This window comes from Cavia porcellus, unplaced genomic scaffold (genome assembly GCF_034190915.1).
Source record: "Cavia porcellus strain 051 isolate PalLab524CR breed Dunkin Hartley unplaced genomic scaffold, mCavPor4.1 scaffold_16, whole genome shotgun sequence".
NCBI lineage: Eukaryota > Metazoa > Chordata > Mammalia > Rodentia > Caviidae > Cavia > Cavia porcellus.
Genome location: NW_026947499.1, coordinates 5693827 through 5765915, shown reverse-complemented (window position 1 = coordinate 5765915; position 72089 = coordinate 5693827).

Sequence of the window (72089 nt, the reverse complement as noted above, 5' to 3'; positions counted from 1 at the left end):
CTATCTTCTCAGATGTTTTATGACTTTTAAGAACTTTTGGTTGTTTCAAGTGGGACAGTGATCCAGGCCTGCGAGTGTGCATCTATAATCTTTCTGGCATGATGGGAGGCTGAGGCAGGAGGATGGCAAGTTCTGGTCCCACCGGGAAAGTTAGCAACTTAGCATGGTTTCGTCATAAAATAAAGCAGGGAAATAACGAGGACCCCATGGTCCCCCTTGTCTATGAACAGGAGTCCTTGGACTCTCTATGGTGCTTAATGTCAAACACTCTTGGAGACCAAGAGCTCCAGCCACTTTTCTGGCTTCTTCATCTCTCAGCAGTGACTGCAGACAGTGAAGTTGGTGACCAGTGACCATGCAGCTCTGCGTGCACCTCCACCGCTGCTCTCAGTGACTGTGAGGCTCCAATACAAGCTCACAGCTACCACCCTTGTGAGAGTCAAGAGGAGATGAGAGAGAGGGAACTTATGGAAGAATTCCTGGTGGAAGTCAGTGTGAGCCAGTGTGCAAGAGTCTCTGGACTGCCCGAAATCAAGTGCAACCTCTGTGAAAATCAAGCATTTGATTCCTCCTCCTGGGATCCAGAAAGCATTCCCTGTTTCACAAATTGAGATTTGTGCTGCAAAATTTGGACCCACAATCCCTCAAGGATACTCTGCACCATCATCCCTCCTTCATGCGTCTTCTAGGATTCTAGCTGAAAGGCAGCACAAATACTTAAACTGTCCCACTGCAAATGCTAACAACAGCAAAACAAATAAACTCAAAACACTTTCCAGTCCCCTGGCACCTCTAATTGACTTGTGGTTCAGTTTAAGCCAATGATACCAGTGGTTGGAAAGGGGATATGCTCATTTCTCCTTCCAAAGCAAAAGTTTTAGAGCAAGATTTTTGATGTTCCACACTTTTACTTCCTTGAAAAATAGCTACAATAGCTGCAGAAAGCACAGCTATCTTGTGAACATGAGAACAGAGGTTTCTCTCTCTCTTTCTCTCTCTGTCTCTCTCTCTGTCTCTCTCTCTGTCTCTCTCTCTGTCTCTCTCTCTGTCTCTCTCTGTCTCTCTCTGTCTCTCTCTCTCTCTCTCTCTCTCTCTCTCACACACACACACACACACACACACACACTGACACTGGATGAGCATGGAATAGAGCACTGGTCTCTTAATGGCAACACTGAGCCCCATCGATAGCCATGGCAGGCCTACTCTGATGTGGAGGCAGAGCTCCACATACTTACGGTGTATAGGAGAGACTGGTGTCATATCCAGCCGAGTACAGTATGCATGTCTTCACTTGGAGATGAAGTACTTCTCTGGCCTATTCTGAGATGAGCAATTCCTAAACATTACATATCTTGCTGCACTATTTCCCCATTTGCAGTGAAAGTGTTCTGCTCCTTGTCCATAAACACTAAAGCTATGAGATACGGGGAGTAGAAAGAGGTCTGAGGATCCAGTCCGTGCACCGGTCCCTGATTCCTGCTTGCAGAAGCACGGCAGCTCCTCTGCAGTGTCTCAAAGCATCTGCCAGTCTTGGAAGCATCTCTGATCTGTTAATGGCAGACATGAGAAATCAAGAGTGTTTAAAAAGGCCACTCCACCAAGCATGGGATCATGGCCAGAATTCCATAGGCGAGAAGTTCTCTGATGCGTGACTCTGCCCAGATGAACTATGCACAGTGTGGAGGGGACACAGGCTCAGGGAACATTGCCACTGCCATTGTCACCATGAGCCTTGCTGCCCTCACCTTGGGGCACCCAGGATTGTGCAGGATCCCGAGCTGGAGCCTCGGGCCAAACCTTCGTCTTTAGAAAGCGGCCTCAGACGGGGCTGTGATGAAGCTAAGGTAAAGCCAGGTGAAATTGGTGCCTGCAGCCAGCAAATGTGAGGTTTTGCAGCATAGCATGGAACTGCCACAGCCCAGCTGCTTCGTGACTGTGTAAAACATGCTAGCTGTGCTTGCCCGACACGGAAAAATGAACTTCTCGGCAGAATGCACTGAGTAACAAAAGATGAGTTTCATTAATTCAGCTGTCCTTGTCCATCTGAACCCAAGCCAGCTCTACTTCTATTTACACGAAGCTTTTTTTTCATTTTTAATTTTGGGTATAAATGTCTCTGTGGTTGAGGGTGCTCCTGGAGGGTTGCTGGGAAGCCATGCTGGTCACCTTCTCTTTTTCTGTTATGAGTTTCAGAAGCATTTCATTAAAACGAGCTTTACGCTGAGTTCACCTGGTAAAGCAGAGTTTTGACAACAGAATACTGGGTCACCTGCTCTGCAGGGAGCCTGAAATCTCCATATCCACATGATCAGTCACTGCTGCTGGAAACACAATGGCTTCATCTGCCAGGAGGCTGGACCAGGGACCCCTGAAGACGGAGCAGTGATCTCCACATAGAAGGCGCGCATGGCTATTTTCTGCAGATTCTTAACATTTTCTAGTTTGTACTGTGTCTGTTTGTGGAGGTGTTTCTCCCATGTTCTTCTGTCCTGCAGGAGCAAGGCCCACCTGGAAAGACTCTGAGGATCGGAAGGTGTTGAGCTCCGTGAGGAGACGCTGAGTGTGACCACTGTGCAATGTCAGGAGGAATCCACAGCATCAAAAGTGCAGAGCAAACGGCCCTCGGCTGTCACTGAATGATCAGGTGTCAGAGTCTGTCATTCAGTCGCCTGGACTTGTGGTTGTAGTTAAGGGTCAAGCACCTCTTCCCACTGTAGACATCTTCCATCCATCCCCTCCCGGCTGTGTAAGCAAACATTTACTCTCCAGCAGACATTCTTTGCCCTTCTCCAAAAATGACTAAGATTAGTTTCAGTGTCATTATGGTGATCTGGGTATGGGGCCAAGGTTCAGCTTAAACCTTGCAAAGGCTGATGCAGAAATATTCACAGAATATTCCCTGTCTCCATGACAAGGTACAAAGCACTTGCCCCTTCAATCCCTGGGGCCCAGGGATCCCTTGGTAAATTGGTCAGTGTGCTCCCAGCTTCACCTTCTAGAGCACTGAGTTAAAGGGAACCAGCGGACCTCATGATTTCCCAGACTCCTCTGTGGCATGACTGACACAACCCCAGACTGAGCTTCCTGAGAGTCTCATCCCCATTTGTGCATCGTGCCTGGAACTGTGCCCTTCGAAGGCTATGCCATCATATTAGAGAATGTTAAGTACTGATTTTAGAGTCAAGGGCCACACCAGACTTGCAGGTCACTAAGCATCTTTAACACTCTTCTTCCTGTCCCGAAATCACAGGGGTGAGGATATTGAGCTGACTTCTGTCATGGGTACAGCCTAGAAGTGGGAGGGACATGCATGTTTTTCCCCCTGATATCCGTGTTTGGGTTGCCGAGATGCAGGTGGCAGAGCTGCACAGCTACCATGGGGTGTGGAAACTAAGTGCACCAGTCCTTCCTGTGTTCTGCCGACAACTTCAGGAGGCTTTGCAGCTATGAGGAGCCTCTTCTTGTCTCCGGTGGTTGGGGAGGCCCTGGGGTTTCTAGGGAAGCCAAGTGTAGGGAGGTGGGGAGGACAACAGCCCCTCAAAGACCCTGTGTCCTAATCCTGGAAGCATGGATGTCACCTTCGCTGGCAGAAGGGCCTGTGCGGGTGCTGAAGCTCAGGGCTTTGGATGTAGGAAAGGATCCTGGATTAACCAGGTGAGCGCAGCAGCATCACAGGTGTCTGTAGAATGGGGGAGTTCCCACCACGTACAGAGAGCTGTACCTCAGAAAGGTAAGGAGAGGGAAATGATATCAGACAGGCTTGGCTCGAGAGGTGGAGCAGGACAGCTGGGACCCAACACATGGACAGTCTCCAGCATTGGACGCGGGCCAGGACCTGGTCTCTGCTCTCCATTCGCCAGCAGGGAGCTCAGCCCCGCTGATGCCTGGATCTGCACCCAGGGAGACTTGCTTTGGATTCAGAACCCCCCTGGCCATAAGATCAGAATACATTTGCATTGTTCTAGGAAGCTATACTTAGGGAAATTTGCTCTAGAAACAAAAGAAAATCAATACCGAGGCCCAAGCCCATCTGGGACGCATGCTGAGATGCCCGTACAGTTGGCTTCCTGGAACCTGTGCATGAAAGGTCATCAGATACCGAAAGCAGCACATGCTGATGCCCTCATGGTCCTGGTGCTGGACACTGAGGTCAGAGGTCACTGTGACTGGGTTCCCAAAGGCTCCAGGGGACCCAATCCTGACTTTCTCCAGGCTTCTGCTGTCCCTGTCAGTCCCTGGCATCCCTGGCTGTGTAGATACAGCATCTCAGGCTCCATTCTCAACAGCATTCTTGCTCTGAGCCCATGGGTGCTGGTGAGGTCATTCGCACACTTGGGAAGAGGTAAGCTAAAGAGAAACAGTGTCTTCTAACAGGAGTCCACCATATTTGAAGAGAGTCCCTCTGCTCCATGCCTCACCAGCGTTTAGTGCTGGCAATGTTTCGCATTTTTGCATTTTGGGGCACAATTTTCTCCTAGATCACTATTGCTGTGCATCATTCAGCACCTTTAGGTTTTCTTGCTGTGACTGCCTTGCAACCCAGAAACTGGGATGGACCAGTCAAGCTGAGCTCTTTGGTTTCTAAGAACTCAACAAAATGATGCAGGAAGATAGGACCAAAATCATGGAGGAAATCCTTTGCACAGATTGCGTGCCTACCTGACAACATGTATCTGTTGCATGGTCCTTAATTATGGTTTGGATGTAATGCCTGTCCTTCCCCTATGAAGTATTGTCCTGGAGGAGCCTGGACACCCTGCAGCTCTGAGGTGGGCTCAATCCTCTTCCTTGCCCATGGGGGAGGACCTGGTCAGCGGCTATGGTTGGATCAAGGCTTGCAGGTTCTGTCTCCCATGGGAGGCAATTCCATAGCCCTAAGAGGAACCACAGGAGGCAACTCTTGGTCACTGCCGTGTTGTGGTTGCATATGAGGCCACATGCAGCCAGCCTGAGAACATGTGTAGCCAGGACTGAGGGCCACTGAGATAGGAAGAAATGGGTTCTGAGTGCAATGTCCAGTCCCAAGTCAAGTGCCCTTGAAGCTTGTTTGGAGAACCTCCTGCTGGGCTAAGTCACTTTGAATTCAAGCTTCTATCCTTTGTCTCTGGAATCATTCAGAGCTACAATCTCTATTTTGCCCATCTCAATTGTGAAATCTAATTTAGGAGAGTTGCCTTTTACTGTTCTGAATTTATGTCTCTTGGTGGGAAGATAATGAGGAGGACCATGCATACCCGGAAGCGTTGGTGATAAACTAGGATCTCTCTATGTCCAGGTAATCATTTAGCAATCAAAGTAATATCTCATGTTTTATTAGCTGGGACCCACTCTCCTTCCCGGCTATGCCTGATGTCTGAGGGTGAGGGAGGAGAGGAAGAGGGGACCACATCTCTGTCTTCCACTCATGAGGCCAGGCGTCCACGTCCACATCCACTTCACTCATTTGCGCAGAATCTGTCCTGACCTCTCTGCTTCTTCCACTGTCCTTTGGAACCCAGGTCACTAAACCCCACACAGTCATCTGTGGAGAGCAGAGGCCACGAGTGTGAGTTTGAGGTGGTTGATGCCCTGACAGTATTTTTAAAAGATGAATTTTCTCACCTTGCTAAGTTAAGAGATTTCACGAGATAGTTCCATGTTCTCAGAGGCAAGTGCTGGGCCCACTCCCTGGGTCTCCCCAGCCCGGTTGTCTCCACCAGGCTCCCATTCTATCAAGCTAGAGATCTCTGTAGTTTTACTACTTTAAGGAAAAATGGAAAAAGCAGAACTAGTTGGGCCCTATATATTTATTTCAGAGGGAAGCTTTCAGCTACATTTGTCTTTTGTTAAATTGACATTTATCTCAAAATGGTTTAACAATGGAAGAAATGATATCTAAACAGAGGCAAATGGATTAGCTCATAATTTTAATCATTTTTAATTCTCTGAAAAGAATTGCTATTCACATTGCAAGGGTTTCTGTTTGCTCACTGATTTGATTTTACTAAAGGCTTCTATAAAAGGTCCTTTGAGATTTTTTACCTCATTAGAATTTTTATTTATGGAAGCAGTAAAAAGGGAGATTGATATGCACTTGAAATGTTGTTCAGGAAAGCTGACAGCTCTCAGCTCTATCTTTAGCTAGAAACAGGCTCTGAGATGCACCTTTTGCACACTTACACTGGAGCATGGAGCTCAGAACCCCGAGTCACCATGGGTTCCATTGACCTCTGCCAACCTCCCCCACCTTGATGATTCTGGGAACTTCAGATCTACCTGTGTGGATGGAGACACTTCAACCTCTGGTAATAAATGCAAATGTATTTCAAGTGTGATATCTGGGGCTTTCTCTAGGATTCGACTTTATCCGAAGTATGCTGTTCACCAAAAACATTTAAAATCGTTTCCACTTGAGAATTGTGTTCCAGTATTGATGTGATCACAAGTCTTTCCACTGAAAAACCATTTCTGTGTTATTAAATGACTGCAGTTGACCTGAACTCTTCCCCAGGGATCTGCCCCAGGTGGACACAGCTCTGAATGAGAAGGTTACCATTGGAGAGAGATGAGGAGACACCACAGAGCTGAGGGGAGGTGGCCCATTAGAACTCAAGGATCTCCTTCATTTGGTTTTGGAGCCAACAGGAAGTGCTATCAAGAATGCCGTGCTAGAGATGGTCACAGTGCGCATGCCTGTAATCCCAACACTCTAGGAAATGGAGGAAAGAAAATTGCAAATTCAAACATTGTGCAACTTAAGGAAACCTTGTCTTCAAATAAAAAATAAAAAGGGGAAACCTTAGTGCAGAGATTCTGAATTCAGTCCCAGAACCATACATACTGACTTAGTTACTTTTTACTCATCACTGAGACAAAACACCTGATGCGCAAAATTGGGAAAGGAAAGTTTTTTCTTACAGTTTTTGGAGGTTTCAGTCAATACTCAGTTGGCTCCAAGGCAGAGTGGCATGGCGGGGCTGCAGTTCATGGTGGTTGCAAAACGGTAAGGCAGAAACCAGCAAGAGTGAATGACACACCTTCTTCCTGTCATTACACTGTATGCAGGCTCCACTCCTATGTGGGTGTAGCACTAACACCATCTATCTAAGCTCTAGACAATGAACCAATCACAAATGCATAATGCAAATGCATGAGACCTGGGGCTATGGACATAAACCATGAAACAGACACAGACACATACGAGATAATATAAAGAGTACTGATTCTTGCATTTTGGCAGGAAGATATAGAAATAAAGCTGACATTCTTTTACTTAGAGAAGATGAGCGTTGGAAGCTGGTTGGGTGGATGATGTAAGTGGCCTAGTCCTTGTAGAATTCAAGTGATGAAAGAGACCACTGGAGAGACAGGAGGACTTATTAGGTGTACACCTGGCTCAGCAGCCTTGTGTCCAAAGGGCTGAGTGCTGAACAAAGGAAGGGCCCCTGTTTCATATGTGTTGCCAAGGGAATTGGTCTTTGGCTCAGAATTTCTGGCTGGGCAGAAGAAGAACAAAGACAGTTTGTCAAGCTTTGATAGTTTGATAGCATATTTTGGTGGCCCTGCTTGGGCATCACAGATTATAAAACTTTAGTTACAGGAAGTTTTATCTGTATTAGAACAAAGAACAGTAGATGATGTAGGGCAGAGGAGGTTGGGGGACACTTGACTTTTTTTTTTCTCAGTCTTGCTTCCTAATGGAGTGAGGATGAAGTAAACTGTACATGAATGGAGTAAAGAAGATTGTGCCATTAGGAGCTCTGCTCCATTTGGAGTAACTCAGGTCTCCCCCACACTGGGATTCTTTTGCTCCCAGTGTCATGACATCCAGATACAATGGTTGAGCTGGTGGAGAGGGATCTCAGGGCTGCCCACATTCACACAGGCTCTGCCCTGTGTCTTCTTTGCCATTCTTAGCACACTGCTTTTATTTCACATTGTGGCAGCCACTGTGGCCATTCCAGGCAGACACATGGGAGAAAGGGACCAGGACTGTCTCTACCCTGGGCAGTTCCTCATCCTGATTCTCCTTGTCTGTGTCATTGAGCAATGGCACAGCCTTCATGTCCATCTTCTTGGCCAGAGCTGAGACCCACGGGGTCTACAGAAGAAACAGTACCTTGAGGTTTTTAGTTCATGTATTTGTTTATATATCTTTTTCCCACTCTGAACAAGAGGAAATTTTACTATGAAAGAGCAGTGAGTAGATTATAGAGAGTAAGGATCAATTTTCACACTAGAATGGCCCTGGTAGGGAGACTGGCCCTGTCTCACCAGCACCCCTGGCTTGTGTGTTACTGACCAGGGTGGGACCCCAAGGACCACCTGCCTACTTCTTAGCTGCTATCTGTAAACTGATTTATCAATTGTGCTTATATTCATCCACTTACAAACATCCTTTTGTGAATCACCATGTCTTTCCATAAAATAAATACAATAGAGGTGAACAATTTTATAAATTTCCAGCTACATAATCGTGTTACCAAAATTCTTAGCAAGGACAAACTCTCCATTTTTAAACAAGACCCTAGAGAGTTTGAAACAAGTTTCTATCACCGAAAAAGTTAGATTCTTCCTGTCCTGGAGAGGAAATGGGGCTGCTCACTGCACATCAATCCCTCTAGGTGTTACTTACTACTGTGATCAGCACCACCTAAAATGGCTCAGTTTCCGGCCCCAGGAGAGGTCCTCTGTCCCAGGCAGTGGTGACTTTGTCAGACAGTTTCATGGGGGTTAGATCCCAAAGCCCTGAGGGCAACAGTCTGCCTGGGACTTCTGCAGGGGAAGGGCAGACACAGTGGCCTCCGGAGCTTCCCATTGTCCTCACTGACCATGATGTGCTTGGAAACCAATGTCCTGAGGACACAACTGTGCTGCCCCAGCCAGTGTAGACTGGGTTGCTTGTGCCCAGTGCCCTAAGAGGGTACAGCAGACTCCAGCAGGCCAGCCTGGCAACACCCAGCAGGATCCTTGGCAGCTCTCTGTCCTGTGACTCTCTCTCCTTAGATAATGGGTGATGATCACAGGCCGGCGAGGGACCCTGGATCTGCCTCAGTGAAGATCATGGACACATTTTCCTACAATGTATGTTCTCTTTCTTGCACCATGCAGCAAGGTTTGCCTCAGCGTTCATGGAGCTGAGGCATCGCTGCCGGATGGAGACTGTGTCCATCATTATAGACTGAGGTAATCCAGCAGTCTTGCTCTGCATGCCCTGGCTGACGGTCAGTTATCCAAGTTTACCCTTTGGTTCCATACTCCAGCCTGGGTCCCTCCGGCCTTGAGGTAGGAGGGCTGTGAAAATTATTCAGGCGAAGAGCATCTGTCCCCTCAGGTGGGCTACAGAGAGTGTAAACAATTCACCCTCAGGTCCCAGCCCCACGCCCAGCTCTCTGAAGGTGACTCCTCTGCTCTGTCAGGTGTATTCATTCTGAGAAACTGAGAAAATACAGGTTGTTTAATCATGTTTTCAAAGTGATTTGATGATCACAAGGTAATTCTGTGGCTTTTGGAATCCGGGGTATCTTAGACCACATTTTTTTTTTTTTTCAGAGCAACAACCTCTGGAGCTGAGAGGGCTATGCATGCTTCCTGAGGCTGATACCAAAAATTACCATCCACTGAGTGGCTGCAAATGGCAGAAATGCATTCCCCAACAGTTCACCGGTCTGCAGTCATGGCTTGATAGGGACACCCTCCTCACTGTCCATCCCTGGCTTGTCTGCATCTCTCTAATCTCTGCCTCTGTCTTCATAGGGCTTTTTTCCTTTCTCTCTGAGTCTTAAATCCTCCTCTTTTTATAAGAGGTACCTGCCCAGTTTACTGGACCCCTTACATTTATTTCATAGGTGAAATCCACATTCTAGCTACAATTCCAGGATGATTCTTGCCTCAGTTTCTTCATCTGCAAAACAGAAAAGCAAGGTTTCTTCCCTCGTAGAGCTCTTACAAGCAGTCAGTGTCGTCAAACATACAGAGCACCATGGCCACATGGAACATGGACATGGGTCAGCCTGATGGCTGATATGCGCTCCCCTCCCTGGAGCAGAGCTGTGAGCTCTGGGCTGTATGGAGCCTCGCTCCATGTTGTAGTCAGGGGTTGTACACAGAGAACAATTTGGATTAGGACATGGAGTTTATAGTATTTTTATAATGGTCACCAGAAGTTAAGACAGGAAAATGCAGGAAATCTATCCACAACCTCAAAGATATAGATTATTTAATCAAGAGCCTAAACCCCACAGCAATGTCTCACATGAGTCCAGATAAAAATCCAGAGCTCAGGACAGTGCTTTCACGAGTCCAACTGGAGGTCGAGAGCCTACAAGAAGAACTCATGCCAGTCTTTTATACGGATCCATCCCAAAGGTCAGCGGTGGAAGCCAGAAAGTCTATGCCAGCAGGATGAAGGAGCTGTGCTAGTGGGATGAGGGTTCTATACTGGAGCTGAGAAGTCACACTCACAAAAAAGAGCGGGGCTGTCCTGAAAGGAACCACAGCTGTGCTCAGTGACAAGGAGGCCCCGAGCTCCTCCAAGGACAAGCACAGTTGGGTACATGCCAGAAAGTAGCATGACAAGTTCATCCTGGAGACCAAGCAGCACATGTCTTCCCCTCCAGAGCCAGGAAGCAATGCTTGATGTGAGGACCAAAGCCTCTCCAGGAGAACCAACAGCTCAGAAGAAACTCATAGGAGAACCCACAATGCCTCCTTAATGCCTCAAACCTCTACACCTCCCTTCTTCTCCACCTATTTATCCTGGCAACTTTCCTCAGGTGATGCTTCACCTGATTCTCTTAATGCCATGCTGATGTAATCCAGCTGGTGCTAAGTTGACCACCAGTTCTTAATCCAAAGCACTCCACCACAGGCATGCTCCTACCCAGGGCCACTGCCTTCTGAGGAAGCCACCACCAATCTGTAGTCAAGGCAGGGAACAATGCTTGTTTCCAAATCTCATGAGCCGGGCTGGATTGTCAGCACTCACCAGACTAGCTGTGGCTCATGGGACTTCATCATGGCTCAGGTGTATCCTCAGTCACCCCAGCATCCTGCCCCTCCTGCCACATATTCCTCCTCAAGGCTGCTTCTAGACAAACTCAGCCACACAAAACCCCAACCTATTACCCTGAAAGCCTGCAGAAAGAACTTTCTGGCCACCTTCACAGCTCTTATCACTGATCTCAGGCATCCTGCTGGGAAACGCCACCCAATGCAGCCTGCATCTTCCTGCTTCCTGCTTCCTGTGCCAGACTTCCTGCTTGGAGGTGCCCAGTCAGAGGCCATACTTTCCTACCACGTTGTTCCTATTGTCAGTAGAAAACAGGTGAAATTACACAGCACAGCCCCATCCCTGTGGCCCCTTCTCCCATCTCCATCCATCCCAGCTCCTGGTCTGTGTCTATCTCCAGCCACAGCAGTGTCCTTGTAGTTCCTTGCCTTTTGTCATCATTCTGCCAGCAGTGTATCTGTGCAAGGCCAAAGTTCCTCCATCGATGGCATTTACCCTTAAATACATCTCAGGCTTTGGACTAGTTAGCTTGGTGTTGCTGTGACAGAACCCCTGATGTGAACAACTTAGAAGGTTGGGTGTGGATTCTAGTTTCAGAGGATTCAGTCCATGGTCAGCTGGCTCCATTGCTGTGGGCTTGAGGGAGGCAGAACATCATGGCAGAAGGGTTTGGTGAGGAGAGGCCTGGCCTCCTGGCAGCCGGGAAGTAGAAGGGGAGGAACCGGGGACCAGAAACAAAGCAAACCAAACCAACTCAAACAAAACAAAACAAACACCTGTCCAGGTCAAGCTACCAGTGATCTGCTTCTTCTAACTGTGCTCCCCCTTCTGATGCCCTTTCCACCACGACTTCATCAGTAGGTTAACCATTGGTACACCGTGATCCAGTCCCTCCAGGTCTAAACACACGAGGCTCTGGCAACACATTTTTTGAGGACAGGGTTGGGGGCATTTTTGATCCAGACCACCATGTACTTTAATCAAACTGCATCTTGTCTTAGATTGAGTGCAGAAGGAAAGGTGAGAATCCTGCTGCCTTCTATTAAAGAAAACATCAGCTACAGTCACAGAAATACAGAACAAAGCCCCTTTCCTCACCGAGGGATCATGCTTTGGGAGCTTGTACTTTGATAGAAACAGGTTAGTGCACGGACTTAGCTGGGTTTGTTATTGTTATATCAGATGAAATGTAGAGCATTTAGCTGAAAGTGACAGATGGTTCTGTTACCAGATGGAGGGTCCCCCAGGAGTTGTTTCTGGAGTCTTCGTAACCCAAACAAATAGTGGAACAGGCCCTCAGGAAGAGTAGCATGAGTGAGGTTATAATAGGAGAAGAGGACCTCGTGAGGGTGCGCTCTGCAGGGCGGCAGCAGGTCGGGGAGAAGCACTCACAGCCCCAACAAGCTCAGGCACTCGGCCTTCTGAGGTCTTGGTAACTTGAGAGAACTCACAGCTGGGGACTCACAGGGATCAGACCCAGTGAGGTGCCTGCCCCAGTCCACCTGATTGGAGGGGTAGTTTCTGACCACACAAGGAGTTTAGAGGACATATCATGGCTGCCAAAGTCCAGGTGGCAGAAGGAGGCTCAATGTGGGTCCTATTCATGTACTTCAGGTTTTGTGTGGTGTGCCCTGTACCTGGCTCTGCCTTCCTGTCTGAGCAGTGACTGTGGAGACCCGTTCCTTGGCCCACGTCACCCTTCTATCACCATCTGCCCTTGGTGGCACAGTGGAGAAGGCATTGCCAGTGTCCAGCCGATGCCAGTCCTGGGCTCCACCACTTCCCAAGCTGTGAAGTGGCAGGGCCCTTCATCAGTAGCCCTGCACAGGCTCTCACCACAGAGACAGAACCCGGCTGACAGGAACTGGGCTCGACTTTGCCTGATTTTTCCACAATTAAGATGAGATGTCTCAAGACGGTGCAGTCAGCTTGCAACATGACATAAACCCAAAGGATCTCAAAGACCTCTGCTTCATTCATCTGAACTCCTGGATGAATTGCAGTAACTCCTCAAAAGGCAAAATTTGGGAAAAAGAAGTCCTTAATTTTATTTTGCTGTGATTCATTTTGCTGTAACATGCAGAGAGACTCAGTTCTGCTTCATAGAAATGATCATGGGAGCTTCGTATGTGCCAAAGAATGCTACCTTGGTGTGCTCGTACCTTGCTCTTAGAGAAGATTAAAAGGTCCTTGGGGAAGGCAAGAGGGTTCTGCTATTGCACACTTGAAGTGATCACCTGGGGAACACGAACTGTTAATTTCAATATTTTAGTAAAAATCAAAACTCCACAAGCACTCGCTGTGCTGGATGTGAGTGTCAAAGAATCCTGAATAAATCCCTGCCTTCGTGTTGTTCCCTGTCTTCCTTAGGAGCGGACTGGTTTCTAAGGCAATGAGTTTTCTCTAGTGTGGACATATCAGAAGATGGCGATATGTTGCCTTTAGGAAGAGCTTGCATCTGCTGCACGCTTGCACCTGCAGTGACCCGAGCTCTAGCTCAGTGAGCTTCTGCGGTGAGGGTCCTCAGTGACAAGAAGGGCTGCTGAGGCAGCAGAGGCAGAGCCCTGGGTTCCCTCAACTCTCCTCTGTGCTATCCCCCTCAGCAGGGCACCCTGTGACATTAGCAGGAAGAGCTGGGCATGGAGATCACACACCTACAGTGCCAGCACTCTGGGAAGCTGAGACAGGAGGGCTGCAAGTTCAAATCCAGTCTGGCCACCTTAGCACCTTAGTGAGATCCTGTCTCAAACTAGAAACAAAAAATGGCTGGCGATGTAGCTCAGCACAAAGGCCTTGGGTTGGACCCCAGAATCACACACACATACACACGCACGCACACACACACACACACACACACACATACAGAGAGAGAGACAGACAGACAGATAGACAGACAGAGAGACAGAGACAGAAAGAGAAAGAGAAAGAGAGAGAGAGACAGAGACAGAGAGAGACAGAGAGAGACCGAGAAATGAGTAGCAAGACAGCCAGAAATGCCGTGTACCGTGACAGGTGTGGAAGGCTCCTCATAAGGAAGGCTGTAGCTCTCTTTCCGCTGCTCTTCTCTAGGAGAAATCCTTCCTCCCTGGGATTTCCCAGTGGAATTTCCCATAGATCCTCTTAATCAGAGTAGAATAAGAGGCACCCTCCTTCCAGACCCAGTCCCTGCAAATGAGCACAGAGTTCCAGCCCCAGCCAGGCCCAACCTGCCAGAGATTGAGGGCGGGGCCTGAGCAGGACTCACCAGGAGGGTGCAGCAGGTCCTGAGCCTGAGACACTCATCTCAGCAGAAAGGGAGGACAAACTACTCTAGACCCCATCACAGCTGTGGATTTGTGAAAACTCCAGAACCTCTGAGCAGAAGTTGTACTGGGTCACTTCAGATGGTACGGGGCAGCCTCTTACTCGAGATCTGAGACATTTTCAGGGTTTCCACTGATTCTCAAAACGTGTGTGTTTGCGCCAGTGGTGTTTGTCTATTTGTTTGTCTAGTGGTGTTTTGTATTTTGGAACTGGGAATCCAACTCAGGACCTTGCACCTGCCAGGTAGCACTGTGCCATGGAGCTGTGGCATGTGTCTGTGATGTAACAAGAAAAAAATTCTCACTGTGTGAGTTTCCCAGAAGGTGAAACTCATGAAACTGAACTCAGGTTTATGTGGGAGAAGTTCAGCCCTGTTCTGCAAGTCTGTGGACTTTTTCCCATAGCATTTTGTTCTGTCAGGTTTTATTGCTGCTGCCTCCCATGCTGGACACATTTTCAATATGAAGACTCCCACCAACTTGCCATGGATTTCAGGAGCTGAAAACAGCCAGACCCTGGGAAATGCCTCCTAATCTGCTCCTCAGATGTTCTCCCTCCGGCTCAGGGACACAGAGGGGGCAGCTCGGCTCTCCTGCAGCAGAGCTGAGGAGGTCCTACAGGCTTCCTTAGGGGTGGAGCCACTGAAGACCCTTTCTGTGGGGAAAGCTTGGAAAGTTTGTGACTCTCAAAGCTGGCAAAAAGTGACAGCACAGAACCGGAAGGAGAGCTGGGGCAGACACGGGCTCTTAATCACTCTTGCTGGCAAAATGAACAGGTTCTGGGTGTTGGTCCCCAAAGGGGCCCTCGTCCTCACCAGGAGGCAGCACTGTGTAGAATTCCCGTGAGTGGATGTCTGCCATGTGAGTGAGGATGTCCTGGCCTCTCCTCTGTACACCACAGTGGTGTGAAGTACTTTGGGCCCTGGTGCCCTGAAGCTGCCTATACCTGGTTAGATCCTGTTACAGTGGGTGGGCTTTGCTATCAAGGTCCTGACTGGACTACGGACCGTCTGGTTCTGTCTTCTTGTCTAAAGCCATGACAGCCATCCCGGCACCTGGATCCAAAGTCTTTCCCTTCTCTGGGTTCAGGATGCAGTCAGTGCTCAGTGGGGAAGAGGCATTTGTCAGTGGTTTCATCTGCACCTTAATTACCAACTTTTGTCATGGTCTGCTCCCATTTCTGGAAATTTGTAATACCTAGATTTCACTCTATTTTAGGATAGATCATTTCTAGAATGCTAAGAATATTCTAAGATATATATATATATATATATATATATATATATATACATATATATATATATGTATGTATATGTATTCTAATCTAATTCTAATCTAAGATATATATATGTATGTATATGCATTCTAATATATATATATATATATATATATATATATATATATATATATGTGTGTGTGTGTGTGTGTGTGTGTGTGTATGTATGTATATATTCTAAGATACATACAATTTATTTACTTATTTATTTTTTGTCTTTTTCCTTTTTATCGGTACCAGGGATCGAACTCACGACTGCCTGCTTGCAAGGCAGGTGCTTATGCCGCTGAACTAAATCCCCAGTCTGTTTTTTTTGGTTTTGAGAATCCAACACAGGACCTTGTGATGCAAAGCAGGCGCTGTGCTGAGACAAATTTTTGAGAACATTTCCAAAAGTAGTTTGAAGACACAGAGAAGAGAAACAGTCTTGCCCCTATCGTTTCAGAACACAGTTAAGGCTACGCCTCAGGGGCTGGGTCTCTCTGTCCATCTCTGCCTGCCCATAGGGTGCTCATGATTTCACAGACTCATTGCCACAAAGAAACACAGTCAGGCAGAAACTGTGTTCTCTATTTTTATGAAAATATTTATTTAAATTTAATTTAAATGCAAATGGATTCTTTTCCCTTTGGCTCCTGGGCATCCCTGAACGCTGCACATGTGCTACCAGGACCTGGGATTTCTGGCTGGAAAATGAGTCATTCCAGTTAAACGTGGTCTTTCCAACCTCCCTCCTGTGGGAAGCCCGACCCAGGGATCTCTTTCTCAGCACTGACAGGGTTGTGGTATCCAGGATCTCTGTCCCGCCAAATTTGAGCCAGGATTTTTATGGTTGCACATGGTAGAGTCCATGGATGGTGCTTCCAAGAGAGGAACAGAAAATTTCCTCCCCTACCTATCTCAGGGCCGCCTTCCCCTAGTTATTTCAGAGCTGCCTTTCCATCTTTCAGTGGATACCACAGTCCTAACAGCAGCAGGTTCCGGACACAGCATTTCTGCGTGACATTGTGGAGACCCCGCGGCATCACTCCTGTGATTGTGGACCAACACCAGCTTCCACCATGTGCAGGATCTTTCAGGCACTCTCAGGAGCCCCCAGCCCTGGCTGCCGTTTCCCACAATCTGGCTGTTTATAAAAGTTCCCCCATGTCACCTAACTTCCCAGGAGTATTAGCAAGCAGCACATAATGCTAAAAACAAGTGATTGTAATAAATACAATAATCATAAACTTATAACCTGACAGTTTAACAAATGTAGAATAATCCCTGTCCATAGAAAGTTCTCTGACTGAGGACTACTTCCTAAAATCAATGATAAAGCAGTTTACAATGGGTTAAGCGTATTTTAGGATGAGGGAGAATATGGACAAATAGTAACCCAAATTTACTTTGTCTTAATTTTATGAATGGAGAAAACCAAAAATATTGTCTTGAAATTCACCTATATCATATTTTAATGTCAACCATTTGCTCTATTGTATTAAATCATTTCATTACACTGTGTATTACATGTTCCTCTCTTATAGATAAGGAAAAGCATTATGTAGAGGAAGCTTAAATTGTGTGAAATTGTAAGCACCTGAACTGGAATTGAATTTAGGACAAATTTCGTTTCTGGGTCCAGTACCATAGCATCCAAGTTTTACTAACTCCTTTGATGAAAAGAGTGTGCATCTCATGGTGACTACATCAAAATAAGTTCAGTTGACATGGCAGGGCTTCAGGTGGTGCCCTGTGCTCAACATCAGGTGAATGTTTGCTCCTGTGTGTCTTCACAGTCACCCTAGACTCACATCAGTTTTATTAACCACACAGTGGGATAGCTCTTAAACAATGATTTATTCTGCTGTACATTGTAATGCTATTTCACAAATTTCTGCCTTTGTTATTTTTTCCTTCTGTATCTCCTAATTTCAAAAAGAAGTTGCTTTGCTTAACCTGTTGCTTCTTGAAAATATCAGCATGAGATAGATATTTACTTTGTTGATTATGCAGCCACCATGAACTGCTGCTCCTCAGCCCTGCCACCTGCCTTGGAGTCAGCTGAGTGTGGATTGCACCCTCCAAAAACTCTAAGCTAAATAAACCTTTCCTTGCTTCACTTTAGCAGTCAGGTAATCGTATCAACAATGAGAAAAAAGAAACCATGACATCCTAAAACAAAAGACACACATCTGCCTTAGCTCTGAGCTGGGTAAGTGTTGTAATCTGCAGACCCTGGGATCAAAGTTGAAGGAACTTTAACTCCTGGCACCAAAGAATAATTTTAAAACATAGTACAGAACATATAGAAGGCATGTTTGCCTTTTCTTTGGAGATGCAGTAGATCAGGTCACCAAAGGAGCATGCACCAGCCTTAAATTATTTTCCTACAAAGCTCATTAATTATCATAACAAATCCCAGCTTTATTTATTTTACTCTAATAGAAGCTTGGAAGAAGAAAAGATCCAGTGATAAGTACATTTGTTCACTTTTTCTAATCAAAACTTACTGAAAGAGCTAACCCAACAGAGAATTCACAGTAGGACATGAGAGAATTGTAATCCAAATATTAAATCCTGTTAAAAATATAATATGTGATGCTTACAATGGGAATTATGGTCATAAACTTCAGTATAAGAATAGATAAAAGTCTTAGGCATTAAAGAGACAATCTGTGTTTTTAAATTGCTAGTGATACAGCTCACCTAACACAACCCCACCTTCTTAAAGTGCACACCATGATGGGTTTTAGCCCATTCACAGAATTGCACACCCATTACTGTGATCAATTCTAATACAGTTTCTTTATCCTAAAATTAACCCCACACTCCTTTGTGGTCATTTCCAGTCTTCCCATGAGGTCACCTTCCAGCCTGAGTGACCGCTGATCTGCTCTCTTCCTCCAGCTTAGCCCCTCTTGACCTTTCCTGTCAATGACATCACAGACTATGAGGTGTCTTTTATCCACCTTCTCTCTGCATAAGGTGCACCCGGTTCCTTCTACTAGTGTGTATCATATGTTCATTCTTTTTTATCTTTAACGTTTCCTTGTATGGTTGTACTATATTTTACTCCTCTTTCAGCTAGTGAACATTTAGGCCATCTCCACTTTTTGGGCTATCATGGGTAATTCTGCTATAAATATTCATGCCTCTGATCTTGTGTGGATGTATGTTTTCTTTGCTGTTGGAGTCTTAGGTCTTAGTCAACTCTTTACTTTCTTAATGAACTTTTTGAAATTTTGAAGGTGACCTCAGCTCCAGGAGGGGTGGAACTGGTTTGGGCTGTTTGGATCCTCATTGTTTGGACATGAGATTGATCCAGCCTAAGTCCTCCCAGAACGTGGGCTGAGAAACACAGATTCCGCATCTCACGCTCTTAGGTCCTGAGCTACGCTGTCAGCACTCTTCCATGTCCTCTCTGAGACTATTCAGCTTGGAACACAGAGTGGCCTGGATCCCATAAGTGCATCATTCTCAATTTCCTTAGTTGTAAAATGGGAATGAATACCTACTGATGGCCGCAGGACTGTGACAGGACTGAAGAGCCAATGTCCAAAGCACCTGAACACACTGGGAGGCTCAGAAAGTGCAGGAAGGCAGATGCTGCTGCTACCTCTGCTTGGGTTGTTTTTGTTAGGGTTACTGCTCTTCCTTTCCACGATCCAAAACCAGGCTGAGAAGGACTGAGTCACTCCTGACTCCTGCTGGTCCCTTTGGTGTCCCTGGCAGTGGGGCTGTGGCTGTACTGGTAATGTTTGCTCAGTTCCCCGGGGCCAAGTGCATGCATAATAGGGCCGCTCCTAACACTGCTGTCTGGGTGGCTGGATGTTCTCCAGTTTACCCTCCAGGACAACTCTTTACTCTGAAATCTGTGCCCTGACCTCTCCATAGCGAATCCCTCTGGTTCTCTGGCTTCTTGTTATATTTTCTAGGCCTTGGGAGTTTGGAGTCACTGTGAAAGAAAAGGTCACGGATTTTTAACTTTCCTCTCTTCCTTCTCCTGAGGCTTAGCACTGTCTGGGTTGCTTTCATGGAAGCCGTGGCTTCTGTGGCTTAGGACAGACCCTTGTCACTGTCTAGGCTGCTGCTGTTTCTGGTCACTGCTGCATCCCTCATCCTTCTGATTGAAATGAGGTGTGTGGTTGTTGCAGTGGCTTCGCACTGAGGCTGGTCCTGGGAATGGTGCTATCTACTATGTAATCCTATCCAGTGGGCTGGATTATCAACTGGGTTGACTTGGAAGCTACCTAGGGGATTAAAAAAGCACTCTTCTGATAGGGTCTGGGTGGGCCATGGAAGCATGATCTTGGAGACTGTGTCTGATTTCTAGCCCCTTCTGCTCTGGTCCCCTGCTCTGCTTCCTGGGCACTTCCGTGAAGTGAGCAGATTTGTTTCCACCATGCTGTCCCTGCCTTGGAGGCAGCTGGCCATGGACTGAACCCTCTGCATCTATGAGCCAAGTAAGCATCTTCTCTTTTAAACTGTGGGTGCTGGGTGTTTGCTCAGCAACAAGAAAGCTGATCAACCAAACGATCTACTTAAATGCTTCATTTATTGAATGTAGTCCTGCTCAGGCTTCTCAGTGTTCTTCCTAGGAGGACCCTAACATACATGAGACTGCTGATAGTAATTGTAGCTAACACTTACCTTGTCCTGCTCTGGGTGCATTCACATATCAAGACCTCCCTAGCCATGTGAAATAGAAACCCTCACCATCATTCCCACTGTGCAGGTGAAGAAACAGATGTACAGGGAGCTCTGCTGAGTTCCCTAAGGTCACAGCTAGAAAATGGTCACCTTAGGACATGAAAACTACTGGCTCACTTGTGGCACGTGACCTTGTCTTTTCATGGCTCAGCTCCTCACCTGCAGGGATTGAAATGAGGGCAGCTCTGGCTGGCCACCTTGTCAAGCAACATCGCCAGTCAGATTTATTGCAGTGTCTGGTCTTTATTGGTTATCATGAGTCCTGAGAGTACAGGTTCCCTGTCACTTGCACATACTCACAGCCCGCAGAGCTGATTACTGCTCTGGAAACATTGTGTGCACCTGTTCACGTGTGATCACTGCAGACCTGGTATTCTCTGTCCAGATGCTGTGGAGCCAGGAGCAAAGGGTGATTTACACACAACCAGCATGGTAGGAAACCTCAGTTTCACACTAATAAGGACGTTAATGACTTCACAGTTTTATTTATACCTCAGCCTTCCCATAATTTACAATAAAGGCAGGGGAGAAAGAATTTGACATGCATAACACATTCTCTCTGTTTCAAAGCTGTCTGCTGTTACCTGAAATTCTGTGGGCTGTGGAAGGGGTAAACAGAAGCTGGAACTAGCCCTGTCCCTGATAAGAGTGCTGCTCCGTAACAGCGAGAGACACCTTGTGCAGTAAAGCAAAGGATCCGCCTGCTCTTTTAGGTTGTACTGCACACACTTTCAGGATGAATAATGACTTGTACAGATGATGAGCAATTAATTTATGAAAGGGTCAGTCCATAACATGTGTCTCACCTCCTCCTACCCCATGCCAGTCCTTTTCTGTAGCTCTGTCTTCATCCCAGTAGGCAGCAAGGAAACGAAGGCTGGGACTTATTTGACACAGTGGAAGCTGTTCCACCAGCAGCAGAACAGAGGTTTGTTGAACAGACTCCAACACCCAAGTTCATGCCTCAGGCTACTCAACCTTGGAGGTTGCTACTCCATGCTGAGGGTCCTCGGTCTCTTTGGCTTGTGTGGCTACCTCTGCACTTGGAGTCTGGAGGGTGAATTACGCTGTGGAGCTCACCAGATTCCTCACAGAGATTTGGCCAGAGCTCCATCCCTGGATCTCACCACTCATTGAACTGACCAGGAGCCAAGTGACCAGCAGGGTCAGGAGCTTCCCATGAAGCCTGGACCTGTGCTCTCCAAAATAGCTTCCAATCAACCAGGCTAGGCCCCTTGCATAAAATTACAGGGCCCAGGCAGCTTTTGAAGCCCCTTTGCTCAGTGCCAAGTCTGCTATGGTTGACCACAAAACGGGATAAGCCCCTCAGAGCTCTCACAGGACACAACAGATCTACCATGATCAAAGACCTGGCCTGGAGGTACCGTGGCAGCACTCAGCATGGGAGATGGTTCTCTTCTCCAGGCATCTCCTCTGTGGAGTCCTGGAGGTCTGAGGAGAGTGGAGTTTAATGCCAAACTGTCCTGATCAGTGGGCTCTTAGGGTAACAGTCAGATATGCATATATTGTGAAGTCAGATACCAGCTCCAGTGTGCTCTGCTTTCTTGACGGAGGCCACAATGACGGTAATGTAACGGGAGGGCTGCTGGTTATTTGCTGAGCACTGGCTGCCACCCAATCAGAATTTGAAAGGTCTAAGTGGCTTATTATTTAGTCCTGTGACCACCACAAATCCAGTTAAGCATTAGAGACATAGATGCTCTAGTGTTTGCCCCTAAAACCTGTGTGAGCAGCTTGGTCACCAGCCTGGTGGCTGTCGGGAGTCCCCAGAACCTAGTGGGAAGAGTCTAGATCATCGGGCCTGACTTTGAGGTAGATACTGGAGCCCCCATTCTCTCTTTCTCCCCCATCTCTCTCTCCCTTTTCCTGCTCCCATGAAGGGAACAGCCCTCCTTTCTCACACACACCACTGCTGTGATGCGCTGTGCTACCATAAGACCCAAAGCAACTTCTCAAAATCACCACTCAAGGCATCACAAGTTTTAAATTTTGTCACAAGATTTTTCCACCTCTCTCTTTTTTTCTGTATAAGAAGACTATTAATGTGCAGATAAGTTTTAACTCTGTATTTCTGTCTTTGCCTCTGTATCCATTGTGGTATTTTTTAAAAACTAAAAATAAAGCCGTGGTAGAACGTATCATTCCATGGAGACAGAGCATAGAGCAACAAACAGATGCACAGGTGAGGCCTGCTACACCAGGTCCCATGCGGCACAGCCACCTGGGTTTAGCACTGTTTTAAGGCCCAGGACAGAAATGAAATTTAAAGCATTTAAGACAAGCCCCTGGCACAAGATAGTGTTCGCTGTTAGCAGTTTCATGTATCATTTATTTTTAACTTTCTCTCACTCTCCACCATTGATATTACTTTTTGTTATTATATTTAATGATAAATGATATTTCACTATTTTCTGATACATCATTATTTTCATAAAATCCATCAATATAAAACATTAAGTTGCTTCCAGTTATTTATATTATACAGAGCAAATTGCTTAAACTCATAATAAAATCAGTGAACATACACCCTTACTGGTTTTTGAAAATGTATTGTTGGATCAAGACAAAAACACACAAAAGAAAAAAATCAAATGAGAACAAACAACAAAAACCCAAAGCAATAATAACACAGGCTTTCAAAACAAGGTGATAGAATTTAGCAGTGGTTTCTCTATTGCATATTGTTGTCTTCAGAAGAGCTGTTTAGGTTGCCAGACACAGACATGCAAAACTGACCTCTTTTCCAAGGACCCCAAAGGAAAAGCAGAAAGTTTGTGTGTGAGGGTCTGGTCCCTGTATCCTTTTGAAAGTCTCTTTTATGTTTTAACCCTCCTCCCTTTGGTGGCTGAAGATCCTATGTCCTGAACTGCCTCACTGGAAACTACACTAAGCATAGGGACTGTGAGGCGAACATACGCCAGACCTGTTTTTCACTGCCCAGTGAGCAGCCCAGCAGCTCCTGTGTTAATGGGGACCTTGATGCTTGCTGCCCTCCTGATGCCTGCGGTATCAGCTCAGCTGCATCCTCAGAGTCTGGAGCCAGGTGCGCCCCATGGAGCCCACGCGCCTGTCTATATAACGGAGCTGGTGCCCTGTGGTCAGCCCGTGTGCACCCCGCTGTGCATCCATTCCTAAGCCCTCAGCTCCATCTTTTAGGCTTCTTTTCCCACTATTGCATTGGTGTTGGCCAGTCCTGGCTTCCCTAACCCCTAAGATGTTCCCTGACTCCCTAAGAAGTGAGAGTTGATCTATAAACACTCTGAGAATCTTTATAATGAGTTGGAAAATTTTTCACAAAAATAAATCAAGGTTTTTGTTGAAATTGAAAGGAATTTCTTTGCAAGCAAACACCTTTTATTTGGTCAGCTGAGTTTGCTTAGCTGAAATATTTTAAAGCCTGGACTCCATCTCTTTCCTGGTTAGAGGACTCGGTGGACTTTCTCTTTCTTCCTGTGTCAGTTTTACTGTGTGCTCCTGAGGGTGTTATCCTGACATCAGCTTCATTTGCACTCCAAACCTGTTAGCTTCAAGTTTTCACATCATTTTATCTCTTTTAAACTGTAGATTTAAAATTATCTTTCAATGTCTTTTACTAGTGTGATTGTCCTCTTCTTTTATTTCTAGCATTGCTTGTCTGCACCTTTTGTAACACTGAACTGCTGTGCAAAACTTTAGTAGTCTTTGGTGAACCAACTTCTCACAGTGCTTGGTGCATTGTAGATCACTTTACATTTAGTTACCTTTTGCTCCTTCTTAATAATCTTATTCTTCTTATTCTCTTTGGTTTAATTTGCTTGCTATTTCTTAGAGATAGATATATTGTTCACAGGTTTAACAACCTTTTCATTATAAATACTTGTATTTAAAGGTAGGAAACTACTGTAAATACAGATCTTTCCACTTATCAATGTTTGTCTTTAATTCTATGTTACAGAATTTAGCTGCAAACACTTTATAAATAATTATATTTTCTCAAGAATATTAAACTTTCATAAAGACTTTGTTTAACTCAGCATTTTAGCTAAAGAATTACTTTGCTAGATATTTTTATAGACAAGACAATCTTTTTGGTACTGTTCACATGGTATAATTTTTACAGTCTTTCTATTTCTGTGTTTTAAGTGAGTCTCTTATAAATGTCATTCATTTTATTCCAGGACCATTCACTCCTGTATTTTAATTAGAAGATTTAATTTCTTTACATGTACTGCAAATCCCAGTGTCCTCGGCTGCCAACTCACTTTGATTTTGTTTCCTTCACTTGTCTTAACTGCTTCATTTTTTCTCTCATCTTTTTCCAAATTACAAAAGATTAAATTTCATTTTCTTTATAAATAAGAACATCACAAGTAATTTTGCTATTCTGTTAAGGGATTGCCTTAGAGGTTGCCATGGGGACATTCAGTTTTAATGTTAATCGTTACCTTTCTTTTTTCCAAGAAGGAACAAAACCTTAGGGCTCTGAAAGTCCCTTCACCACCTTGTGGGCTGCTTGCTTGGCCTCTGGTCCTGCCTGTGAATTGTGGGTGCAGACTGACCAGGAAGACTGACCAGGAGAAGCTGAGGTGCTTATGCTAGTGCTTTAAGTGGTCTTTATTTAGTTTTCTACTCATAGCATCTGCCTTTTTGGTGTTTATTTGTGTATTTTGCCCCAATGGACTGGGATTATTCGATCTTCTGGTGGAGCATCTTCTGACAGCACTTCCTGTGGGTCTTCTGGTACCACAGTCCATTTCTGTTGGCCAGTGAGAGTCCTTATGTGCTTATCAGGCCTAAGGCACACCTGCGCTGAGGGACTCCGTCCCTTGGGCTGGGAGGTCCCTGCCCACGCCTCTGCTCAGGAAGGGCCCTCTGGTCAGGAAGCCGGGCTGCTGTCCTGAAGGAGTGTGGGCAGCCTGAGCTCCTCCGGCTGCTGCTGTCTCCTGCTCCCTACCTCTACCACGGGGAACCAGTGTCTCTCCTAGTGATCTTTGAAGACTGGAAATAAGTGACTACTTTTTTAAGTGTCTCCTTTACAGGTATTTAACAAAAATAGCAATGCTAGAACAAGTTTTTATAAAGAGTTTTCCATGCATTTCTCTTGTGGACTCTACACAGCAATAAGGGAAACACATTTGATATTGTAAATGTTGGCAAAGTTGACAGTCAGCTTAGAAACAGAAATGTTAGAAACAATAAGCATCAATACTGATAGTTTCATTAAATCTTAGAGGAAAAGGTTTCAAGCAAAACAAATAGAATATTAAATTATTATTTAAAAAGAAATCTACAAACCTACACTTAAATCACTGACTCTGTACGTGTGTGTGTATGAGTATGTCGGACTATGTGTTTGTGTGAGTCTGTGTGCGTGAAGGTGTGTGTGTGTGTATGTGTAAGCTTGTGAATGTATGTGTTTATGTGTGTATGACTACATGTGAATGTGTGTGCATGAGTGTGTGTGTGAGTGTGGGTGTGCACATGCATGTGTGTGTGTGTACTGAGAAACAAAACCAAGGTTTCCCATGTGCCGGGCAAGCAGGAATTACAGCCTCACACAAAGTTTGGAACTTTAAAAGGGGTGCCACATCCTAAATTCACTCCAGCTGAGTCGCTGACTCTCTTGGGCCTTTCCTGTGATTGCACCCCATCCTTTGATCCCCCTAAACGGCCCAGGAGCAAAGCACCATGCACATCCTTCGATGTAGACAGCGTTTGTTCAGCAAAACCTTCAAGTGCAAGTAACTCATGGTGCAAGCAACGTGCAAGACCAGTAAACATTGCTAATGCATTTTATCTTGATAAATGAGGGGTGTCTTGCAACATAAATGTGTGACAAGTATGTGCTGAGCATCATTTATCACAGCTGAGCAAGTGGCTCTCTCCCTCCTCCTGCCCTCTCTCTCTCCCTCCCTCCTCCTTCTCTCTTTCTCCCTCTTCCCTCCTAGTCTCTCCCTCTCTCCTGCCTCTGCCCTTTCTCTCCCTTCCCTTCTTCCCTTCTTCTGCCCCCTGCCTGTCCTCTCTCCTTCCCTCTCTCTCTCTCTGGTTGGGATTCTAGGTGATCATCCCCCAACACCAAGAGGTTACGGGAACTTCATCTGCAGAGGAGACAGAGGAGAAGGAGCAGGAGGGATCCCTCACTCCCAGTGAGATGAGGGAGGTGTGTCAATGTGGGAAAGCATGCACAGCTGTGTGGCTGGTAACCACCACCGGAACAAGCTGCAGCAGTGCAAATGATGAATCTGCTTAGTGACCACACAAGATTGCGTTCACTTCTGTGCAACTTACTCAGAAGGATTCGGAAGCAGGTGTGGCCTGGTTAGGTCCTTGATAAGTTGCAGGAGAAGAAACCGATTCCATCCATCAGGCTGAGAGACAGCAGTGACTCCACCAGGGTCAGTGACCTTCCACTCCTGTGTCCTTCATACTAGCCTCGGAGGTTTTCACAGAAAGTGCACGCTAACTTCCTTTTCTTTATATTTTGTATTTTCTTTATTATTCTCCATTGTATTACAGTATTGCAATCTTTTTCATGTGAATATTTTTGGGTTACAGAATGAATCATCTGCATTTGCACTGTTTCTAACGGGGAAATTCACTTTGATGGACCAGTGCTTTGGATTACAAACACCTTTTTGGAACAAAAATACTCACACACTGAGGTTTCACTGTATTAGAAATGCTGATTTATTATGAACCCAGTTCAAATAGAGTTAAGTTAACAACACATATAGAGAATGAGAATGTGCTAAATGTTGTCGCTGGAAAATACGGGAGGATGTTAACTTACAGATGTCATCACCCAGGTCATCAGGTGACTTCAGCGGATCTTACCCCTCCCCACCACTGGGAAAGCCAAAAAAGAGGCCTTTGGGGAAGACTGAGGTCTTTGCCCTGCAAGGGTCAGAGCCAGCCATCCTGTCAGCACGATGTCAGCCTTCATAACTCCCTGGAGCAATGGGCCTTGTCAAAAGCAAAATCCAATCACAGTGGCTCCAAAAACCTAAGGTGACTGCTTCGATGTCAGATTGGCAGCAGGAAGGAACAGCAGCGGGTCTATTACCAGAAGACCAAGCTCTCCGCATCTTTCTGAATTTCGGAGGTGCATTTCCACCCTGCCTGTGCCCAGCACATTTTGAAAGGTCTGTCAGTGAGGTTGTGATCTCTGGAAAGTAGTTTGTAGCCTGCGTGCTCATTATGGTGCCCTCTCTGCACCAGGGGAAGCAGGACAGAAAGCAAATTGGGCCCTGTCACTGTGGGTCTGAGCATCATCACCAGGTAGGTGATGAGCCTGAGTGCCCTGCTGAGGAGTGGGGAGCTTCCCCCCTGCAGAAACGACTCCAGAGGTGATGGATGAGGCAGCTCCACTGGGGAAATTGCTTGTTCCCATTGCTACTACCGTCAGATTGACTGTCTGTCTTTCCCCCCTCTCTCTGGCCTTGAGACCTCTGCACATCCACTGGGTTTGCATGCCTGTATCACCTGGTCTCCATGGCAACCTCACTGGAAAATCACAGCAGGGACCAAGATTCCAGAGCCTGTCTATTGGTGATTGTTTTCTCTAAATGAAGGCTTCATTTGCCTGAATTGATTGGCATTAGAACCCGGACAGCCCTCTGCAGTTGATGCCCTCTTGCACATTACAGGATGGTTAACTGAATTGCTGGCCTCTGCGGGCTGCATGCCACAGTGTCTGAGTTATCTACAATGATCTTCACAAGCCAGATTCCTCAGGCAGAAATCACCTCTGCTTCAGAAACATGGAGCTTGGTCATGGGGAATGTAGGATCCAGTGGGCTGAGGTTTCCCACAGTGTGGAAGTGTAGCTTTGTCTCACTTTCAAACCGGTCTCCTCTCAGATTGTGTCTGGTGGCCACAGGGAAACCAGCAAATGTTTGCCAAGCAGGAGCTCTGCAAATATTCCACAAGAATGCGATGTTTCTACCTTGAGTGTGACGCGGAGGGAGGCAGCATTTGTGCAATCTCAAAGCACTGTCATGTTTTCCTCCTTTATGAAGGATGTGCCTCTCATGAGGAGTTTTAAAACATTGAAGCATACAAAGTGGAACACGAAGGACCTTCTGTCTCCTCCAGGAGCTCTTCTCCCATTCCCAGGCCTCTGAGCGCTGAAATCCTTAGAAGCACAAGTAGAAGGCAGGACGGTTCACCTGGCCTGGGGCCTCCCTTGAATGGCCCAAGGGACACCCTGTGCCCCTGCTGTAGCTCCTCCCTGGACTGCTTTTCCTGCAGTGCTCCTGTGGGACTCTGTCTCATTTTGCTCCAAACTAGTGACATGGTTCTCACGGGGGATGTCTTTCTCCAGGCCGTGTACATAAGCTGCTGAGCTCTGTGCGTCTCTGTCTTTCTCACGTATGTTTTCCCATCAAGTACCCCAAGGAACCTGAAGCTCCAGTGTGCATTTAATGGTCCACTCTGTTGTACATTTTTGTCATCTGCCTTTCACAGGCGTCCTTGTCATTTCTGTTCATCTCTGTAGATTTAGTTCCTGTGGGTCTCAGTGAATATTGCTTCAGGGAGCAAAGAAATGATGTAAGCTCAGGGGCACAGGTGTCCCTTCTCTCTGTGCAGTAGTGACAGACATCACCAATTGCTCCCAGAGCTTCCCCACCAAGGAAATGTGTGGTCCAGGTCCCCATGGACATGGCCAGTTCTCTGGAGCTCATGATGAGTCCTTCCTTGCAACCTAATGCCCATCACTTTAGGAACAAACTGTACTCATTCTAATAAGGCCAATAAAGTGAACATCCATGCATCGTTTTTATCCATGTGATAAAGTAACAAACATTGCCAAGGGGGCCAGGAAAACAGTTTTTTAAAAAGTAGACTTCGAGCTTGTGTTTGAATTCTAGCTCTACAATTCCCTACTCTGCAGCCTCCAGGGGATGACTTTACCTTTCTGTGCTTAAATTTCCTCACCTGCAAAATGCTGATAATCACAGTGCCAGCTCCAAGGGGTGTGGGGGGTTCATAGTGATTACTTAGGGCTTGGTCAACAGGGAGTAATCCTGAGTGTGTGTTAATGTTGAACTAGCTCTCTATTAATTTAAAGCTAAATTTTAAGGATCAGGGTTTCTCTTAGTGTCACCAGGTCGGATCACTGCTACATGATTGTTCTCTCTGAGAATTACAGAACAATTTCTTGTGATAAACTGTAAAGGAGGAATTGTGTTTGCTTTTACCACCACCACAGTAAAGAGTGCATTTTATGCCAGGGCTGGTTGCATCACTCCACAAATTCAAATGCAGAGAGAGGGTTCACAAACTCACACACACACATCTGCAGCATGCAGTGGGCTTGGGTTTGTCGCTGCTCTGCTCTGGTATATTTTGTTTCTTAAGTAGTTGGTGTCCAGCTCCTCACAGCGCGTGTGGTCACCGTGTGCTGCAGACACACACTGATAGAAACAGACTGAATGTGGCGGCCGATCCCTGAAAGCTGTCTTATGCTGCTGTGGTACTGTAATTGGAAATGTGAGATGGTTGGAATTGGAGGGTGTGAAGAGCAGGCCCCACACTGGAGAACAAGAGTTTGGTGGGTGCCGTGCTGCAAACAGGCATGGTGGGTGCAGCCGTGGGGACCCCATCTTCTAAAGTGGTCACATAAGCTCCTGGTGAGAAGCAATCAGAATTGCAGTGGTCCATTTCAGAACTGAAATAAGAGTCACAGCATCAGATCCCATGCGTGGAGAAGTCAGTGAGAAATTCCTGGAATAATCTCTGGTGTGATCACAAAATCACTAGAGTCCTAAGTGATGCCCTTGGCCCTGTCAGGTTGGGCTCTGCTAGATTTTAGGTCCTGGGCTCTCATGTAGGCACAGTTTCTGCCAGGTTAGCAAGCAGTTGTGGGGGAGGGGACAGATTCCTAGATCTTGGGGACATTTAGCCCACTAAGCCCACAGACTCAGACATAGAGCAATTTACCTAATCACCAAAGGGAAGCTGGGTTTTACTGGGCAAGGGGAGAAAGCAGGATGGCACCCTGGGCCGGTCGATGGTCCTCTTGGCCCTTCCTTGCTCAACATTACAGTGCAGGGCAAAATCAGAGCAGCCGTCATGGGGAGGAGAGAGGAGAGGCAGTGGTCAAAGGAATAAAAGTTCATTTACTAGAAATAAATCCAAGGGGCTGGTAGACAGCTCTGAAGAATACAGGATCAAAGCCCAGAGGAGGACAATTGCTATCTCTGGAGGACAGAGCAGACTCCAGAAGAGTTATTTCCATGTTGGGATTCAGCCTATGTATGTGGAACTAATGGTCTGTATGGAGGAGCTCAGGATATGCCTCAGCCCAGCCTGGAGAATAAACCTCTGGTCACTTGGCACCTCCTGACTTGTGGGAAGAATGCAACAGGGGTCTGCACACAGCCCAGCAGAGAAAGAAAAGCACCTGAGACCCCATCTGTGGAGGGCAGAGCAGGGTGTTTTGGGACCAGGAGGAGAAGCATGTGATCCTTGAGTCCAAAGGGACATGGCCAGGGTCCAGCCAAAGTGGGGGCTTAGAGCTGAGAGTCCAGGCCCCAGCCTTGTTCTTCTTGGAGAGTGAGCTTGCCCACGCGACCCATCTCTGCACAGTGCTGTGTCCACCTGCCAGTCAGCTGGGACAGAGCCACAAAGGGGACCTGTGACTCCTCACCTCTGGAGATGATGCCATGATGAGAAAGACACCCCACCTCTGGTGTCTCAAGGTGTGAAAACAGTTTACGCAAACCTCAAGGGATGGAAGAGAGCATTAGAGACAACAGTGGCTTAACACAGCAGCTCGCAGGACCCCGAGACCACTGCAAACTTCAGGTTTCTCTAGTTCTGTGGACTCAGGATGAGTTTCCTTCATGGCTATGATCAATGATGGTGATAGAAAAAGACACAGCTGGGCCACCAGGAAGGGAGCCATGGCAGGGTCAGGGGGATCCACCTGGAGGCTGCCCAAGTCACCCCCTCTAGGGACCCATGCATGCCACAGGGGTTGCTCTCCCCAGAGGTGGGGAAACAGCAATACCAGCCTGGGTTTTGGTCCAAAGAAGCCCACCGGAGACCAGCACCCAGATGCCAGGGGGCAGCAAAGGTCAGGTTCAGTTTATTTCCTTGATTAACTGAGCCTGGAGTGGAAATTCACTGAAAGGACTTAATAGGAACAGAAGCAAAGGAAAAAATTTAAAATATAGGCTTCAGAGCAAAGCAGGAATGAGATGTACTGGTTGCCATAGCAACAAATGAATGAATGAGCCCTGATTGTTTTCAGCTTTTTTGACTCCAACTTTACATTTCTGAGCAGACCGTGTGAACATCCCTGATAGTCCACAGCCCCTCACTTCTGCCCAGGAAGCACGAGGCACTGTGACTGAAATTACCACCTATGGCTACCTCCAGGGAGTTTGTGTTTCCCTGCGGTCACCAGAAAACAGAGGGAGAATTAGAGGGCAGGGTGGGTGCTGGGCATCCCAGCTCTCGGTGCTGACTCCAGGTGTTACAGAGCTGGAGCTGGAGAGGCTGGTCCCGCTGGCCACAGGAGCAATGCCCTGCATGGACGCAGTGGGCTGTGTGGTGGACGCACTCGGAGACACAATCTGGGGAGGAGGCGGTGGCGAAAGTTCAGACAGTCAGAATTCAGAAAGAGAGGAGACGTTTCCTGGCAGAGTTCAGGTAGGGCTTGCATGGGTTGCAGACTTCACTCACTGAGAGAGTGGCTGTTACCCTGGCAGTGGGGAGCAGAGGGCTCTGAGCAGGAGGCTGGAGGCCACGAGTCCAGTAATAACAGCAACAAAATAGCATGGCACTCAAACACAGCACAGCATTATAACATACATCGGAAAGTTAGGGAAAGGTACCAATATACTCAGCCAATGAGGTCACGGATGCTTTACCCTACCTGCTGCTTTTGCTATCTCTTTAATTTTTCTATGCTAAGGCGTATTTTATGATAAAAGACAGGTTTTCTTACTTTACAAAAGACACAAGCCCTCCTAAATGTCAACTTCCACTGCATTATAAATTTGGGTACCACACAGGCCTTGTTGAGACAGTGTCCCCCTTCCACAAACGGCTCCCCCCGAGCTTCCTGCCAGCTCCTCAGGCCAGAGAGGAGGGAACCAGTTTGGAGCAAACCGTTCCCCGGGAGGACAGTGATGAAACGTCCCCTAGAATGTCCAGCCCAGGAAACTAGAGCAGCCATAATCCTACCTGTGCAAGTATTTTAGTTCAGGAGGAAACCTCAGGATAGTCTCTTAAACAGCATTTGTCACAAGAAAGAATAAAAGTGTCATCAACAGAATAGGAAGGTTCTGAGGGAAAGCTAACCTCATTCGGGTCCTCGCTGGCCTTTCCTCTTCAGGGGTGGCCAGGGCATTGGCTCCTCTGAGCTCAGTGACTGAGAGAAAGGTAACACAGTAACGGCTGAAGCCATAAACTCAGAGCTGCATTTATTTCTTCAGAATCCCTCAGTGCATGTGGTTGCAACACACAAGCTCTTTAGTTTCACTCCTTTTGGAAAATGTGGAGAGAACTGAGAACATAATTCCTACGATCAGACCCTTTTCTCTCCGAGGCACGAGATCGTGATCTGCAGGTTTTCCAGCCTGGCAAAGTCTGCAGACACACTGCGCTCAGCCCACAGAAGTGTAAAATGTTCTAGCTGCTGCCCAGCAAATAGAAGTACAATAGCCTTTTCCTACAATCTCGCTATCCAGCGCTATGTGAAGCATGAGTTGATTTGGGGTCACGGAGATGCCTTCCCACTTGGCTGAGTGATTTTACCCACAGCCCCTTCCAGCCTGCTCCCTGGATCTGCTTTCCCCTCAGCCTGGGTGCTGTGCTGGGTCCCCAGCTATCAGAGCAGTGCTTCCTCCCCCGCAGGGTGAGTAGTGCAGCTGCCTAAGACCAGGGGTCCAGATGGGCAGCTCACCCCCAGCCGCCCTGGTCCCACGCCAGCCTCCACCCAAAGACGTCTGCACACCCTCACTACAATCCGTACCTGACAGCACCCACAGTTTACTTAACAACGGCTGTGTGCCTATGTCATTTCACATGGTTTCTGTGAAAAAATAAAAACCAAGATGGCCACCGCTGTGATTCTTTAAACATGAAAAACAGTGGTGCTTCCTCATGTCCCAGGACACTACCAAGTCACCTGGCACATTCTTCATGTGGGAGTTCTGGGGAAAACTAAGCACACAGATGCAGAGTTAGGAGCACTTTCGAGCAGGCAAATTTCAGCTGCGTTCTTGTTTCCATTGCTGTCGAGCTACAGAATTCACCTTGCTAAGCTCTTCTCGGTCTGTACAAAAACTCAGTGTGGCGTCCTATTTGATGGCACACACGCTAACTTAGCTACTGCTTGTCCTTACTGCCAGGTTCTTGAGGAGTCTGAACAGGTACCAGAATCCGTGGTTCAGTTACTGGGAACAAGAGCGGAAAATCCCATTGGAGTGGGAAATGAGCGTTATTAAATACAGACAGTGCCTTTGATAAGACAGCAAGAGGAAAGCAAATGCTCACTGCTCAAAAATACCTGCATTTGTGTTTTACGCAAAAATGGCCTTATAGGGTGTCGAACTGAGGACACATGGGCCACCTCCATGAGGGTTCCTGGCAGAGGCTGTGGGGGCCGAGTTCAGGGGATAAACTCACCACAGATGTCAGGCATGCTGGTGCCTGCCAGGGGCAGGGAGGCAGGACTGGGGTGTCACTTCCTGTGGGAGAATGGGGATAACGAAGATACAGGGTTAAAATTCTCTGTTCCACATCTTCCAGCCCAAGCACTTGGTCCTCTCTTTGGTCACCCAGGTGACCCCCTGTAGATTACCTGCTCCTGAGGACCTGCTCCAGAGGACCGGTGAACAATGCTGTTAAGATGACCTTGAACTTGACCCTTGGTGGAGGGCTAATGGACAGGATGACATGGAAAGACAAGTCCACAGAGCGAGTGCTTCCCAGTCGTGACTGCCAGCTCCCTGCGGGCTTGTGCCACTGTTACACACTGCCATCGTTGTTGTGACTTTATGGGCATCGACTTTGTCCCATTACTGCAGCCATTCCTGGACCCAGTGTTGCTAGTCCCGACCCAGACTCCGAGCCTCAGTTGCTCACCGTACCTGCCTGTCTTCGGTGCGGGCTCGGCATCTGCTCAGGACATAGCTGTGCCCTGTGCTGTGCCATCCACTCTCCACAGAGCCCAGCACTCAGCACCAATCTCTAATTGCAGGCCCAGTTCTCTGCGCAAACAGCTGCGGGTAATACAATGAGACCGTGGATCAGAGAAACAGATGAGCTCGGCTAATGAAGGCAGTGAGTGTCAGAGTGGTAATGAGCTACTGTATCACAAACGAGCATAGATTACATTGTCAGTGCTGTTTACAGCTTTGCATGGCACGGTGCCCTGCAATTATGTCTATTCAATTATTGCTTTTAGAGAGTTTTTCAATAAAGACTTCTCTCTGTGGCCAAACAGCCCATTTGGAGCGGCCATGGTGCGTGGCATTCAGAACCAGCCATGAGACAGAATTCATCTCTTTGGATCTAGAAATCTCAGAGCCAAGTGTCTAAAGCTGGAAACTTTGAGTGAAATGCACCAGTGTTCAGGATGAAATGGAATGAGGCTGACCTGTCTGTGCACCAAGAGTTTGAGTCGCATTGCAAATATCGTGGGGTTTAGTTGGCTTATTACAAATAATAAGCGAAAAACACCCAGACTGAGAAACAAAACACAACCAGAATATTTTGTAAGGGCTGAGAAAATCCTTTCTCAGTTTTTAAGCATACAGTACACAAACATTATCTTAGTGACCTTAAAAGGCTGAAAAGTCTTAACATATCCGCATAACTATATCATTCTTAAATATAACTAAAAGTATGCTCTTAATGTCATTAAATATCCAACCACTGTTTAAATTTCTCACTGTTTGGGCTTTTTACCCTCCAGTGTGTCATTTACAGATGCCACACCTTTCCTTTCTGTAGATGGGCGGGGCTGCCTTTCAGTCCTTTTCTTTCCACAGGAGTTACCAATTTCTGTAATTTATTCATTTTTGCTTTACTCCTACAGCTGCTCACTCTGTTGTGATGGAGCTTGGTTTTCTATAGGAGTCAAGCTAAGTAACCTGATTACGGAGACAGAACTAGGCTTAGCTGGTTTTACAGTTGAAGTGTGTTCCCAGCCCGGTGCAAAGTTCCACCCCTGTGGGCTGTGAGAAATGCACTTAGAGACTAAAGACTAAAAGCGCACGTTCCTTTCTAGCTACAGGAGAGGTGAGGACCGCAGCCCCTGGGCATGAAGAGGGACAGCGGCATCTTCTTCTCCTGTACTGTTTCCACGGCAATACGCGGCTTCTTTCACAGCTGCTCTCCCAGAGACTATGAGGCCAAGCCTGTGACCTCACAGTGGTTTCAGATGTTTGCAGGAAGGACGATCACGCAAAAGGTGTGCTTGGGGAAAACCTGGCACACGTACGGCACCTGTGGATCTTTTTAGGCTCCTGCTTAGATCTAAGTGCAGTCTTGTTAGGAATAAAGGGAAACACAGGAAATCGCCCCACCCACTCCTCACTCTCTCTGGTTGCTGTGGAGCTCAGGTGTACTACAGGAGCTGTCACACTGTGAGGAACCACAGCAGCCTCTGGAGAAGAAACAAGTTCCTGGGCACAGTGTGGCCTGGAGGCAGCCTGTGGAAAGCTGGCTCTGTGGGACTGTGTCACCTGGAGGGGTCACTGCCCTCATGTCACTCATCAGTTCTCCCAGCAGCAGAGCGATGAGCTCTGCACAAAGAGAAGTCTCAGGAGCAGAGTAAGTGACCCTTGTGTCCTCCAGCCATTACCCCGCGGGATGGGGTTGGTGTGGAGGATCCCTAAATGCCTTGGGAGGACACAGAACCCCTCTGTGCATTGGTGACAGCACCATCCAACCTTAGATGTCCCGTAGATAGAAAGCCTGGGCTTGTGGCTGCTCTTTGCTGTCATTTAGCAGATGTCACTTCTTTGTGTCAGTTAAATGCACACTCAGCGGTTCTCAGGGGGAGCCCCGTCCTAGTAGAAGTGGACTCACCTTGGGTGGGAACGGAAAGACACAGAGGCTTCTTTATTTTCTGAAATTTTCTCAAGTCCCGTTGAAGAGTGTGTCTCTTTTTCTTCAAGTAAATCATCTTGCAAGCAACGCATCACTTTTGTTCCTTGTGCGTATTTCTTAGAAATGCACTCAAAATAATTAAATTATTTAATTTGTTTTTTGCTTTGGGACACACGCACTAACTTACCAAAATAGGGATGTTATAAAAATTGACTACGGCCCATTTTCTATTCCTAGAGTGCTCTCATTCCACCTGGAAAGCAACGATAACCCATATGAGGGAGGTGGAGGCCAGTCCAGAACAGTTACACTTGATTTACTGTGGTGTTACACTGCATGCAGAAATGTGTGCCCCAGACAAATGAGTACTACATCTACTAAGACATGGCACAGAATTCATCAAAATAGAGCTTGCTGTCACCCTGGCAGTGCCACATAGAATTTGCTAGGTACATTTAAGTCAAAACGCATCTACAAGCAACTTAACTTCATGTCTATGATGCTGGTGATGGAGAACATTTGTATATTAAGACACCCTTGTGCTGTTCCTACAAATACACGTACACTTGGTGCACTTCAGACTCTGACCATTTTGCTGGAAGCTTTAGTTTTATGGAAGAAGTCTCAATAGCAAGTATTTTGGCTTAGATTCCTGGAATGATTTTGAGGCACTATCTTCTTGTTTAGGGGGCAATACTGCGACCATTTTGGCTCACCCCTATCCTGACTTCCTATCAGTTCACAAATGGAAAGCAAGGTGGTCCCTAAGGAGGCCTCCAATAGGCTGAGCCTTGTGGGATTCACTCTTGTGTGGTCCCTTCCTCTGCCCTAGCAGCTGAGTTTAGACACTTTTCCACTGAGTGGGATGCAGCCAAGAGGTGAGGTCCCTGTTCTGATGCTAGGTTATAAAAAGGCTGTGGCTTTCATGTGGGGTGTGCACTCTGTCTTCTCTGGAAGAAGCCCTTGGGGAAGGGGTTAAATGACAAATGGCTGAGGTCTGCTGCTGCAGCATGAGCCAGCTTCTGGATCTGTTTTGAGGTGCCCCTGACACTGGCTGGATGACAGCCCCACAGGAACTCCTCCAGCCAGAGTCACCCAGTTCAGCCACTCCCAGGTTATCAACCCACATAAGCTGTAAGGCGGTCAGTAGCAGGTGATTTCTGTTGCTCAGTTTTGAGATATTTTGTCAGACCATCATAAAACATGTGAGACATCTGCTTGGAGAATTAATCTATATTTTATTTCTATTTATGTATAATTTTTGTTGTTGTTTTTGTGAATACAGGGCCTTTGCATTGAGCTAGGTCCCAAGCCCCTTTATTTATTTATTTATTTTTTAGATAGGATCTTGCTGTTAAGAAGTTGCCTTGCCTGGGATAGAACTTTGGATCCTTCTGCCTCAGCCTCTCAGAGTACTGACATTATACACATGCACCTATGCCTGGATGACATAAATTTCTATCAACTGGAACACTGATTTTAATATTATCAGGAAAGACGTTTGGAAAGCTGCAATCTCAAAAATACCAGGATACACAAGAAAATGTTACCAGTCTCTATTCGTGATGTGTACCTCTATCTATATATACTTGTGATAAATCAAAGAAAATGCATGCATGAGATTTGCCCACAGTGATACTTTTAGACACTTGAGAAATTATTTACACCAATGATTAAGGAAGAAATAGGAAAACAGGAGAGAACAGGAAATAAAAAGTTCAAAGAAAAAATGAAAAATGCTAAAAGGAAGAGGAGAGAGGGACAAAAGAAAAAATAACCGTCACAATGTACAGTAAAAATTTGTAGCTATTTCTAGTGCTGTGACCAGGAAGCTGTAAGCACAAAGTATTGCAATTTATATAGAAAACTAAGAAGCAGCACTGACGTGACTTTGGTGTGATCATGGCTTCCATGCCACAAGCCGCAGAGTAACTGCCTTCCTGTTGAGTACAGGAGCCTGGAGGTGAATGTCCAGGCCAAAACATCCAGCAGGGACTGCAAATGTGTCCATGTCTTGCAGTGCAACAGACATGTCCCAGGAAACTGCACGAAACACATATTTCTAGATCAAAAATAAATATACTAATGTCAAGTGTTCATATGGCATAAGGACAAGGCATTTACACAAATATATTTGCAGATACACAGATGGGAAAAAGTCACATTTCCAACACTGCATCAGATGCACAGCTTTGTCGTGGTTAGATATATTCCTAATACGATAAGAAGAATTTGTACTTTTTAAACCTGCTTATCTAAAAATTTACACATTCAGTTTCTTTTCTTTCTCCTCATTGGGAAAACACTCCCTCTCCATGGCCTAGAAATCTCTTGCTTGGAGCTCCAGGTCGCTGCTCAAAGAAAGTTGGAGACAACCATGCCAGCTTTATGGAAAGAGAACTGCATCCGAAGAGACCTTGTCAACACTAAGGAGCCCACTGAGGCATCAAGAGGTCATGGCAGTGCTGCAAAATCTTGTTTCCAGCAAACCAGCAAATAGACACCACAGGGCACTATCAGGAGAAGAATCAAGAACTTTGGAACTTTGTGTACTGATCATCACCCATGCTAATTATAGAAACCCAAAAAGAAAGTAAAAATATCAGAAAATTACAAAAAAAGAACAAATTATTCCATGCATCCCAGGAGGAACAGCAGTGGCCCTAGGAATTTAGAATGAAGAGGTACCAAGAGCCAATATTTAGAGTGTGAATAACTGCAAACAACAATTACAAAAATATAAATCAGTTACAATATCAAAGGGAGAACAAACACTCTAAGAAGTTACAATTCTGTGCATTTCCATTCCAGATAGCGGAAATGTAAGACACTGTCAGTGCATGCATGAGGATAATTCATGAGAACCATGTAAAATGTATCACTTGAGGCTTGTTTCTCTTCTATCTGGTACAGGAGTGCTCACTCACATTGAAGCGTTCCTCCCTGGGGCTGCAGACTGTGGGAACTAAGAGCCACATATAAATAATTGAAAATGAGTTTGATAATCCGTCCTGACCACTTACAGGAGAGCAGTGTGAGAGCAGCCCTGGGAGGTGATAAGCAAGAAGTTTGCAAGAAAAATGACAGTGCTTCGTGACTAGAAGAAGGAAGCAAAGCGGTCCTGCAGACAGGCAGCTTTGGGCCCAGGAGAGGAGGATGCTTCGGAGAGGACACAGTGAGGGCCTGGTGGCCGCAGGTGACCTGAGCCATGCGGAGGCTGAGAGCTACGGAGTTTCTCTGCACCTAGACCCACACCCAGCCTCTGTAATTGTCCCCCTGAATCTCGACTTGCATAACCCAACTCCATGATTTCTCTGCTCTTGAAGTTTACTTGTATCTTGCATACCGAGTGCAGCACTGTGGCAACGCCATCTGGAGAGACAGTGTTAGCAATGGCCACCGACCAGCCTTACTAAAAGCAGCTGAAAAGTGAAGATATTGGGCCACTGTCAAAGGTCTGCAGGTGGTAAGTTCTTGCTGGACATACCCCCGAGTTCTGATCCATGCTGCTGGGTCCCTGGGGGGGATTCTTGGGTGACCTGAATGCTCTCAGTGAGGGCTTACAAGGAATTCGCAGGGTTACTTATTTTAGAATATGCAGATGGTGCCATGGCATGTCTAAGAGAAAGTATTTGTCCTTCCTATTGGGACACCAAGAGGATCTGCTTGAATACAATTCCAGCTCAGCAGGGCACTTGTCTTCCTGCCTATTGACCTGGCCACTTTCTGACCAAGCAAAGTCAGCTTAAACGGCGGCGTTCCTGTTCTACATTGGCCACACTAAGGAGTGGAGAATTCACTTTAGCGATCTTTGTAATGGATACTGGTCAGCCACTCTCCACAACCTCACTACAATAAAGAGCTCATCCAAGATCATTTCCAGAGTGAAGGAGAAACCAACACTGATTTTTCGGAACTAAGGCTGGGTGAGAAGGTGCAGAGGGTTAAACCGCTCAGCATGCAGATGAGTGGTTCTGCATGAGGAATGAGATGGTCTCTTTTCTGGTTCATCGCAAGAACATCCTTTTCCACTTGGCTGGCAGAGACCAGTGTGAAGCTCACTGTGGCCACTCGTTTCCCACAAGTTGGGGTTCACCTGCTCCCCAAAGCCTTCACGCTCTAAGTAGAAGTGTCTAAGGACACCAATGAGAAGCACAATTTAAATTATGTTTTTCCTCATTCACACTCGACTTTCTGGATATTTTCCCCTCCTTCAAGTAGAAAAGGGACCAAGTTCAGCGATTGAGAAATATTCGGTTCCTTTGAAAATTCATGTAATGGAGCACATTACATTCATTAAGTTGTCCAACTACTGCCCAATACAGGAACGCTCTCTACTATCACATATGATTTTATTACTTTTCCCTGAACTGAAGGGTTAAACTGAAGAAGATAGTTACATCTCTCTATGCCTTCCATTAGTTTATATCTATATCTACCAATCTACATGTTAATTTACTAAAACACATGTAACATAGTTTAATATAAACTATAGATAAATGGTGCATAGATTGTGGAGATGAAATCTATTAATTCATATGTAATTTACTATATTAGTAGCTAACCAATGTATGGCACATATCAATTTATTAATTTAATGTGCTATGTCTATAGCAATATCTATAATATGATAGATTAGATGTATGGATCTAATCTACAGAAGAGGCAGCCCGATGGATGAATATATAGTATATGCACAAACGTACCTACACAAAAGCTGAAATAAAAATTCTACTTTCAATATATTATTTGTTCAAGAAGTGCTGCTTCACATAGAGTATATTTTATGCCTACTTTCACATATTTCTAACAAATCAAGATTGCGTTCTACTGGGCAGAAAGGTTTGTAGATAATTAGAATAGATAATGGCACTGATGTGAACGGGATCCTCATATGTTACAGACTTTTATATTGGAATTGCATATTCCTATGGGAAAAGAAATTCCCCGACTCAGTGGATTAAAAGGGCAGTGCTCGCCCTCCTCCTGGACACTGCCTTTGGGCTGGGCCAGGCACTGGAGTTGGAGGGAACTTGGTCATCCCATGCTCCTCCACGAGGGGGCGGCAGGCTGGGCGGAGTCACCCACAGGCTCCCTCACAAGCATTCCAGGGTTGGTGCTGGCAGCTCCCCGCTTCATCCAGGTCTTTCCCTGGGGCTGCTTGGTTAGCTCTGTGGGTGATGGCTGGACTCGTACTGTGAATGTCCTAAAAAGGCTGGTGTAAACTCTGTTGCCTTTGCTTTGCTAAAACTGATTGTTCACAGTCTGACTTCTGACATATCCCATCCATCAAGGCCATTATGCAAGTGTCCTCAGCCCCAAAAGGGGAGCAAAAATAAGCAAAAGCTCTCCAAAGATCAGGAAGAACACCTTGTGCCCTTGTTTTGATAATGTACGCTCCCATAATTACCCACCCTTGTTACAGCCAATTCCAAACACTTGGTGTCTGGCCACCTGACAGGGTTGTCACTCACAGCAGTCGCAGAGGCAGACCCAGTTCCCGTCCATTTCCCAGGTGAAGACAGCGGGACGTGGGGCTTGGCTACCAGGAGACCTAGGAAGAATTATGACCAAATGTGATCCATTGCTGACTTGATAATGCTCATGCTAACAAAGAAAAACAGCAGAGTGGACACTGACACTAGAGAAGTGCACGAGAGGTTCATTCAGGTCAGGAACACAGAGAAGGAAGGACCTTTACCACAAGCGTGTCCATTTTCAGGTTTATTCCTATGCTGCTTAAGACAAGGTCGCTGAAGGGTCCAGGAGTCTGAGGCCCTGAGTTCTTCAGCGGGCTTTTTTCCTGGCCCAACCAGTAAAGCTCTGTACCTGGAAAACAGCACATCTGTGACCCTGAGACCAGACCAAGGTGAAGAGTTTAATAGGTACAGAAAGCCACTTTCCGGCTCCAGATAATGGGATCAGCCAGGTGGGCTGGTGCAGAGTTCGGGGGCTGTGGTAAACTTGAGTGTTAGCCGCCCTACCTCTGTGTCTGCACTGTGAGGGTGAGAGCATGTGGGATCCCCTCCGACAGCTGCAGGAGGAGCAGCCCTCTCCTCCTCTCACTGGGTGAGGCCCCCTTCCTGCCCATCCTGCAGCCTATTCCTAAGATTTGATTGTCTGCCCTTCTCAGGGGTCTGCTTCTTCATGGTAGCATAGAACTGCACCCTTCCCCTCACAAACCAACTAATCCTGTATTGACCCTTGCACCCTCATCTCTGGGGTCTCTCACACTCGGGGTCACTGGGCCCTGCCCTCTGTCCCTGGACTAGGACCAGAAAGCCAGAGACAGCCTTCCACCAAGGAGCCAAGGAGCCCAGGAAGTTGGTCAATCTGCCAGTGCTAATCTGCTTCCTGCCTGGCCGTCACCTCCCTCAGCACCTGGGGTAGAGAGGGCTGGGGCTGAGCCCTGCTTCTTTATCTCACCACTTCCCAGTGCTCCCCTGAGATCTCTGTGGAGACAGGGCCCTCCCTGCGGGAACAGTGGGATGCAGAGTCTGTTCCAGGGCAGCTGGACTGCTGGTCTCACTGTCGCTGAGTAATAATGAAACATGTATTTTAGAAGCCTCAAAGGAGTTGATATGGTCCTATGGTTGTTTACTTACTTTATATGATAGAAAAGAAAGAGTTATTGTGCTCTTGGGAAGCAGCTACATAACTGCAGTGATGACGACCGCTGTTTGCTCTGCCTTTGACCTCGAGGTCAGGAATTCAGGCGTGATGCATTCATTGTCCATCAGACCTGCCGCCAGGATGCTGACCAGTGAGCCATCAGCCAGTACCTGCAGCCTTTGGGAGAGCTCTGGCCTTCAAAAAGAAGTTACCTTGGAGATCAGCTTAACAGGAAGGAATTCCAAAACTAAGAAGGATCCGTGATTCCTTCACTTGCCAGAGAGGGAGCCCAGGAGCCTCCAGCTAACATGGAACAGCATCTCGAAGAGCTACAGAGGTTGTCTGGGAAATTCAGAAAGAATTATGTGCAAATGCGATCCATTCACTGACCCAATAATGCTCATTCTAGCACTGAAAAAAAAAATGTATCTGTCTCAAGGAATTTCCATTAGGGAGCATGTGGCATAGGATACTGTGACAAATTTATGTTTCATTTAAAGAGAAAATAAATTACAGTGTTGAGTGTTGATTCACGAACGAAGCATTTCTCTCTGTGATCCACTGAAGATAAATTGGCTCCAGGAAGATACAATCAATCAGCCTGGTTCCTGAATCTCAGGATGGGCATGAACACATTTCTTCAGAAACCTCAGCTCCACAGTTCCATCAGGAAATGACTTCTGCTTTGCCTGTCAGCCCGAAAATTACAGGTTTCAGGACAGCTCTTATTTTTGAAGTGATTTACAACAACTATGCTGTTACTCTAGCTTGTCTTTCTGGGTCAAGTTAAGTTAAGAGAGTATTTATCCAAAGCATCAGTAGAGCAGGACACAATGAATTCAGAGTAAATACTTAAATATCTGCTCAGTCATTTTAGGGTAACATTTTAGACCTGGAATTTCTCAGTTAAAGATTTTGCACAGGGCTGGGGATTTAGCTCTGAGGATTTTGCACAATGTTAGATACTTTTGACCACTTTCTTTTATAGAGACAGTGCTTGGGTGGCCTCCAGGTGGATGTGCATGCATGCTTGGGCCTGTTCCACGCTTGTATTTTGTAGGGGTTTGTTTTACTACTTCTCAAAGAGGGATCTGAATAGAATCCACCTAGTCAGCAAAGGCAGGAGCCCTTTTCAGTTAGGCAAAGGTGAAAATGGGATTTTTACTGAGAAATTTCAGTGCTCCTTGACAGCAGTGTCATCTATAGGCCCAGGGACAATGCAGGGTGGTGGAAATGACCCTGCTGCTGTCTGGGTGTCCTGCAGAAGCTGCTTCCCTCAGCCTCCTGGCTGTACCTCATCCTGGTGTGGGCTGCGGTGTGGCTCCTGGGTCCTCACAGAAGCTGAGGCTACACAGGTTCCTTTCTGACACTGTGCCCCATGCTGCAGGTGTGGGGGCCCATGGTGCCAGGGGTCAGGGCCTGGGATTGGCTTGCTCATCTCTAAGCAGGCAGTGAGGTTCTGGGAGATGAGCTGTGATTGGATGAAGCCCTTCTGTCAGTGCCTTTCTCTTTCCTAGTGATTGGTCCGGCAGTGACACGTGACCTGGTGTTGGACAATGTGGGGTGAGAGGAAGACAGCAGAAGGACCTCCAGAGTAGGCTACCCTGTGCAACAGAGGGATGTGGGAGGAGACCACCTCCACAGGTACCTGCTGACTCCCTGGAGGTCATAGTGGGTGAGAATCACAGAGCTCTCTTAGTTAAAGAGTGGGCAGTGAGTAATCAGGGCCATTCCCAGGAATCATCAGACACTTGAATCCCGCCTCATGAAGGCTGGAAGCAGTTGGGGCTCATTTGTCCACTTGTTGCTATGGCAAAAGTGCATCCTGTTCCCTGCGGTTTGTTTTCCAAAGCCTTTTCCTCTCTCTGGATGCCACAGGTGGGCATCGCTGGTGTACAGGACAGCACACCCCACTGTGGGTGCTTTGGGAAGACAGCGATGGACAGACTCCCTGTGCCAGGGTTGATCCCCACCTCCAGATTTTCTAATAAGAATGGAATTACTGTCCCTGCCTTAAGTCACAGTTAGTAGGGATTCTAGGAGTTGGCTAAAGCCATTTTGTTCTCAAGTGATGCAATTTAATGCCAGGAAAGTGTAGGGAAAACCCCTTTGGGGCCCACTTTTCCTTTCCGACACAGAGATTTCCAGGCATAGGGCCAGCGGTTAGCAGCATAGTAGACAGATTCCCCAGGAGTGAGTAAGAGACCACTGCTGTGCTCACTGCCCACAGGGTTCCACTCGGTCAGCTGGACACAGGGGATGTGACCTGGGGGGCCATTTAACAGCTCCCCTGGCTCCACGAGCCCCAGATCATTCTCCACAGCCTTGCTGGTCTGGCCAAACTCTTCCCTGACATCACAGAGAAATGTGGAGTCTTTGGCCTCCTTCTTCCTGCCCATGGCCAGCGGCTCCATCCCACAGGTCAGGACCTGGACTGTGCCCCACCATAGCCCAAGCACGAGGTCATGGCAGGGTCCCCTGAAGCCAGGCTGTGCCTCCCCCTGGGCACCAGCTTCACCCGCACGAATGTGCCTGATGCCTGGAACAGTCATCAGCCCCTTGCACATCCAACCCTAACCCTCTGCTTGACTTCTTCGTAATTATTTTCCCAGGCCAAAAATCCTCCTTCCCTGGGGAAGTCTCCTCTAGCTCTCAGCTGGATTCATGTGCTTCTCTGTAACAGCTTCTGAGTGGCCTAGAGAGCGCTTCTCCCTTGTCTTGCATGGACCGGAGCCCCAAGTCCACAATAACATGATCTAGTTATCATTGCCCTGCCTCTGTGCTGTCTCTGGAGGCTGGGCACCGTATCTTGTTTAATTTTGCATTCTCAGGCTTCCATTCTGTCACCAGCTCTGGAAGACAGGAAGTACTTTGTAATTAGCAGTCTTAGCCTGACTCTCTCACTCATTACAGGATTCCTCATTCCCATTACAGGATTACAGGATTCCTCATCATAATTCCAGGACCTTGCGATGTCCCAGCACTGGGGATGTGGGCTAGGATGCACTTGCTTTTCGTTCTCATCCTAGGTACATCACTGAGGACATGGGCTCCCTCCATACCACGCCCTGTACCATTTCCCATCTGTCCACTACATATCGACATCAGCCATTCAGCCTCTTCTCTACCCCAGCCAGGAAACACCCTGAACCAGCCGAGGACATGGACGGTCTCCAGGTTGCCTCAGTGTTGCCTGCAAAGACACACACAGGACCCAGTCTCCTCACTCTGGGACCAGGTCACCCAGGGCCCTCCTACTTGAGACCTGTCCAGGAAAGGAAGCACTGATTGTCTCTGCTTGCAGGGCTCTGGAAGGCACCTCCAGCTCTTCATCAAGGAGACAGACGAGGTCTGTTGCAGACCTTGGGGCAGAAGCAGCTGCCCCAAGACCATCAGGATTTAATGGCCAAATGAACATTCCAGAATGGTGTGTGTATAGTCCAATAGTTTAGTTAGTTTGTGAGCTACAGACTTCTGTTAGTGATTCAAATCCAGTTAAAAAAATTGCAAAGAAAATCAAGAGCTGCAAATATGTGTGAAATCTCATTTGATATAAAACCAGAAAGCGATATTAAAGCATATTCAGAATGACATGCCTGAGCTGGAAACCACAATCCTAGCTCCATCCCTTGTTAGTCAGTACAATTAGCCTAGGAAACTGAGGGCAAGCGTGGTCCATCAATTCCTGTCCCTTCCGGACATGTAATACTATGCTTATGTTGAGCTGGAATATAAGAAGACTTTTGTGGTATTTGCTATGGAATGTGCATCCCACCTGCCTGGTGCCAGCGGAAGTTATGCCTTGTTGCTTAAGGAGCAGCAAAATTGCTCTGCTAATGGAGGAGGGAGATCTTAATACTGCCTCACTTGCTGAGTGGATAGAAATGCATACTGCACCTCGTTCCTGACTGTGCTGACTTCTTTTATATCTGAAACTCAGCTTCAAAACCATCACTGGGTATCAACAGAGGGAAAGCCATGCCAGATGACTGAGGGGAGCAAACAGGTACCTGTCCTGTGCTAGGAGGTGTCATCTGGCTGGAAGAATTGAACATGCCTATTAGTCATGGTGATGGAATTAGATGTGCAGAAGCAGCCCTGGGGTGCACGCACCATGTGTGCACAAGAGTGAGACAACTTCTCTGTGTTTGGTGTGTGAGGGGTGGGGGTGTCACAGTGGATGCCATCCTGGAGCTGAAAGCTTCCTGCGCTCCCCATTTCCTGCCCGATGCTCTCCCTTTTCACCCTCTCCAGTGAAGTCCTGGTATCATTTTCAGGCAGCAGGAGAGCCATTCTTCAGGTCAGCCTCCAGACATGCCCACCCATGGGTTTCTAGGGCGCAGCCAGTTCCACCTTATCACAGCCCTTCCTGGGTCTCCCTGGTGCCTGTGTCCACCAGATGGTCCACCCTCCTCCTCTTCCACTCACACTGGGGATCCTTGCCAGTGCCCTGCAGAGCAGCCATGGCAAAGACTGTTTAATAATGACCCCCTAACCATTGCTGTGGGAGGTCTTCTCTTTTATCAATACCAGGACGGGCACCTTGTAGAAAAACTTGGCCTCAGTATGATTTCTATGAGATTTTCTTCCCCCTGTAACCAGCCCTCCAGGCACAGGCTGCTGGAAGGGAGAACTTAATACCCACTTTTTTTATTTAAAATGTTTAACTGACAGCTCGAAGTGGGCAGCATGACTGCTTGACACAGAGGTACATGGTGTAAGGATTGTGGCCAAACCTAATAAACCAGCACTTCCACACCGCCCATGCGGTGTGTCAGATACCCAGAATTTGATCATCTTTTCATAACACTGTGTGACCTCTGATCAAAACCTAATTTTCTCCAATCCCTCAGCCTCTGGCAGCCACTGTTCGAAGCATCTACTTGAGTCTGACTTTTTTTCGATTCTACTTTTAAGTGACATTGTACACACGAGATACCGTGATCACTCAGGATAAGTTCCTCCCAGTCCATCCCCACTGCCAGAGCGGTAGAATCCTCCTCCTCACATCAGTAATCACTGCTCCTTCCCCTGTGATGAACTCTGCAGTGCACACGGATGCAGATGGCTTTTCATCCTTCTGATTTCATTTCTTTTGCACACATACCCAAAAGCAGATTGCTGGGTTTTAGCATCGCTTTATTTTTTAAATATCTGAGGACTCTCCATGGTGTTTTGCATAATGGCTGAGCCAGTTCACCTTCCTGCAGTGTACAAGAGCTCCCTCCTCTCCCCACCTTCTCCACCCTTCTCCTTGTGCTTTTGCATGACAGCCACCCTCACAGGTGTGAGCTGGTAGCCCAGTGTGCGCCAGGGATGCGCAGTGGAGCAATGCAAGCCTCTTCGGATAGCAGCTTTGGATAAACTGGATATAAACACAAAACGGATGCAACTGGTCCCTTGTCATGCACTGTATGCAAACATTAGCTAGCATGGATTAAAGACCTCACTGTAAGTTCTAAACCTAAAACTACACACGAAAATAGATCAGGCCTGCACGTTGGTCTTGGCAACAATGAGTTTGAGCAAAACCCGAGGGAAAGATGGTGCCAAAAGAACAGATAGAAAAGCAAAAGAGAAGAAACTGCTGCAGCAGACCAATGAGCTTCTGTAGAATGATGAAAACAATCGACAGAAGTCACGCGGTGCAACATTTTCAACCTTTCTTGGTTTCCGTTTCTGCATGAATAAAATGTGCCCAGCTATTCCAGCCCTGCCCCTCTCAAGTGTGGGGATGGTGTGACAGCCTGGGGGACGTGAAAATATTAGGGGTAATGGGGAGATGCTGAGAAAAACCTGGTGCTGACCTAGAGATGCTGGAGGATTCTGTGCTTGGTTTATTATTATCCATGAGTCACACTGAGACAATTTCTCCCACTATATGCAATGTACACAGTATCTCTTTACTTAACAGAGATTATAGCCTCAGTACTTCTGGTTTGAAAAATCAGTCCAAGGCCTGGTGTTGAGATTCTTGGGAATTTGTGTGGTGTACCAACTAAATGGTGGAAATCAAGACAGACTGGGCTAAGTTCTGGTCACTCTCCACCTCCAAAGTCTCAGAGTCGAAAGACACACCCTAGAGTCTTATTGCTGTCCTGAACTGGTTCCATCTCGGGCATCATTTGAAGACTTTGTGCCACTCCTGCCCCAGGTCACAGGCTATCCTAGCTGCTCTACCTGAAAGCCGTGGTTAAGAATGAAAGATGGAGGGCGGTGAAGAATGTCTGGGCCCCTTTGTGCTCCTCTCCTGGCCTGAGGCTGGCACATGGCTGCTCTGAATTTCAAGGGGGTGGGTGCAGTGTCATCCCATCACATGCCCCAGGGAAGGGAATGACTCAGAATTGGTCCTGAGGACCGCCACCCTCAAGCGACCCCTCAGAGAACGGGTTCCCTGCCGCTAGTTAGTGCCTTTCTCCCTCCACATTGGAAGATGAGTTTGCCACGGGTGAATGACAGGTCAGGAGGGTGCAGGCACCGTGACAGAGTGAGAAGGAACAGCACAGAAGTGCAGCTGCAGCTGCACACAGTTCCCCTGGCCATGTGTCAGCTGAGGTCACCCAAAACGGATTTCACACAGTGGCCCAAGCCGGAAGGAACAATGACCTGGAGCTTGGGTTAGGGAGAAAATGGGGCAAGGCTGTCACGCTGAGGAATGAATGAATGCTGGATGCTGTTATTAGGAGAGTTAGAAACATTAATCAGAAGAGCACACTGCATCTGTTTGCCAGGGAGACCCTGGCTTGAGGAGGGAGGCAGGAAAACCGTGAAAGTCTCTGCCCGGGGAATCACCCTCTGCACCACTGTAACTGTAGTTTGAGGTTCTCTGGACAGTACCTTTGTCACCAAGCTCTGATTGGTCTTCAGGAAGCACTGTTTGTAACTGAGAGATCAGAACTATTTTCCTGCCCACACATCAGAGAACAAAAGAACTTGGCTGCATGATCCTTGTGTCGGAGGAACACAGGAACTTTGTGCTGCCCCACATCTGCCAGGTGCCCTGGAATTTTCGTCTTTTCTTTCACGCAGTTTTGAGGTTGAGTGCAGCTCAATATAAAGTTTACTTGATTCTCAGTCCTGCACCCACCATGCCTATGGTACCCACCATGATTCTGGGACCAATGAGACAGTGTCACACTAATAAATTTTCTAGGAAAAGCATCTGGCTTGGAATACACGGCTTTCCTGCAGAAACAGGCTTGTGGTCTTGTAGGTGTTTTTTCCTGCACTCTAAACGTGTGCACCCTCTTTGTATAATAATTGTGTCTTCTGGGAGACCAGCCGTGTGTGCATCAGAGCATGTGCATCTATGAATTCCTCATGCTCATTATGGTATCCAAATATCTTATCATTAAAACACTTCATGCACATTGGGTATCATCCTCAGCTGAACTTTTTTCAGAAAAAATGCTTTGAGAGTCAAAGAAGTAATTTGAACTCATGGAATCGAAGTTGGAATCCCAATAAGACCCAGTTTTATAGTAAAGTGAAGGGACTTTTGAATTTGGCTGCCCTAGTCTGGTGATATTGTCTTATGCTGAAGTATCTTTGAGAATTAAACTTTTTCCTTTCTGTATGGAATCTATGGTCAAGGCCCATGTGTGGCATCGGGGGTCTCCTGTGGACCAGTGCGTCCTGGTCTGAGCTCCACGTGGCCTCACAAAGGTCAGCCACAGCTGTGGGAGCAGCACGTAGGTTTCTGCGTTCCTTCTTCCTTTGCTGCATTCTTTCCTCAGAGGATCTCCAGGGAGAGGGAGACGCACTCTGTGCCCCACACTTCCTACGTGGCTCCAGGGCAAGCTGGTGTCAGCCTCCTGGCCAGGCCTGGGGGTCTGAGAAAGCCACCTTCCTCCACTGCTGTGGAGTTAAAATCAGCTGACCTGGTGCTTCCACACAGGTCCAGGGAATGAGGAGCAGGACCCCACACTTTCATGCGGAGCCCTCCAAGCCCCAGTCATACCCCGCCTCGGCTCTCTGGTGAAGACAGCGTGTAGGACCTGGCAGGTGATGGTGATTTTCTCTGCTAAGAATTTCCAGATTCAGAAGACTTCATCAAGATTTACCTGGTCGCATAGGCTGAATGTTCAGATGGGTGAGCAAAAGACAGCTTGCATTTTGACAAAATATGAAAATATCTATTGTTTTATAATTCCTGAGATTTCATTAAAACCTTATGAAAATCAGGAAAACATTTTGAAACGCCTTTAGGAAATGACCTAAGAGCCGCTGGACTTGACCTGTGGGAGCACAGCCATCGACAGTCAGACCTACCGCACAGGTGCTGCTGCAGCTCGGGTCGGGATTTGGTTTCTCCCCTGTCCCCCTTTTCTGGATCTGAAATAGGAAAAGCAGCTTTTCTGGGCTTCCAGACATAATCAAGTGCATGGCACAGCCATTTGTGTCCACTTCTGCAGGCTGTCATGGTGGTTCAGGACCCCTATTTTCAGCTGAGCGCTGGCTTTTGCTGGAAAGAAGCAATGTTTCTGGCTGATTCAGAAGCAGCTGCCTGCCTTATCTTTTGGTGAGATTTTTCTTCTGTGTGCACTTTCCTATCCCCTTCCCCTCGGCACCAATCCCCAGCTTTCTCCACAGTCGCGCACTGTGCTTCCTGCTGATTCCTTACCTCCTCAGCCCTGTCCCAGACACTGCCCTTCAGTTGAAATGACCCAGTTGGAGCTCTGTCTCCGTCCTCTCCCCTTCCACTTCCCTCTGTTGGTGGTGTTGGCGTGAGGTTGATGTTGGTATCGCAGTCACTCCCATTTTATTACCTAATTACTTGGACAAGATTCACAAGACTCACAGTGCCGCAGGTTGAAAATTAAGTGTCCCTGCCTTGACCTAAGAAACAGCAGTTAACCAACGGGGAAACCAAGGGCGCCCCACAGCACTCAGGATGGTGACGCACGATAGCAGTGCCTCAGCTTCACCACCTGGATTCTCCGCAGCGCTGCAGCCCAAGTCCCTGCTGCCCAGCGTCAGCCGTCCTAGAGAAGAGCAGTACAGACTGCAGGAGAAGGATCTGTGAGTTCTGCTGAGGGCTCACAGTAACGCTCTGTAGTCATTGTCCTGGGGGGTCCTCTGGGTTTTCTCTCCACCTTCCATACTTCTTTCCATAAAAGAAAAGGACTTTTCATGTCCCCGGAGAGGGCTTTTTAGGAGGTGAGATACTTAGTGCTAAACCTGGGAGGATCTGGGAAAATTGGGATGATTGGTTACTCCAGGGTCTACGAGATGGGAGAGCGATGGAAGAGCGATGCCTGGACCCTTCTAATCTGACAGAAGTAAATCCTCAGTGTCAAGCAAATGGTTATTCAAGGTTTGGCTGCTGAAGAACCCTCTCTAATATCAGGCATCTCTTTCCGCTGCTGTTTTCGAAGCCACGCAACCCATGCAGAGAGGACTGCCACTTAGAGAGCGAGATCCAAGTAGCCTCTGTTCATGAGCCACAGGATTTAGTGGGATGGCAGACACTTAAATTTCCGAAGTCTAAAGGAGGCTGTGTACCTTCTCAGTGGCATTTCTCCCAGCCCCAAGGAGACAGGAAGGCACCTGGGCTGGGTGTGACGAATTACACTCACACGGGATCAGCAGGTCCAATAAATCACACGTGCTCTCACCAAAGGTGCAGTGCTGTGAATTAAGCTGGCACCAGCAGCCGGACACTTCACACATCTTAAATTAAGAATAATAGCTTCTTTGTTGGTCCTACACACGATAGATAATATGAAATATCAGATAAAAAATGGTTCCTATTAATCTAGTTCTAAATTTGTAACTTAATTCCAACATTTATTGAGTGGTTTCTGTGTTCCAGAGCCCAGCATAGAGCATGAGCACATAGCAGTGAGTGATGTGTTATCCCGAGAGAGAGAGAGAGAGAGAGAGAGAGAGAGAGAGAGAGAGAGAGAGAGATTCCACGCATACTGTACCCACGCACACATATGCAGGCTTGAGGTAGAGTTAGTTAGGCAACTTCCAATATTTGCATAATGTCGTGGAGCCAGCGCCTCTATGTAGATTCAGGATGTCATCATCACCCAAAGGGAACCTGCATGTGTCAAACACTCGCCCTGTGTCCCTCTGGCCCAGCCTCTCCAGCTGTGAATCTACTTCCAGCTCCTTGGCTTTCCCTATTCCAGATGTTTCATCCAAATGGAGTCTTACAGTTTGTGACCTCTGTGCCTCGGTTCCCTCCCTTGCACACTGCTGGTAAGTTTATTCATGGTGTACCAGATGTCAAACATGACAGTACACAGATGTGTGGGAAAATTCTGTTACCACCAACCTCAAAGTGGAAACAGCCCACATGCCTATCAAGTGAAGATGACTAAATAAGCCGTAGTATGCTGAACTAATAAAATATTAGTCACTAGCAGCTTTTGCATGAAAAACACACACAAGGAAATGTTTTGAAAGCGTATTAAAGTGAAACAAAGGCGCCACGGAAGGCTCCAGGAGGAATGCGAGACCCAGCAGAGGCTTTCTGGAGGAGTTCATGCGTTTGCAGTCATTTCAGTGGGAGAAGCACAGAACTGTGCCAAGATAGAAGGCGAGTTTTGATCTGATTTCTTTCTCCAAATGCTTTTTATTGTCACTTTATTTTATTGTAGAAACATTATAGGTTTACACTTCTCAAGAATCATGTGCAGTTCTGATCAGGGGTGAATCAATTATCAAATAGTGTGCATCCTTTTTAGAATGGAGTTTCAATTTGCATGTGTTTCAGACCTTGGAATATTTGTGGTGTGGAAACATTTCTATAAAGACTACTATATTAATGTGGGTGTGTAGTAAATTTATCATAAAAAGATGCAGGTACTAAACCTTTGTTAATGTTATTAAGAAATAAAGAGCTTTAATGAAACACACACATGCACACATGAACACATGCACAAATGCACACATGTACACGTGAACACATGCATACATATGCAGAGATGGCAGGGAAGGACATTCCACGTAAGTGAGAATGTGAGCAAGAAATAAGTGGGTGTGGAAAAGGTCAGCTGTGCCAGGACCAAAGGTGAAAAAAATTATAAACATGTGCATACTCCCATTTTATAAAATGAGAACCAGCTCTGTTTCAGGGAAGTTGCCAGAAAACACACTTGTCTTATTAATTCTCTCTGCTGGGACAAAATGCCCCACACCCCCAGTCTAAGGGAAGAGACGTTTATGTTGGCTCATAGTTTCAGGATGTCTTGGTCTGTAGTTGGCTGGCTCCAAAGCGGGGCAGCATGGCAGAGAGGCATCACAGCGGAGAAACAGTCCATGGCAGGGTGGGCAGGAGGCGACCTGCAGCAGTGAGCCTCTTCTTTCTGTCAGCTTACATTCCATCCAGGGGACAAGCCTGTTGTTTGCTGCCACCCCAAACAGGGCAGGGCTTCATTATCTATATCCAGAACTGTGCTAAATCAGTTTGCTTATAACACATACTCTATACTCACACTGTCTGGATCCAGCCATCTCCAAGAATCCCCACCTCCAGCTTCATGAGGCTTCAGGGGGACATCTAGATGCAAACCATAGCAACACTATATCATATAGCTTTAAAAATCTTGTCTGTTAAACCACTTTAGAAAACACTTTGCAGTAGATATCCATAATTTAAAGAAGCATAATCTTTGACTATCAGCTTTGATCACAACATATTAATCACATATATGTGGTAGAAATGTAAATACTTTGGCATCTTTGCACTGTTTAAATAAATGACCAATTAGTTACCATTTACTGTTTTCATTGTGTGAGATGGTTTACTCAGAATTTGCAGAGTGGTAGCTCTAGAAGGATGTCTTCCCCACAGGCATGTTTTCTGTGGTCCAACCCCCTGACTTGATCAAATACCTTAATTGGTTCAGCTCAGCTCTCACATCAAGTTCTAAGACTCTCACTTCTCTGAAATTCTTCTGTCCAGCCTCACTGCACTCCCACAGGTCAAGCCCATCTATTCCTCACTGCCCTGAGGTCGCGTCTCACCTTCTCAGTTTGTCACCATAGTCACCCCCCTTAGGGACTCGCCTACATCCTTCATGGATTACTTTATCTACCTGAGCCCTGTAGACATTTTGGTTCATGAATTTGTGTCAAATAAACATCGTAATAATTGATTTCTTCCAACCTAAATTAAGTGAAAAATCATAAAATACTTAGTGACACAACGATGTGAATGGCATGGTAACAATGAGAGTTGAAAACATGATGTTCAAATTACTTGATTTTACCATCAAATTTCATTTATAAAACAATGGCTAAAAGTATCTATATCAAAATTTTAGTGCAATGCTTGTCTTTGAGTACTTGGTGGGTCGATTTGTTAGACTTTTGGAACCTAATTCTATTTTCTGATAACGTCTATATTTTGTAGCAACGCAAAATTAAAAAAAAAAAAATGAAACCACTGGATCCACCCAGACACGCACAATGGGACACAGAGTGTCTTTTGCAGGGGGAACACCTGCAGCTTCCGAGCAGCCTGACCTCTGGAAGACATCGCAGTTCTTTTGCTGACTGAGAATGCAGAGGGACTGCTTTCCAGCAAGGTAGCCACCAGCCACAGACAGAGAGGGATCACTGGATATGGGAGCAGGGAAAGGAAGTTTTTAATTTATCTAATTAAAGAGTAATCAAGCATCAGTAGCCTCCTGTAGGCAGTGTCTTTGGTGTTGGACTCCACGGCTGACACAGCTCAGCCCTCTGCCTTTGGGCTTTGCTGCTTTTTGCCATGTTAAGAAGCCCAGGAAGGATACACACTTACAGGAGCTGTGTCTACCAGTAGGCAAAATAAGTTTGGGTTCAAGTGCCGATGGTTAAATCCAACAGCACACACTGATCAACAGCTTGCATGGGCAGTTAAACGAGCACTGCCGTCAGGTGTGAAGAGGCAATATTTTGCTTCCCAGACCATTTCCCAAATTACTAACACCCTGCATCCCAGTGACCCATGTGGCCTCCTGGAATAAAGGTTTCTTTTTCCAGTTTCTTCAGCAGCCAACTGTGGCTCAGTGGCACCTTCTCATCCTGGTGTAAATCAAAACCACCATAGAAAAACTGAAAGGCCCTACCTTAAACACCAGGTCCTTGGCTCATGTTCCCCCTCCACATTCCTGCTTGGGTCACCTTCTCACTATTTTGCATCGTAATGATACAGGGGAATTAGCTGTAACTACCAACCTGCTAGGTGTCAGAAACCCCAAGCTCTTGTTCATCAAAACTGAAGAATGAATTTTAAGGAAGAACAGACGTGAAGAGTAGCAAATATTTATTGAGAAACAGAGATATAGCTCAGGAGAGACAGGAAGGGACACACACAAATGAGTTGTCACAGACTCCACTTTGCAGAGGGAGTTTTTTAGGGGCAAAATCACCAATTGAGTACAATGCAGGGCAAAACTATGATCAGCTAATAAGATTACAACCAATAAGGTAATAATAAGATTACCAGTAAGAGTAGCCACTTAGGTAATATTGATCTAATGGGGAAGCAGGTCACATGGAAAGAACAGGGACCTTTTTAGGAAAAGATGAACTGGGGGTCCCGGCCGCTCACCAAGACAACCCATGTCTAGCCAGAATTCTTTGGACCAGGTGAGCAAAATCCCCAATCTACTGTTTATTTCTTGGGTGGCACACATGTTTGGTCATCCTGTGCCCCTCTTGAGGTCTGAACCTCAGCAGATGCGCCTCAGCCACGGTCCTGATATGTCTTCATCTGCAGGGCTCCCTCCAGGGTCCAACCCTGTGTGACTGCCAAGAGAATTTTTACCTAACTCAGCTCTCGTTAATCAGAAGGACCCAGAGCAAAGCTAACGATGGTGCGGCAGTGAACTGGAAACGTCCTGTACCGGGAAGGCTTCACACACAAAGCGCCATGCACACCTCCGGAGCAGCCTTGGCTTTTATTTTACAAGAATGGGAAGCAAACTTGTCACTATGGTATCTTCCAAGATCCAGCCAATAATGGCTGAGACAGGATGGAGAAATAAAGCTGTCGCTGTGGGTGACGGGGTCCCAGATGGATTTCTTGCTTCTTGTGCACAAGAACAAAACTTTAAATGTGCCATGCCATGGTTAGGAGAAAGGGGTTAGCCCTGCAGTGTGGCCTGGGTTTACTAGAGAGCAAATTCCACTCTCTAGTAAAAAGAAGGTGCTGAAAGTTATAGTTTGAAATTGTACTTTTAAGAAAAACTGCAAATTTAGGGTACAGCATTGCCCCAGGTCACAGTATTTTTCCCTCTGGACTACTCAAACTCCAAAACTTTCTGAAACAGTGCAGCTCGGGCCGTGCCTTCCACCTGTGAGTGGCCCCTGACTTTCATGTGTGAGGAGTGTTTCACCTGCAGAGGGACCGTTACTTTCCCCTTAGGAGTGGAAGTAACTGAGCTCTGCTTTTTATAGATTCAGACTCACCCCCAAACCACTCACATGTAACTACCCCAGACCACAGGATGTCTCACCCTGCAGGTGCCCCACTCCTCTCTGAGCCCGGAATTTTTTCGGCCAGTCACTCTTTCTCTAACTGACATATCCTGAAATCCTTTTTTCCTGAGACCGTGGTGAGTAGACCTATTCTGTCAGTAAGGGAGGTGAGGTGTCCTCCTCCTTTTGGGGGGACTCTTAGGATCTCCTCTGATGTCAGCAGCCATTATCCATACTTGTCTAGTTCATAAAAACACCCGTATGCTTCTGTTAATTCCCTTTCATTAGCAATCTATTGCTTCTGCCCACGTCTTATCTGGCAACAACTGTCTGTCACATCAATGCAGAACACCTCAAAGTCATTGTTCTGTTGAAGAATTTGAACTTTGTGGTTTGGGCCATTCAGCATACGTTGTCCTTTACATATGGGAACAGCACTGGAATTTTGGCTGAGGAATCACCTCTCCTCTGTTATATTATCCTCTGTGCTTCTGGTAGACTGCAGTCCAGCTACAGGACAGGGTGGACTATGTTACAGACCTGGACAGCCCATAGCCAGCTTGCCAGCAGCCACAGCCATAGAGCCCCAGGAAGGACTCCCAACCTCCCAACCAGGGAGGGCATGTCCAAGATGGATTTCTTTTCTTTCTTTTGTCTTTTCTTTTTTAGGACTCCAAGCAGTATTAAATGCTAGACCCTTTGGGAAGATGTGTTTTATGTTCCGACCGAGAGGCCGGGAGGAGGGAGGGAAGCTGCCACCTAGATCTGCTGGCCCCATCACATGGCTCTGTCGCTGGATGGGTCTCCAGGAGGTCTCCCAAAGAGGAGCAGGCTCTTGGCTGGTCACAGAAAAGCACTTCAGGACACAGCCAGCTGTGAGATGTAGAAACAGATTTATTAGCAAGAGTTAAAGAGGTACACACTCAGAAAATGCAGAGCAGGCGGAAAAGGTAGTCCTGTCTGCCAAAGGAAATAATTAAGGTGATTCTTTTTTCTAAGAACCTCCTTTTGTAAAATGTGTAAGTGCTTGTTTCACCATAAAACTTTGTAAGGAAAGGCTCTTTAGTCTGCAGAGTTACTTTGCATAGCAACTATGACCTCCCTGAACTAGCCAATCGGGTGGATCCAGAGGCCACACTCTCCCTCCACTGGAGCAGGTCACAGCTAGGACCTCAGGCTTCCAGGGTAAGATGTGGGGAAAAGGCTGCTTCCTGGGCCTGCCCTTTGCTGCCCGGGGCCTGGCAGTACCTACTTCTGTAGAAGTAAAACCTGGCTTGCTGAGAAATGTTCCCAATGTCTAGTTTCTTTTGTCCTCTGTTTGACACCGCAAAATCTGTCTCCAACAGGTCAGGCCTTGGGGGAGAGCCACACTGAGATCTAAGGCTAAGGTTATTTCCATGGTCTTGGGGCCCTTGGATGGATGATCTTGCATGCCCATCCTCGGATTCTGCCAGGTCACCGGCCCGTGGGCTTGGTCTGGTTGCAGAGCATTGGGGCATGGAGCTGACATCTACGGGACCCAGTGATTAGTGCCGCTTCCCCGGGAGTGGAGGTGGGTAGGGCTTCTGAATCTGCCACATGGGAAGAAACACAGTGAAGGCCTGGGCTATTCCCCAGGTGAATGCACTGTGAGGCCCCTGAGTGATTTTGGAGCCCATTTCTTGCAAAGAGAGGGGAGAAAGAGAATACGCCGTGACCTTGGGCCACTTCCTTTGTGTCCTTGAAGCTGCATCTTCTGAAAGTCAAATTTAAAAATTGTGAGTGCCCTTGTCTCCTTTCTACCTACCTTCTTCTGTCCTGTCTCAGCCCCAGAAAACAAAACCAACCCAGCAGACGTGGGAGTAAAAGGGCAGAGAAAACTGAATCATGAGGTAGAAAAACAAACAAAATTAAAACAAAAATAAAAAAAAAATACTGAAGCCTGGATTTCGGAGATGCCTGGAATCCGACGTCTTACTGAGTACTTGGTCATGGAGAAAATCAGCCTTTCTTTCCCCAGCTTTCCATCTGTCTCTTTCCTCTAGAGTGGAGGGTAGTCAGAGCTGGTCTGTATCAGGGACAGTACACCTGTACTCCTAGTCTTTGAGGATCCTCACCAGCTTCCTGCTGCTTAAATGGTGGAAGGAATCCTGGTTTTATTATAGGCATAAATATTTTTAAACTCTGAGCTAGACTTTATTTAACACCCACTTTACAGAAGTTTATTTTAAAAGTCTACCAGAGGTGTTCTCACATTATTCTCTCTAGCACAATTGTCTAAATAAAGTCAAACAAGGAATCCCAGTAGATTGAGTAACGGAAAGAGTTGCTGGCCCAGACCGGACACTTTAACCAGGAAAAGCCGCAGCCAAGTTAGGGTGCTCCTGCCTCCCCCGCCCCTATAGATTTGCCTGTAACCCTATACCCCCATCCCTGTAACCTGGTGCCAAACCTGTACCAATGAAATACCTGTGCATCCCTAATGCCCCTTGGGGTCCACCCCAGACAGAGGTTACTTATGGGCCTGACTCCACGTGTTGAAAAGAAGAAGAAGAAGAAGAAGAAGAAGAAGAAGAAGAAGAAGAAGAAGAAGAAGAAGAAGAAGAAGAAGAAGGAGAAAGGGAGAGTGTGTTCCAGAGAGAGACCACCGGCCCCGGGTGCAGTGGAGATGCTGCGCCCCGGGGCCGGGGGTGTCTCTCCCCGCATTCCCGAAATAAAGGTTACTTATATTTTATATTTCTTGTCTTTGCAGCCACCACCGCCCACTACTTTCACGGCCGTCCACTCCGCTCCTTCCACGGACCTCTTTCCCCTCTTCCTCCTCTTCTCAGACCTAACAGTAACTAGTTCAAATACAATATGCACAAGAACAAAACCTTACAAATGTCCCGTGCTTTAACTTAGATATATCATCATTTTAACAAAATTATGGAAAGGCAAAGCAATTATAAGCACTGGGCAAAGACAAAGCACAAATAATTACAAGCAATGGACACAGAAAAAGCAACATCTGAAGCCTAAAACTTGGTTACCTAAGCGAGTTCCAGTCCAGAGTCTGTGAAACAAAAACAAACTCACTGTGCGAATGAGAACAGTGTAGACTGAGGTGGGTTTTCCACCCATTTCCTCCCATAAAGAGCTCTTTAACTGTTCTGACAATAAATCGGACCGCAGCACGACTCCCCTCAGTCCTTCTCCTTCTGAAACCCACCCCCCGCTCTCCCTGAGCCCGCAGGACTCCAGGAGCTTGGTGTCAACAAGGAGATACTGACCTGCTGCTCCCTGAGTCAGTTGGAAAGGCTGCAGGGCAAGCGTCTCTGGGAATGAGCTGGAGGAGCAGCTGCACTGTCTCCTGGCCCTGAAGGTCACCAGGCTTTGAGTCCTGAGCCCTGCCTTTCAGACTTTGCTACTGTGGGTCAAGGGCTCCAGCAGTGGCCACCTTTACAGTGCGGTTAGATTGGGAAGCACAGTTTAATACATATGTGGAAAAGGAGACCACACCACAGGACATGTCTTAAATGGGAAGGGGAACAGCAGTTAGTGACTGAGGATGGTGTCAGGGTGTTAGAGACCCTGCTGAGCACATGGAAGGTTTGACAATAAGATGGTAGCTCTGGGTCCACTGGGTTGCTCACCAGGGAAAGCTTTGCTCTCACAGAACAGTGGCCAAGCAGGAGCTGGACAGGATGGTTAGGGTGCTGGTGACACAAAGCCCTTTTCCGGGGGACTTTTCAGATGTCTGGAGGAGAAAGCACGTTTACCCTCAGGCTGGGCAGGATCTCCTGCTCTGGACTTGTGTGCCCCAGGATGGGAAAGGAATGTGACCCTCCCACCATGCATCATTGCTACTGATTAGGGAAGGAGATGGATTCTCCTCAGCTTTGGGAGACACCACACAGGTTTCTGACTGCTCTGATCACAGAGGAAAATATAGAACAGTGTCAGCGTCAGTCCCCTGCTTGTCCTGCTCTGAAGATTCTCCAGGCTGAGGAGGAAAGAGCCTGCAGTAAACCCTGTCTGCACAAGGCTATGAAAGTCAGTGAACACACTGTGGGCGGAGGGAGAAGAACCCATTAAATGTGGTGACAATGGATTCCTCCAGAGGAGACTTTGTCTTCATCTCCCCAGAGCTCCTGTTTTCATCGTGAAGACAGATCCAAATTAAATTCAGCAATCAGATCAAGAACAACAGCCATGCTGTGGTGTTGGGTTATTTTCCAGGTGCCACTGGGTGGTCAGAAGGACCGCAGGTCCTTTCCCCCTTCTTTCCAATGGCAGAGCTGCCCCTCGGTGCCCTGCCTATCAGGGAGTTCACAGCTGCTGTGATTCCTGTTGCTTGGAAGCAGATCTGGGTCTGCCCAGTGCCCAGTTACCCTGCTGCCTGTCAATAGTCAGGTCTGAGAAAGAACCCCACCCTACCACAAGGGCTGCACTGGAGACCTTCTGTGGGCACGGGGAGCCTCTGAGGCTGAGGTGCAGAGAGAAAGTGTGAGGACAGAGGTGGGGAGATGTAGCACAGTGCTGTGAGCTACGCTCTTTGTAGGCCCTGATCCCGCATGGTGGAGGCTGGGACCTCCTGGCCTCCTCAGTAAATACAAGACTCCTTGGGGTTGTCCCCCTGGGCTCCATATGGGTTTCTCCATCTCACAGAATGGAGCCTGAAGCCTGCTGTTGCCCTAGATTTGGACATAAGGTGAAGTGGGCTGTGCTGCTGGGCAGGTGGGTGTCCAGAGACCTCTTGGAGAATGCTGGCTCAATTCCCTTGGATTTGCACCCATGTAAGGCAGCTGGAGCACATGTGGGGCTGGCTTTAGTTTAGGTTGGATCCCTAATTCTGAGAATTTTGATGAGTTTTATACAGTTTAAACACAATGCCCATTCCCAGATATCATAATATTATTAGCAATGAGAGGGGAAATTTCATCTGTTTGTAGTAAATGCATTGCCAGAGTTTTTTGATAATTATATTGTATGTATACATTATAGTTTGGTTCTTATTTACATATAATAATGCATGGCTTTTATGCTTTAAGACCGATACTTGTGTATCATTTTTTTTTCTAGCAGAATTGACAGTGTTTTAAGTTTGCTTTTAAACTAATCATTAACACTACAGTGAAAGAAAAACCTGGTCCATGAACCACGAATAATTTGTTTAGTAGAATTAATTCCAGCCATGGCCAGCTCTTTTCCATAGTGGATGAATTCTAATGACATTATTTGCTATTTAGGAGCCACGCCCCTGCGGTGTCCATGCCGAGTGGTGAGGGGCACCTCCTGCTGCCCCATGAGAGGTGGGGTCCCTACTGCCCCATCCTGCATACTCAGATCCCTTGGGTGCCAGCTGAGCATGGGGATTCCCATAAACAAACCATCAATGGTTCCTAAGATCTCAAGACTCGGGCAGGTCCAGGACTGTGTACAGAGTGGACTTTGTGGCTTAAATCCTCCTGTCCTCTAAGGTCGCCTGCATCTGGGGTCAGACATGAGCAGTAATGATTTTATTCCTTCATATTCACATGGCACACACCCCTTGGCCACTATGTGTGGGTCAGACATCCTGGGAGCCTCTGCTGGCCCTGAGCTCTGTCCCTGGAAGACACAGCAAGGAAGCAGAAGACAGGAGGAAAGTGCTCTACCCTGTGAGAGGAGTGGACAGTGGTCAGTGAGAGTACTGACCCACAGGAAGTGGAAGCAGCACAGTAAAGAGACATCTGCACACTGTGTTTATGGAGTGGCCTTCCCAGTGCAGGGGGCCAGACCTGGGGACAGTCATTGGTCCTGTCCATCACTGTGACAGTGAAAAGCCATGCAGGGGATTTTCTCCTGTCCCTGTGAGACTTAGCATCCCTAGTTCAGAACATAATCCAGACTAGACTGAAAGAAGTCACCTCGTTCTGACTCCACCTGTTTCTACAGTAAGTAAGGTGTGGGTCCACTCAAGAAGAAGCCAGTGAAGTGGGCAGAGCCTCCAGGCCTTCCTGGCCAGGGTGTAGGCATGGGAGGATGTGAAGGCCACATCTAAAGTCACCACCTGGGAACAGCACAGGCAACAGTACAGCAGTGTTGGGGACAGGTAGGAGAGGACAGAGCTGTACAGGGAAGGATTCTTCACCCATACTTAAAGGATGAAGTCTGTGCAGAGCTGGAAGCAAACATAAACGTCACAGGACATCAGTCTTCTTGTCAAATAACTACTGGGGAACTTTGCATGGGTGTGATGCTTCTCACCTAGAATAGCCGTGGTCCTCAGCTCTTCCCCAATTAACAACAAAGAGGCAATAAATTGACAAGCAAGCAAAAAATACACAAAATAGAAACAAAAATAGCCACCACCTAGCAATAAAGCCTGTAAGTGATGTACAGAACCCACAACAATGAACCTGTAAAGCTGCCCTGAAGGTGGTAAAAGAGCACCCCAGTCTACAGCAGGACACGCCTCGATCCTGGGTGGGCAGCACAGAAAGACGGAATCCTGCATAAACCACTTCATAAAGCAAAAGCTATGGCAAGAAATTTCCAACCAGGGAAGAATCTCAAGGAGATTTTAGAAAGATTGTTGTTAGGAAGTTGTTCTCAGCTTATCCCTCAAACAGCTTACATATTATCAATAATTCTGTGAAACTATTTGAAGCCAGTGATAAGACAGAGAAACCAGTCAGGGCCCAGAATAAGGTGTCCGGAAACAAACCCAGAATTCATTAGTATTTTATTAGAATTTTGAGTGTGATAAATGTGCCACTTCCAGTTCCTAATAAATTAAACAGTCACATACACTTTTATAAATGAAGCAAAGCTGACTTACAAACTATTGGGATTCACTTTAGAAAATGGCAAACCCTAGGCTCCTCCACACGATGATACAAACTTACACTGACTGAAGATCACCGTGCACAGAGATAAACCACAGCAGCACAGCTTCATGGCTGCAGCCCCGGTGCCCTGATGAACAGAGCTGCCCTCTACTCTGCTGTGACTTGCTCTGTTCCTCTTCACAGCCTCCTTCCACAGAGGCACAGACGTCACTTACTGAAATGAGGGTTTCCTCGGTCAGCAAGGGGCCCAGGGGTGCTGCCCCCTCCTGCAGGCTGGCTGGTCCCTCAGGAATGGGGCGTCAGTTCCAGGTCCTTGGTGCTACTGTCTCCTCTCTGGTCTCCACTGAGCACAGCTGGCCCTGCTGGACAGGACACTGCTCTGGCTTCCTCCTATATCACAGGTGCAGAGGGCTGTTCCGTGCTTCAAAGGGCTGTGAGTCATGTCACATCCCTAGGCTAAGTGGACTGCAGGAACCTCTCTCCCACACTGCTCCTGGGCTGGGCATGAAAATGCCGTGCACCTGGCACCTCCTGGTCCCCTGGAAATGCGGCACAGAAACCCTCTCCATTCCATCACCTGCAATCCTGGGCCCCTGGGTTCCCACCCGGCTGCTCTGTAGTGGAGCCAGGAAGCAGGAGACGGCTTTGCCCAGAGATTCTTTAGTTTTACACTTCCCACGCCATCTTTTCTGAGACAACAAGGACCTCCTGGGGTGGCTCAAATGAGAGAAAAGCCACATGATAGGCTAGAAAGAGAAAGTACCAAGGAGAAACGGGAATGTGTAACCTACTGTATCATGGAGCAATCCCATTGTAATAAACATAAAATAGAGAGTGAACCTTTATCTGATATCTACATAGGAAAGGCTTTTTATCTTAAAAAATTATGAACCATAAATAGAATATCTGATATCTAGATAGGAAGAGCTTTTTATCTTAAAAAGTAATAAGCCATAAAAGTAGCTTACATAAGTGACTGCACAATGTTGTAAAGCTTCTGCTTATTAAAATGAATAATAAGCCAACAAATGGAAAACAAAAACTGGGGGAGTATTTACAGGAAAGAAGACCCTGCACTGCATCTTTAATATACAAGGAACATTTGTAAATCTCCTGATGCAAATGCAAACAACTTAATAAAATAGGAGGTCATGAACAGACAAGAAGGAAATGAAAGTAATATAGGAAATACATATTTGGGGAAAATATTCAATGCTAACACAAAATCCATGCTGAACAACGCTTGAAGATGTACATTGAACACTTCAGACAATTTTGTTTGTTTGTTTGTTTGTTTGTTTTTTGGTTTCAAGGATTGAGCGCATGACCTCATGCTGACCAGGCTAAGCTAAGTCTCCAGCCAAACAGATAAGTTTTAGACTTACTTTCCTTGTTGGTAAATGATGTTGAAATAGGCACTGCCACGGTGTAAATATTTTAATTGACAACATGAATTCAAGCCTGAGAGTGAGTAGTAAGCTCTACTCTAATTTCACTCCTTAGTGAGCAGAGATTAAGTTATAATAAAAGCTTCTGGGTGAAATGAAAGTTCTCGTGTTCAGACAGCATTAGTCAGCAGTGGAATGTGGCTGGATAGAAAACATGAGACGTGGAAAATGAGATAGAAAAGTGAGACATATAGAAATGGGCTCCCCAATGAGCTGAAGGTTACCCCAGGCTGACATTCAGTAACTGTCATTTGGAATGGAATTAGTGGAGAAACCAGTGTCTTCTAAACCTTACTGAAATCACCCATGGTGATGATGATGACTACACATGAGAATTTAAATGGGTAACTCTACAAACCGTGATGGTTGGGAACGTAGTGCTGATTTCCACGGTAATGGTAATGATGCCGATTATGGTGGAAATGGAGTCAGCTGTTATGGTGGCAGTGATGGTGTGGTCATGACAAAGGAGAAGTTACAGAGGTGAAATATCACAATATATCACAATACTGATGATATGATTAGAGTTGCTATGGGGGTGACCAAGATTGTATGATTTTTAACGGGACATTTTGCCAGATCTGTCTTGTAAGCATTTTATGTGGATGAAATCTCACTGAAACCTCACAGAAACACACGATGGTGAAGAGAATTAGTGTTGTGGTCTTTCAGCTTATAAGAAAAGCAGGCACCAAGGATTTGAGGGTATCATGTGGTGAGGTAGAGGGGCTCTCAGATGTTTACAGGCCAGGTCTAGGGACTGCAGGCTTTCTGTGGGGTTTTCTTAGTCACCTGGATTCAGGGTTCCAAGAACTGGCTGCATATTGGACATGACTGGCATGTGTATCATAAGGACCAGTGCTGGGGTTCACCTGGGAAGAGGTAAACCGTACCATGGATGGGGCTCAGCACAGAGCCCCGCCCCCACCGTGACCTCCCGAGGCCACAGCCCACCCCAGAGCTTCCCAGCCCACTTACCTACATCCACCCCCTGCCCGGACAGTGAGGCCCTGTGTGTTGTCTGGGTAGCACTTTGGCTTCCTCATCCATGCATGCTTCCTGCTTGCTGCTCTTTGAGTGGGTCATTCTTGTCCACCCTGCTAGAATTTTGCATCATCCCCCTGCGTCCTCCACCTGCCATGGTGCTGTCCAGTGTCTCCGTGGGTCCCTTGTGACTCCAGGTCTCGAGCACCTCTCTGCCCGGGGGACTTCACTCACACTGCCTCTTCCCTGCGGTCTACTTATTCATTTATTTATTGAAGACAATCTTTACCACACGTGACACTTCTTAAAATTGCACTTTGTCTGACTTGTTTCTAGCCTCCCCACCTGCCGCACATTCCCACGAGGCGAGGACTTTTTCTTTTATCCCCCCAGGCTCAGTGAACAGTGCCATGTACAGAAAATGTCTTATATGTATCTCCTGAATCGCAGCAGGAATGAGTAAACAAAACAGGAAATCAGGTCTCCTTAACACTGGAGCTGAGGGCAGTCTCGCTGGAGAACCTGGAAATGAATTACAACAGCTTGTCCAGTTCCACCACAGACTTAGGATCTGTGCAGTTCCCGGCTCACTGCTCTGCCCTTGAAAACATCTTCACTCCACGCACTGCACAGGAGCCCCCAGGAAGGCTCACAGCTCTCAGTTGTCAAAGGTGGGGAGAGGAGGTTGTGTCTGTGCTGGTGCTCCAGCAATAATTGCACAGAAACAGATTGGAGCAGAATGGACAAGGAAAGCCAATCTGTCCAAGCTATCAGCAACTCTCTCTCTCCTGCTATTTCAGAAGTTAATTTCCAGCTCAGCTGCACAGCCTGGCTCCTGTAGCAAACAAACAAACCACTTCTTGAAGGAGGAACTGTGGTTCCCTAAAGTGTGGTGCTCTGAATGCCAAACCCTTTCCTATCTATGATCAAATCTTCCAAACAAAAAGGTTCAAATAAATAGTCTGAATTCCAAATAACTTTCTAATTTAAAAAGTCCTCTTCCTCCCTTTTATATATCATCCATGGAGATACTTTTATATACGGAACAGTAACAGTTGCCAATATAAACTCAAATCATCCCCAGGAGCAGACATGGAGGCAGAATTCTCTGGAGCTGGGCTCCCTTCACCCTTCCAGTGGACAGACAGGGAGAGCACATTCATTTACTTTATTGGCTTAGTAGGTGATTTTTTCCACAGCTGAAAAAGGGTTGTCGAGTAATGCCAAAATCCAGGGTTGCATGGAAAAAGAGTTGATAATTTACGTTTCTCCTATATGCAGAATGGAGGTTGGCTGTGGACGCCAATCTCTCCCTAAGCCTATCTTCTGTCCAGCACAGGGGTGAAGGAGCTAGATGTATCCAGTCCCATCCACGTCTCGAAAAGCAAGGCACACCGAGTACAACACCACCATTTTGGAGCAGAAATCCTAAGCAGCACGGCAGGGACAGAGCATTCTGCAGAAAGCTGGGGTCTGTCACCCCTAGGGATGCACTGTCCGATGAAAGCCAGCTGGAGAGGGTTGAGGAAGCCCACACCTGAGGGCTGGGAGGACTGGTTAGGGGCCGGTGCTCGGTCACGCTGGCCCTGCTCCCCATCTCTCTCATCCATGTCACCCCTGGCAATGAGCCTGTTCTCATCTTCCCATCGCAGACAGGGGGTCCACGAAGAACAGTGAGGCCACTTGCAAAAGGAGCACAGGCAGGAAAAGACTGGCGCTGCCCTCCCGCTGCTGCTACCTTGCCCCGGGCTGTCCCCTGTCCCCCAGGAGGGCCCTGCATGCCCAGAGCTCACTGCTCTCTTGGTAATTGCTTGCAGAGGAGGCTGCCGCTGCCAGGCTGCTCTGAGAAGTGATTAAGAAGAGAACGCTTTGCTAGCTCTGAGCTCAGATGTTTTATCTCAATTACGTGACATTCAGGAGATAGAAAAGGCAGTTTCCCTTCAGTTCTCTGTGCTTTGGAGAGTTCCAGAAATAACAGGATTGGAATTGTAGTCGGCGAACGACATTCGGAGGCTCCACCTCGCCTCTCAGTTACCACCCCTATCCGCAGAGAGCTGGGTAGGATGTTCGCTTCATCCTGCCTGGCCCAGGACATACTGCTGTTTCTCAGTCTAACAGGATTCCCTTCTCACAGGCGTGTTCAGAAGGGAAAATTTGGGTTATTTTGGTTCAGTCTAGAGCTGCAGTCCGAGGTCGGGCAGAGGCACTGCTCTGGGCCCATCAGGCAACCAGGATGGCAGCGGGGATCAAGTCAGAGCAGAAGACAGAGCTCACAGCCAGGAAGGACAGCAGGGAGAGGAAGGAGCCGGAGTGTCACGGTCTCCTTCTAAGGTCACTCCAGCAGTGCCCCACCCTGGGGACGGAGCCTTTCACACAGGGGTCTTGGAGGAAGACGCAACATCCAGATATTAGAGAATACACTAAATTATATCCATACGTGTTTGATTATCTTCTTTCCCTAAAACAGAACGAAGCAAATAATCAACTTTAAAGTGTCTCATAGAGCTAACCTCACCCGTTACAGGTGCACATACAAGTACACACACGCACGTGCCCACACAGCCATGCGTGTGTCTTCTTCATTTCCCACCACGATAAAGTTTGGCCCTTTCTTCCCACCACACATTTTGGCTCCTTCTTTTTCTTCTCACCTTAAATTTGTCATAGTGTTTTTATTTTCAACAGTTGCAAAAGCCTTGCTGAGGTAAGTGGGCACAAAAACACGATGCAGGTGCACAGTATGGCACTGTGATACAGTTGTGCAGGATCCCAGAATCCCCACAGCCAGGCTAAGGAATGCACCTCTTCTGAAGGTGACCACTTCTACAGGTGCCTGGAGCAGACACATGGCACCTGGCCTCTTGGAGAACTTGGAGGAGACAAGACACCCTTGCTATTTACACTCACCTGGATTACACTGGGTGTCGGAACTCACTCATCCTATGCAACCAGAGCTCTGTGACTTTTGGGTGACATCGCCCCATTTTTCCTTCCCAGCAGCCCCTGCGAACCATCGTGCTGAGCTCCACCTGCTGAGGACCTGGCCATGCATCTCCTAGGACTTTATCCAGACGAGATACGACCAGGACCATGAAGAGATGCCTGCACCACGGGGTTCACACAGTTCAGTTCACAGTAGCTGGGCTGTAGAAGCATCCAGTATGCCTGTCCACAGACAGGTGTGTATGACACAACCCAGCTGTTCACCTGTCCAGCAGAGGAAATCCAGCTGATTCACCATCACCCACCCTTGGCTCCTGTTGCTTACCTGTCTCTTTCTTTTCAGGTCTTTATGTTTTCTGTTTTTTTCCAGTTTCAAATCTATACTCCCTCTCTATGCAAAGCAATTTCATCTCCTCTGTTTTTTCTCTCTTTTTAATGCACATCTTCAAGATTTCTTTCTTTTGCTTCCTCTTTCTAAAATTGTAAATCAGAGAGCTATTGGCCTCCTAGCTGTTAAATTGGTAAAACACATCTCACTGGCCCAGCAGATGGAAAGCAGAATCGTGCATTGCAGGAATTGGGCAAAGCAGAGAGGGAGAATCTGCCACAGAGGTGAGAGCCACAGGGATCTGAGGTCCTGGAGAGTTAGGTGTCAGGTGTTCTGTCCAACAATCACAGGAAAAATTAACCCGCTGGCTTAAGCTTTTCCTTCATTTCTCTTTCTGTTCAATTTTGATGGGAATCTCTTGGGAAAGTTAAACTAGCAAAATAACGGAACCCTGTGAACAAGCTTACTCATAAGGTATATAGACCAAAGCTCTGAAAGACAGATTCTACAAAAGCTCATCAGACAGAAATAGTAAACTTGAATAATAGTGTGTAAATTGAATTTAATTCAAAGAAGGCAAAAACTTCTTAAAAGGGAAAACCCAGGCTGAATGACATTCTGAGATATTCACCCTGCATTCATCTAAAAATAATATGGAATTGTGCATAGTCTCCTCTAGAGTAGACTAGGAAATAACACGTGTGAATCCATTTTAACTGAATCTCATTACCCTAAACCAAAACTGGAGCTCTCCCAATACAAGTAAACTGCAAGCACATGGCCCTCGTAAGTAGAGATGACAAGTTACCAACATATTATACTGTAATAAAAGTTAAAACATTTGTCACCACATTATAATCACTGCGTTTATCTGAGCAGTATGTGATTGTTTCAGTGTTCAGAACCAATCAGTATAAATCACCACATAAGCAGTCAAAAGAAAAGCACACCCTCATCACAAGAGATCTAGAAAAAATAACATCTGGGAGTGCACTATGCATTAATGATGGCATCTGTAAATTAATTAAAAGTAAAAGGAATTTATTCAAGTCTAAAGATTGCCTTTTGAGCTTTCTAATTAGAAATAAAAGATTCAGTGTTCCCCTTCTATAATCAAGGCTGTCATGTTTTAATTCTTAAATTTGATACCACATTGGGATCTTGTGCAACAGGGAAGAAAAAGAAGAGAAAAGAAGAAATAAAATCCTCTGTATTTGCCGATGACATGGAGTCTAGAAAAACTAAAAGCTCCTACAAGAGAGCGACTGGAGATAATCTGTGAGTACATATGAGTGCGGAATTCAAAGTTCATTTATAATAATCCATTGTGTTTCTAAGCACTAATTGTTAGCATTTGCGAGTATAACTTTAAAACTAGTTACAAAGGCATTAAATGTAACAAAATATAACTGTGAGCTCTGTGCTGAAAGTGACCAAGCAAACATCAAATATATGAGTAAATACAAAGATGTACCACGTTCACGGATTGGAGGACTCAGTGCTCTTAAAGTGATTTCCTTCCTAGTGATATGTGCTTTAATAAAAAGCCGAGTGAAAAGTTTGGTTGGTAATGTTTTTCTAAATTTTCTGTAGAAGGAGGAGAAACTAGAAGAACCATCTGTGTGCAAAGGTAGTTGAGAGGAGCACAGGTACCGGTGATGATGGGCCCTCTGGAGACTGAGTGCCGACTGCAACCCAAATCCACTTATTTGTCACACAGCACCACTTCTGCACTGGGACTTGAACACTGAGGTTTTAGTTTAAAAAAAATCAGAGCAACTGGGAGCGCATGCCAACAGAGGAGCTTTGTATGCCCACATGGCATGCATGACATAAATTTTCCACCACGGGCATATATTGTGTGGCATCAATCATGTCCAGCTAGGTAGCATTATGAAGACAATATGGGAGACTAGTTTGGCTGAGCTAGTTTACACTCAGTAAGACGAGCACACATCCCCAGTCCCCCCATGAGGTAAGCAGCAGGGCAAGAGCTGAGCCAGGGTCCTGGGCAGTGGAGAGTCTGGTAGTGAGGGGAGCAGAGAGAAGCAATGGAGACAGGTGGAGACACCCAGAAAGGGTAAAGGGGGACCTGTGGCCTCTCCTAGGTCTCAGAGGACCTATAACACGTGCCTGTGCAGGTTTGATACTCTTTGAACTCTAATTTTGAGAAAAAAGAGTAAAGAATTGTTTTCAGTAGAGTTAGCAAGAAGACAGTATTCTTACAT